At 46.9% G+C, this 72,089-nt stretch overlaps 3 protein-coding genes across 5 annotated transcripts in view; 1 reads left to right on the plus strand and 2 right to left on the minus strand.

The window, feature by feature from the left end:
- Positions 1 to 2,785: 2,785 nt before the first annotated feature.
- LOC146081160 (protein QNR-71-like) lies at positions 2,786 to 16,009 on the minus strand. Of its 2 annotated transcripts, none has more exons than XM_083189169.1 (11): positions 15,852 to 16,009; positions 8,014 to 8,166; positions 6,980 to 7,123; positions 6,742 to 6,906; positions 6,300 to 6,458; positions 5,228 to 5,596; positions 4,992 to 5,153; positions 4,815 to 4,917; positions 4,531 to 4,736; positions 3,655 to 3,745; positions 2,786 to 3,491 (listed from the first exon to the last, which is right to left on the minus strand). In XM_083189169.1, the coding sequence occupies exons 1-11, from the start codon at positions 15,916 to 15,918 to the stop codon at positions 3,341 to 3,343; spliced, it is 1,770 nt and encodes a 589-aa protein (XP_083045295.1). In that variant the 5' UTR covers positions 15,919 to 16,009; the 3' UTR covers positions 2,786 to 3,340. The 2 variants fall into 2 exon arrangements, with proteins under 2 accessions (XP_083045295.1, XP_083045296.1); XM_083189170.1 differs by lacking the exon at positions 15,852 to 16,009 and adding an exon at positions 11,059 to 11,199.
- On the plus strand, positions 11,669 to 38,195 carry LOC146081163 (uncharacterized). The gene is made up of 2 exons (XM_083189175.1): positions 11,669 to 11,786; positions 36,254 to 38,195. Exon 2 carries the CDS (start codon positions 36,611 to 36,613, stop codon positions 37,322 to 37,324), a length of 714 nt encoding a protein of 237 aa, XP_083045301.1. The 5' UTR covers positions 11,669 to 11,786; positions 36,254 to 36,610; the 3' UTR covers positions 37,325 to 38,195.
- A 23,924-nt stretch (positions 38,196 to 62,119) lies between these two features.
- NUP42 (nucleoporin 42) overlaps positions 62,120 to 72,089 on the minus strand; it is a 15,898-nt gene continuing 5,928 nt past the window's right edge. Inside the window, exons 4-7 of one of the 2 annotated variants that reach the window (XM_083189173.1) lie at positions 70,193 to 70,269; positions 69,423 to 69,509; positions 68,279 to 68,357; positions 62,120 to 62,950 (exon numbers count right to left, since the gene is read on the minus strand). In XM_083189173.1, coding sequence (XP_083045299.1) covers positions 62,277 to 62,950; positions 68,279 to 68,357; positions 69,423 to 69,509; positions 70,193 to 70,269 — 917 coding nt within the window. In that variant the 3' untranslated portion in view covers positions 62,120 to 62,276. The remainder of the gene's footprint in view (positions 62,951 to 68,278; positions 68,358 to 69,422; positions 69,510 to 70,192; positions 70,270 to 72,089) is intronic. The other variant, XM_083189174.1, reaches the window with a different exon arrangement.

The raw sequence follows: 72,089 nt of genomic DNA on the forward strand, positions 1-72,089 counted from the left end.
ATCCCATCTTGTGTAAGCTTTGCCCATCGTCTATCCCTTAACCAAGATGGCCGCTGGGGAATCCTGGTAAAGAATATAAAGAATCCAAGGAATCAAATAGAAAAAAAGACCCGTGAAACTACAATAAAGAAATAAGTGTTGGGAGGCAAATGCTTACAGTCTATAGATGAAAAGAATAAAAGGAAATGTATGTCTTTCGCTGAAGTACAGCGCCGAAAACGGAAGTCACTGAGCGGCATTTGGGACGCAAACCCGGAAGTGCGGCCTGGAACGCAGGGAACTTCCGGGGGCGCGGATGCAACTGACACTCGGATTGGTTTCCTTTCAATTAAGAGCATCAGAATAGTGGTATAAATATGACCACGAAGGAACAGGCACGTTATTCAGCCTGAGGAAGGAGAGTGGACGGCACCGTAGGAAGGAATCTCGCATCGCATGGGCCATTTTAAAGTGCCGTGCGATGCTCCTATGTAATTTATTCACTGCTCTCTTAGCCCCGGGGGGATTACATTAGCTAGTATAACACACACACATTTCCCCCACTATCCACATCGGCGTGGAGCTGACTTTATATAGTGTGGCTAGCGCAGCGAGCCCGAAGTGTGGCAAGCCCCACAGAGTACATGTTAAGTAATCCGTGTACCCTCGCCACGCTATATAAAATCTACCCCACGCTGACGTGGATAGTGGGGGTATGAAAAGGCCGGTGGACCCCCGAAGCGTTCACGCTTCGGGGGTGGCGTGGATAGTGGTGGTGGTGGGGGGGGGTTGTAAAACCTCATTGTATATATCATACAAGGATATTATTGTATAGCTAATGTAATGGCATCGCACAGCCTATTAAATCGCATGCGATTTTGCGGGAGGCGCGATTAAGAGAGCAGTGAATAAATTACATAGGAAAAATTGCATCGCAAGGCCCTTAAAATGGCCCATGCAATTTTCCTAGGCAGAATAGCCCACTAAGCAAACTGCTTAGTGGGCGCCGTGATAATACACAAGTACCGAAGGGTTTTATATTGAATACGGTAAAACACAGGTAACCAATGGAAGGACTGGCAGAGCAGATAAGAGTCTTGCAAGGAAGATCAGTCTTGTTGGGAAGAACAGTTAGGAGACTATTGCAATAATCAGTGCGGGCTATAATGAGCGCATGGATAAGAGATTTAGTAGTGTCTTGTGTGAGAGAAGACATGCTCTATTCAGACCACTCAGGTTATTTTGCATGGATGCAAGCGTACATAAATGCACCTCATATCCCAAACATTAGCTACCTGGAAGGGTTGTATACTGCACATTGGCATTTTCTTTGTGTTGGGTATTTCAGCCATGGCTGTGGGTTTTCCCTTCCTACTTCAACTAGTATCCCTGACAAGTTTATAATACATCAGCGACGGCTAACGTTGACACTGCAGCTGTTCAACTACACATCCCAGCATGCCCTGCAAAAGTTTTACCATTTTCAAATAGTAAAACTGTAGCAGTGCATGCTGGGATGTGTAGTTTAACAGCTGTAGTGTCAAGGTTAGCCATCACTGTAATGCATGTTCACGCCAATCAGGGGTATTCAACATGCAGCCCTTCAGATGTTTCTGAACTACAATCCCGCTACCTGTTTGCTATTCAGGAAAGCCAACTTGGCATGGCATGCAGTTCTAAAACTGGAGAGCCACATGTTGATCCCCCTGTTTTAGATGATTGGCACATACCATGCAACATTCTATGGACCCCATAGCAGGACCCGGGATAGTCACAAAAAAAAAAAACACATGTGATAGTTGCGAGCCAAGCTGAGACATGGTGGCCACACATACTGCAACATATAGCTAGGACCTCATGTTTTCCCAACCCCCTCCCCCCAGCTTGGGGAGTGAGATTGTCCTGCCAAGACTGGCAAAGCATGGGTTAAGTCCTCAGCAGCATTTATACTATAGCCAGAGGAATGCAGTCTTCTGTGACCCACCTACTGCCCAGCATTTCAATCCTCTCCCAGGGCGAGATATAATAGGCTTGAAAAATTAAAGTGGAGAGTGATCAACCAATCAGCTCCTGTCATTTTTCAAGACACCGCCAGTAACAGCTTATTTAAACCGGCATGGCCAAACTATGGCCCTCCAGCTGTTGTGAAACTACACCTCCCAGCAGGCCTTGCCATAGTTTTAGCATTCCCCAATCCCCAATAGCAAAACTGTAGCAAGGCATGATGTGGTTTCACAACTGCTGGAGGGCCAAAGTTTGGCCTTGCCTGGCTTAGTATATCCAGCTGAGAGAAGCAGGTTAGCAGTGATGGGGTGGAGCTATACCTTTGCATAATTATGCTCCACCCCTCACAGTAGCACCACAGATTCAAGCAAGGAGGGACATTGGTGTTATGAATATAAGCAGCCCATCTTATTTTTGCTGCCTCTGTGGGCAGAGCTCACTAGCTGCAGGTACTGGGAGGCGGATTACAGAATAGGGTGCCGGATGACTGCCCGAAAAGCTTCTTTGCATTCAGCCTCCCCAGTTGGAGCACCGGGATTCCAATGTCGGTATCCTGACCGTCAGGATCCTGATTGTTGGGCAGTCATACCACACCCACAGTATTAGCACTACCTATGTGTCTGGTCAGAAATTAGTCACCCTCCAGCATTGCATAAATCTAGTGAGGTCACAAGGGGCATCAACATTAAGCTTTTGTTTATGTATATTGTTGACACTGTAGTCAAAATTAAAGCTTAATATCGCACCATGTATACACCTTAGAACTCCCACATCTTATATTTAGCTCAAATCAGAATACAAGTTTAGAGAAACATTACCTTTATTAGATAAGTTACTAAAGCACAGCAGTTCGGTTACAGAGGACAGATATTTGAAGCTGCAAATATACAGCAAGTCAACTAGATTGTGCGTACAAAACATACAGTCAGAGTTAAGAGTTCAGCCAGTGCACATGTATACAATTACAGCAGACAAGATCAGCTTCAGTGGTTTGTACCATTTTGTTTTACCACTAACTGTAACATATATGAAAAGGGAGTATGAATCTGTAATGGTGGGGCAGTTTATGCTGGTACCTTTTAGTTAAAATTGCACAAGCCCCATTTCATCAATTAGTATTCACATATACCCAGTGGCCAGTCAATATAAGAGTGGTCTCAATTTAACCGTATCAAGCCAGAGGCAGCAGGTGAAACCCCTACACCAGTAGCTATTGGCTACAGCCATTCCCAAGCTGCTACTAGCCTCAGATTTGTTTATAGAAAGATTTCTACTTGACCAATGAGGCTTTATATATATTGAAACACTTTGATAGAGATCCCAGGATACTCAGTCTAACATAGGTATGCACTAAATATTAGATTATTCCAGCCTTGCTCTTCAGGAGTGGGTCATGCTCATGGTTTCCTTGAAAGAAAACCTCTTTAATCTGACTGAAGTACACCTTTATCCCTGGTCCACCACTTTTGTCTGCAGAATGCTCAATGGGTCTGTACGGTTTGTATTTCCTGGGGAGACAAATTTAGACATTGAGAAATAAGAATCATTTCACAGATCAGAAGCCACTTGGTTTCTAAAAATTGCATAGAATACGTAAACATTGAAATCCATGCTACAAAATAAAGCAGTCACTCAAGCCCCTGGAAATCCACGGTAACTAAAACCACTCACTTGTAAAGAAGGGCGCCAGTTACTGCAACAATAAGGGCAACCAAAGCTAGAGGAATCAGCACCGCCGACACAGTTCTGGAAGTTCCAGCATCTACAGAAGTTAAAGAATACCAATGTTACATAAACCAATATCTACACTGGGGTTAATACATCTGCCCCAATGCTCTTCGCAAAATGAATTAAATAGAACATCCCTCTATCTGTAAAATGGAATCATTTCAGTTTAGGAAGGAACTTGGAGAGGGGCTCTACTTTCAGAATGGACACAAAGCCAATTACTGTAGAACAGGGGTGGCCAAACCGGTCCTCAAGATCTACCAACGGTCCACGCTTTCCAGGTTACCTAGCTGGTGCACAGCTGTAGTAATTACTAACTGCCACATTTTAACACATGCTGCATTCATTCCTACTATAGATCCACAGGTTGCCTGGAAAACATGCACTGTTGCTAGATCTTGGGACAGGTTTGTCCACACCTGCTGTAGAATATTTCATGACTGTATTTGAAAACACAACAGGACAGGTATTCGGGATTACTGCATGATGGCAAGTGACCCTGCACTAGATATTAAGTCACCTTGCATGATTAGAGATAGAGAACAAAGTGTTGGGTAATTGACTGGTGCTGAACTCTACTGGTTGAAAGTGGGCTGTTACTTTAGGTTGACATTATAGCATCCATACTTATAAGTAAAGCAAGAACAGGTACAGATATTGAAAGACCAATGTCCTTTACTCAAGTCTCCCATTGAAGCGATTGTGGGTTATATACATAGAATATTGAAGCTATTGCTGTGCAGGACTTCTAGTTGATGTCTAAGTTTGGATATACACACACACACACACACACACACACACACAGCAAAAGTCACTTACCTCCCTCTATAGATACCAGCGTGCTAGCAAGAGCTAGACTTGCATCATCGCTCAATGTGATATTCACACAGTAGGATCCCGGTTCTACGAAGGCTCTGCGTAGAGTCACCAAGCATGGGTCAGAAGCCAGAACTTTTTCACAGATCATATCCTGAGGAACCATGCAAGTAGCATCCGACACAATTGTGCAGGCATCTGTAGGAAGGCTGGAAGGAATGCTGGGTATTAAACAAATTGTTTATTGCAGACATCTAGGCCTCACATCACGCAGATACAGTACTTACCTTCCTTGGCAAGACACTACGAAGTCCATCAGTGAATTTGCTATCTGAGAAGCAGATACCTGGACACTTGTCATTTCAATAATGTTCACCTCTAAAATGCCATCTAGGAATGATAAAGAATAATTACGCTATTTGCCTCTTTGAGCCAGAGAGAGTCAGCGACTTGTTACAACCTACCTACAACTGTAATTTTAGTGTTGTAGTATCCATATCTGTAGATAAAGCAGCCAGGCATAGAAGTAGTAGGCATTACAGTTGTCTGAGCAGTGGTTACATCTGGTCTTTCAGTAGTTAGCAAATCAGTTTCAGCCTCAAATGATGGCAGCCCAGTTGAATTGTCTATAAACAAAAGACAGACATTGATTTTCTGGGAGGTAGAAGAGGGTATATGGTTAGGTGACATTACAACTTACCAGTTGAATTTGCAGTGGTGAACGATTCGGTAGTTGGTTGATGTGTTGTAGGGACTGTTGGTTGATGTGTCGTAGGGACTGAGGTAGGAGTAACAGGCTGACAGGGGCCAGGAATGGCTGCTTTGATGGTCAGGTTCAGACTGAAGTTCCCCAGTGTGGAGTAGGTGTGACTAGATAGTGGGCTATTGGAAACAGAGGAGCCATTCCGGTCTCCATAGTTCCATTTAAAGGTCACTATAGCATTCTTGAGGTAGTTGCTTGGATCATGGACTTTGATGTCAAACTTAATAGGAGAATCCTTGATGAAGATGTTGTCTGAGGAATTCTTATCATTAGTTTGGGAGATGTTAACATAGAACGGAATTTGATCTAGAAGATACCGAAGAGACAAACATTGGTTTAGGAATCCACCATCTTGCAGATTTGCCAGAACACATGGTTCAGGATACCAGTTACCAAGATGCTCAAGGACTGGTATGCTGTGTACACACAGAAAGATTGGAGAGTTTATACACCAATTAGGTCTCAGATATCAGAATGACCCTACAGCACAGCCAATGCATCTGCATGGGAGACACTGGTCACCTGTTTATTGGCTGAAATGACCACTAACATCAGATGGGCAGGCACATTTGAATGCGTGCCCATTTGGGAGGTCTGGTCCAACATATTGAATGGAGGATCTTAAAGTCACTTTGTTGGTGAGGTGGTGGCAGGCAAATCTTTGTGTACCTGGCAAGCCCTGCCATAGGACCCTGAAGACATTAACTACAACCGAGAACTCTGTGGACGAACGTCTTTTTTCAGCCTTAATAGGTTACTATATAGCTCAGTATATCGCCCAGTGTGTATGCACCCACTGACAGCTAATGTGCACTCCTGTGGTTAGTAAAAGAGCCATCTGCTTGTACAGATGAGGAAGCGGATTGTTAACTAGGACCATGCTGCAGGAGGCAAATGTGTAGGCACTTGTAGATGCCAGCACCCCACAGCTGCTGGGATCGTACAGTGTATATGCACCATTAGATATTACATCATTGTAAGTTACAGATACCTACACATTCAGACTTACCTGTTACTATGTAGATACCACTTGCTTTGGCAACAGGATAATGTTTTCGGTTGCCTCTTCTGAAGACAGACACTTCAATCATTTGTGTGCCAGCTGTGATGTTTGTAGTGTTCAATGACAGGAGGGCAGAAGATCTCCCAGTTTGGGCGTAGTACTGGCCTAGGTATCAAAATGCCAGGTTAAGTTAGTATATTTATTGTTTCTATTCTTGTTCTAGTCCTCAAGGAGATCATTTTACATTCTACACCCCAAACAAGTGACTCCTGTGCAAACCAAGTCAATAAAGTTTATCCAAATGATTTCCCCTTTGGCCAGTGATACTAGAGTCAAGCTTCACATCTAAAGCGATCTAAGCCATCAGAGACCCTTTAAGAATTATATAGTCCTACATTTAGGAAGTAGTGCTGGCCTAGAATATTGAGGCGACCGACTTTATACCAACCCAGTGTGGAGAAGATGTAAATGAAGTTATGCCGCCATTCGTGGTGGTGGTGTGGGAACGGTTTTCCATCTGGATACTTGTTGACAAAACTGCAGTTTCCTTGATTGCAGAAATCTTCCCACTTGGTCCAGTTGTAAACATACTGGTCTTGGTAACTGGAGGAAGCTAAAGAGTAGACCAGTTAGAGCTGCACGCATTGAAATTCTACACCTGTAGAATATGCCAGAAAGTCATTTACCATTTCTACATCCTCCTTCATAGACAATATCCCCATCTTCATTTTCCTTTTGACACCTGGGAAACTTCAGAGTCACAGCAAATGTAACATTCGACCCTATCAGCGCAGGGCTGTCACTGGTCAGGATTGCCAACACTTTGCCATCTAAATGGAACACCATAGAGAGTTACACAAATCAGGTTCAGTGAATCATTGGTAGTGTTGGGTACAGCAGAACAAGCAGTGTGCCACACTCCGCAGCAGCACACACCTACAGCATGTGCTGCTGTGCCTACCTGGGAGGGGTTCAGACCTGCAGGGCCCCTCCAACAAGCCTGGGCCCAGGTAATTAGTTCCCGCCCCAGCCCCCCCCCCCCCCCACCCCTCAGCTGCCCTGCAGGTGGGGCAGATGTAACTGTGCCGAGAGAGTTCAAGTCTGGTGAGTATTTTGTTTCTGTGCAGGTTAAATACTGTTTCATTATTTTTATACTGCAATTTAGATTTCAGTTTCAACACACCCCACCCAAATTCAACTCTGCACATGCTACATCTGCCGAGGAGTGTGTCACAAGACACCGATTTTTTTTTTTTTTTAAATTCTTTTCATATATTGTGTACATATCAAATCAGTCGACTGCACCCTCAACCAATTGGGGAAGTTTTATATATATATATATATATATATATATATATATATATATATATAACAAATTTCCCATTGGTAGGCATATTCCCATTTCTACAAGAACACAAAATTTAAATAACATATGGTGCGGGTCGCCCACCCTCCTTCTAACAGGTTACATCTGCCCCACCTGTAGTGCACATGGTTTTACCCATTTTGAGAACAAATTTGTACTACAATCAGATCTGGATAAGGGCAATAGTCTTAACTTACACCGCCTGAAAGATCCTGGGTTTTCGCACAGTAGAAGGGAAAAACAAAACCCCCACGGGATTACAAGCAGTGTAAATGCTCCCAGTTAAAGTTACCCATTTTGGCATGTAGCACGTGGCTCACGGTTTAGTGAAAGTAAGCCAAACAATGTTTTTACCTTTCCAGCAGTTCTCCCATCTGGAATCATTAGTCTTCCAGGCAGGATAGAGCTTCTCGTCCCATGTATTGCTGTCAGGAAGCCAGCCATGTATATGGTTATGGTGGCCTTCCTTGCTGTAGCTCCTTCCATATTCCATCACATCCTGAAATCCTGTTAGGGTGCAATATCCTGCATTAGTACATTATCATCCTGGTGATCAAAATTATCCCCACTAAAAAAAAACATGGACACCCCATTAAATATGTGCTCTCCAGATAGCTAGTAAGAGTCCTCATATCCTTCCCAGGCAAGTCGGAGATGACACACACGGCCTTTAAAAAAAAAAGAAAAAAAAAAAAAAGTATATATTCCATAGAGTGAGATTTGATGACCGTTTACAGTTCTTTCCATGAATTACTGGTAGCTATATTTAAGTCACTAGACAGACCCCTTCTCCAAGTGGGGTCTCTTTACCAAGGTCAACTGTACTCCAGTAAGTCAGGTCTGAGCAGCAATAGTCTTAATACACAGAACATGGCAGCATCATCTTAGCACCAAGAACTAGGGAGCACAAACTCATACCATCACTACACAGGAATGCCCTACACCAGGTTTCTGAGTACTGAATACACCAATTCCTTACGGTCTAGAGAACTTCAGGGCAGATGTATTAAGCCTTAACAAGCGATAAATGCAAGGGTGATAAGGAGAGATAAACGTCCAGCCAATCACCTGCCAACTGACTTTTTTCAAACACAGACTGTAACATGGCAGTTAGCAGGTGATTGGCTGGACGTTTATCTCTCCTTATCACACTTGCACTTATCTCTTGTTAAAGCTTAATACATCTGACCCTTTTTTTATCTCTAAGGGAAAGTTACTTTAAGCCAACTCATCCCAACCATACAAGAGCAAGATGTTCAAATGTGGATAGCAAAGATATTGTGGAAGCGTAAACATTGAACATATCCATTCACACAGTGTTGACCTGTATAATGCCAACATTCTGCCTAAACTAGCAGCAGAGGGCAAGGGTCCATACACACTGGGAGTTTTTGCTCAGTGTTTATAGATAATGATTATGAAGGGGGAGGAGTATTTTGCCCATTTTAGCGATTTTCCCCAGGGTGGATGGCTTTCCATAGTGGGAGGCCATGGAAAGCAGTCCATTCCCTCACTCATCTGTTGGTAGTACCTGCAGATTAGCAGCAGGGCCAGCAATGATGAGGGAGCGTGCAGCAACACTCGTCGCTGCCCTGTACACAATCATGCGGGATCCTGCATCAGCACTCACTGCACATCTCTGCCCCATACACAGCTGCTCAAATGAGTAAACTGCCCAGTGTGTATGGGCCTTTAGGCTACAGGAGGGGAGTTTAGCTTTACAGACATGAAGACTCTACTAAAAGTCAGGCAGATGTCACTGTTAGGTTCATTTGCTCCAGCACATAGTTGCCTACCCTCCTGCATTCTGCAGGAGACTCCCTGAAATAGCATCTCCCTCATGTCACCGAGCCCACATTACACTTACATTTTTGGAAAAAAAAAAAAAGAGACAGATACATTTACATTGAATCATCAGTACCATTTCCCAGCACTTTAGCAAGTATAGTAGCTCTTACTAACTGCTTTGGGGCTCATCTACATTTGTATACAAGTCATTATAACTACATTTGTATATAAGTCATTATAAAAGATTCCTCTCAGATTTAGCAGTACACACCCACGCTTCTAGGTGCCACATTCATAATCTCTTTTTACAATCTCTCCATATATGGAACTAGACACGCCCTTTGGGTGGTGCATGACACACACCCTCATTGGGGGCACTGGGCACAATTCTATCATCATCTATAATCTCCCTGAAAGTAGTTTTCAAAAGTAGGCAAGTGTGCTCCAGCAGTGTCTTCTGAGCCCAGCAACCCACAGAAGTGGACATTCTAATCATGTCAACATTTCATGGTCATGTCATTATGTATGTTCACTAAATATCACACTACAAAAGTAGCCAGGAAAAAAAACACCACCATTTGCACTGAGACTACACAGGAAGTTAGCTTTAATTAAGCCATCAGGTTATTACATGTTAAAGCGATCCTTAAATTAGATGCATTGCAGGTCATATGATTCTAATAAAACCAAGTACAAGAGAACCAGTCATTTGACCATTTCTAGTTTCATAGAGTTATCCTTCATAGAAGTGCAGAGTAGTAACTGCAGCATAGCAGCCCTCAACACAAGTTAGTCATTGGAAGACCTATTGTAACATATATAACCATCCATTAGGCAGCTGCCTGGGTGGCAGGATCCCGAGGTGCACTACTAAAGCTGGGTACACCCAAAGATTTAATCATCTGATCTTGTGTGTACTCTGCCCAACACAAAATGTAGGTAATGGAGTTAAGGTGCCCATACCACTAGTAAGATTTATCTTCAGATCTGGCTGATTGGAACAAAAACATGGGTATGGATGAGTGGAACAAAAACATGGTTATGGATGAGTGACAGTTTGCCAACCAGCCAGATCTGAAGATAAATCTGCATGTGTATGGCCACCTTAAGACATTCTTGTGCTTGACACAGGTGGAGGCTGTGTGTGATTGGTTTATTAAATGTAAGATCTTGCATATATGGATAGCCACTTGCCTTAAGGCCCCTATACACTACACAATTTGGGCCCGATTTCACCTGATTCTGGATGATTGGGCTGAGAAAAGCAGATGTAGGAACCTTTGTTTAAGGAACCTTAGTAAATTTCTCAGGTACTTGTGTACTTTCATGGCGCTGTGCGTCTGTGTCCCCTTGCGGGGCTTGCTGCGCTCACCCACGCTACGGGCTCAGTGGCTCGCTACGCTTGCCATGCTATCTAAAATCAACTCAATGCTAGCAGGTAACACCTGGTTGCAGCTCACAGCTAGTGGTGTCACAAGGGGCAGGAGACAAGTCTTGGTGTCATTTCTACAGAAACAAAATGAAGCAGCCATGTTCACAAGTTACACCATGTATTGTGATATGAACTGTATAAGGATATTAGTTGGTGAAATTCCAAGAAGTTATCCTGACCTGCAGCCACAGACTTCCACCCTTTTCATACCACAAAGGCCAGAGGGGTCACACCAGAATTAAGACAGATCCATTCCAGGAGTGAACTAGCATTTGCCATCTGCAAGCTCCTCGTGTGACCCGGGTTATTACCGGGTCAGTGATGTCATACAGGGGCGGAGATAGCGTAAGGCAGCCCCCGCCACTGCTTGGGGGAGCGGGGGCTGCGTGGGCGCCGGGTGCTGGACAAGTGAGTGTGACAGACAGAGAGTCTGTCACACTTCACTCAGTGGGAGCAGGGGCGGGTGCCGGACAAGTGAGTGTCCGGCACAAACACAGTACACAGTATGCGGCTGGGTGTTGTGCCGCTGCCGCCCGCCCACCGCCGCCTGCCGCTGCCCACCGCCGCCTGCCGCTGCCCGTGCGCTCGCTGTTTACAGGCGAGTCGGCACGGGCGCGGCCATGACAGTGGATCTGTCACTGAAAAAAATATATATTTATTTGACGGGCGGGTGGGTTGCCCAATGGGAGGGAGGGAGGTCAGGAGAAACATCCAATGGGATGCGGGTGGGCGGGCTTCTAGTGTCAGTCAGACGAGGCAGGGGAAGCAGCAGTGTCTGCTGGTCCCTGCCTCAGCTTTCACCTGCTATGCAATCACACACGCTGGAGCCTGGAGAGCCTGGCCAGAGGAGCTGGGAAGCCAGCAGGAGAGAGAAAGTGTCCCAGTCACAAACGAGTTAAGAACAGAGGTGTGTTTTTTTTTATTTTACACCAGTACTATTTAAAATAAATATATAAATACTGTATAGGTGGGATCAGGCAGCATGGAGCATGTTCCCTTTCGGGGGCTGGCGGCTGCCGAATCTGCCCCGCCAGCCCCTGCAAGAATGACGGGCACTCCATCTGTATGTGTGTATATATATATACATACTGATGGAGTGCCTGTCATTCTTACAGGGGCTGAGGGTAGATTTGCCAGCCGCCGGAAGGGAACGTGTGCGCACCAGATGCGCATGTGTCCCCATGCCGCCTGATCCCACCTTTCCACTCCCCCCCCCCCCAAACCTGCCCATCTCCGCTTCACGGGCTCAAGTCCCCTGCCTCCAGGAAAAAGGGACGCGCATCCCAGTCAGATGGAGCGCCGGGTCGCTAGCGGGGGTGTTCTGGCGAGTCCCAGCGCTTGCTGAGAGGCACTCCATCTTTGTACATTGTGAACAGGCAGCACTACTAGTGTCGGCAACTGCTGTGGGCATATGTATAATCAGCGCTACTAGTGTCGGCAACTGGTGTGGACATATGTACAGGCAGCACTACTAGTGTCGGCAACTGGTGTGGGCATATGTATAATCAGCGCTACTAGTATCGGCAACTGGTGTGGACAAATGTACAGGCAGCGCTACTAGTGTCGGCAACTGGTGTGGGCATATGTATAATCAGCGCTACTAGTGTCGGCAACTGGTGTGGACATATGTACAGGCAGCGCTACTAGTGTCGGCAACTGGTGTGGGCATATGTATAATCAGTGCTACTAGTATCGGCAACTGGTGTGGTCAAATGTACAGGCAGCGCTACTAGTGTCAGCAACTGGTGTGGGCATATGTATAATCAGCGCTACTAGTGTCGGCAACTGGTGTGGACATATGTACAGGCAGCGCTACTAGTGTCGGCAACTGGTGTGGGCATATGTATAATCAGTGCTACTAGTGTCGGCAACTGGTGTGGACATATGTACAGGCAGCGCTACTAGTGTCGGCAACTGGTGTGGAAATATGTACAGGCAGCGCTACTAGTGTCGGCAACTGGTGTGAGCATTATTTATAAGTTGTGATACTACTACTGTCGGCAACTGGTGTGGTCGTTATGTACAGTATAAGTTGCGCTGCTACTGTCGGTAACTGTGTGCGATATATATATATATATATATATATATATATATATCGTACTGTTGCAGTCCCCGGCACTCCCTTAGCCTCCGTTCTGGAGGTGCCTTGCTCCGTTGCCTTCCTGTGAAGGTAAACCTCCCTGCATACGTCTGGACTGACAGGCGGCACTCGGAGACATCCAATAAAAGTGTAACAAGGTGAAGCTTTATTGTCTACGTTTCGGAGCTCCTGACGAAGGAGCCGTGAGCTCCGAAACGTAGACAATAAAGCTTCACCTTGTTACACTTTTATTGGATGTCTCCGAGTGCCGCCTGTCAGTCCAGACGTATATATATATATATATATATATATATATATATATATATATATATATATATATATATATATATATATATATATATATATATATATATATATATATATATATATATATATATATATATATATATATATATCTATAAACAAGCGAGTATAGGGGCTGTAAAGTCACTTATTTGACCTTGACCAGTGGTCCTGAGCCTCCTGTTCAGACCGACAAGGGTTAATGAACACTAGGACCGTTCAGTAATGGCCACAGCTCCCTTCTCTACAAGCAACAACTCCAGGATCCACGGAGTGAAAAATCTGTACAAACAATAGAATGAGAAGGAGCACCCAATAGTGCATTAAAAGTGTATTTTAATAGACATAAAAACATCTGACACCTGGCTAAAACTTTGGCTTTGGTCTCCCGGATCGCTGCACTGCAAGCCAGCGTGTGGATGTCCGGCGGGACCTTGGATCAGACGGATGCCCAGCTGTATTGCCGTGGTATTTACTCATATGCCGTGTGGTACTGGTAACCAGTCCACAGTGTTTTATATCTTGGTATGAGTCCCCACTATTTGTATCCAGGATGGATGTTTTTATGTCTATTAAAATACAATTTTAATGCACTATTGGGCGCTCCTTCTCATTCTATTGTTTGTACAGATATATATATATTTATATATATATATATAATCTATCGTGGTGGTAGGGCGGCACTTCACGGTTTAGTGTAAAATCAGCAGCACCAGGTGCCTTCCCCTGGAAGACAAGCATGTCCCCAAATATATCGTGGTGGTAGGGCGGCACTCCGGCGACTTTTCAGAATAAAGGAGACAGACGCCTGCTTACATCAACGTTTCAAGAGTTTTTAATCTCTTCATCAGGATCTATATCATATATATACAGCGCTACTACTGTCGGTAACGCTGGGCATTATGTAGTCATGTGTAGGTGTACTCGGGGCATTGCGTGGAGCATAATGTGTGTTGTAATATTATATGGGCATTATGGTGTGCGCTATATTGTGTAAGGAGCATTACGCTGTGTGGCGTACTACATAATGGGCATTACAATGTTATTAGTATTTTTATATGGCCACGCCCCTTCCCCATGAAGCATCGCTCCTACATTTTGCCGCGCGCCTACGGCGCGCACTCTCTTATTTTAGGTGTGGTGGTGGTCCACTCACCAATTTCCTTTCTGGCACAGGGTACCAAATGGTTGTTACGCCACTGGTTCTGTTGTGCCACTGTGTGGTGTAATTTGGAATGGGATTACTATTGTGTATGGTCCTTGTGAGATGGCATGTCTCTCTTTCGGAGTGCACTGTATTTTTTACATAGGGGGGGGGGGGAGGGGGCGCCGCAAAATTTTATGGCAGGGGGGAGCAAAATTTATAGTTACGCCACTGATGTCATACAGGAGGGGGCAGAGCAGAGGCAGCACTTTGAGCTGACAGTAATGTCTCCTTTGTACTTTGCGCAGGACCCAGGTCGTTTAACCTGGGTAATCCGTTCGCAAAGCACCATTCCTGGTAGCAACAAGTGTTGAAATGCCGGGTCATGGCTCCCAGAATTTTGGCCCAGGACCCATTCACACCAGCACTACACTCAGGTTGTTCCCCAGGTCCAAAACTGCAGAAAAGGCTTGTGTCAGAGGGGTATTAGGCTAATGGTTAGATCGGGTCGATATTCAGTAGTTGGCGAATACAAACATTTTAAGGCTAGCTGAAACTACTAAAATGCAGACATAAGTAATCATGGCTCTCAACACAGCATAAAAAAAAAAAAAAAAAAAAAAAAAGTAACGGGAGGTGCGGTTTTCTGATGAGCACTGTGTGTTTTGAATTAGATGCAATGCAATCTAGTCCAAAAAGTACAGGCAGCACATACTTTTCCTGATGTGCACGGGAGCACCCATTACATCAGAAGCCCAAAACCCTCTGTGTATGGGCACCATAATAACCAGATATTACAGTTTTTACTTAAAGGAATAAAGTTACAGAATCAGATTGCTGTGGGCACCAAAACAAATACTCTTCAAAATAAGGTAACCACAATCCATAAGACTGTAAATATGGCTTGGTAATAAGTAGTTAGACTGAAGGGGAGGAACATATCAGTGGTCCTACAGATTGTCCTTACATCTATTGCCATGGTAGGATGTGGAAGCAGCCCACACAATCAGGATATTACACTTGCAGGGTGGCCCAATAAGAGGTGATATTTGTGGTCATTTCTTCTCATACAGCCAACAGCAATACCTTCTCTTTGCAGGATTCAGTCAGTGTGTGCACATGCAAGTTGCGGTGCTGCTCACAAAATGCTCGATCTCTGGCATACTGGTCACTGGTGAGGATTCAGCTGCATTCAGTGAATCAGTCACAAACACTCCAATAGTTCTAGTGCCATAGCAGGCTTACCAATATACCCATCATAATGGAATTTGTAGTTCCACAACAGGAGGCTGCCACCTACCATCAGTTTAGAGTTTAAAAAGCATTAACCCTTTATATACTGCAGTAATGCCCAGTAATAAGCATAGCCCCCCATAAAAACAAACCCAATAATACAGCAACCACAACAGAAGTATAGCCCACATATGCCAAACACCCGCACTCACGTTTTCCTGCCTGGATGCCAGATATCAGGCAGAGAACCACCAACCCTCCCAGCACTGCAACCTGCATCCTCAGCCCTGACAAGTAAGTGAGCTGCAGGAAGATCAGCGCACCAGCATTTATTACACTGGGATCAGTAACTCACAGCTTCAAGTAATGGCAATCACCCATGATCCCTCCTCCTGTTTATGAGATGCCTGCAGGCCCATCATGTGATGGATTTAAGGAAAGTTGCCTGACTTGATGCACAGACCCAGCCTCCTGCTCATGTGCTTATGAGTCACTCAGATGAATCTCAAACTTTGACTGAATTTCCCCAATTTCAGCAGTGCAAAAAAGTGTCATGTATTACACCAAAATAGTTACTCTCCAATGTTCTATAATCTCTGCAGACCAGGCTTTCAGGATTCATATAAGCATACATCAGTTTTTATAGTGGTTATCCTTGTAGAGATGGCCTGCTGGTGTAATTGTGGTATCCCGGCTGAGTGATCACACAGATAGTTTCTTTATATGCAACCTATCAAATGTGGAATACATAGCGAGTCTGATGCCATAGACGTATCTATAATGGGCACAGGGCGTGGGCAAACAGATTAGAGAAACACCATGGACTAGGCACAGCTTGGCATCTGCACTAGCGGGAGAGGGTGGTTTGCCCAAAGGGGGTGATTCTGATTGATGCGCTCCCATGCAAATTTGCACGGGAGCGCAATGTTTTTCATATGCGCATGTGCATGCTCTGTGAGTATTCGCCGGGTGCTCGCACACAACAGTGTGGGCAGGGGGCCGGGGGATGCACCCATGGGAATGCCCATTGTTTCATGGGCATTCCCATGAAAATGCTGGGCGTTCTCATGCTAATGTTCCAATGGCACGGGTACCGGGGGCAGGCAGCTGACATCGCTGGACACACGCAAAAAGACCGGAATTCAACTATTTAGCAGAACACAATGATTATGGCTATGTACAACCCTGCCATAACTTGCAGTCTGTAGCAAGAGGTGTGAGAGTGGTGCTGCCTCGCCGGGGTTCAGGCCCTGGGGTGCTGCATTGTTACTGCCCCACTGCTCCTGTGTTTGGCTTGAAGCCTACCTACATGGGCACTCTGCTGTAATATGTGATACATTGGCCGGTGGTGCTAGGACTGAGCATCGCGTGCCAACGCCAGCAGGAGAAGCACTGTCTAGGTCGCCAGTCAATAGGTTGCGATGCACAAGGTTGACATTAACAAAAGGTAGACATGGAAAATGTCGACATATGAAAAGTTCAGCATGAGCTTTTGGGATTTATTTTTATGTTTTACATTTTTTCATACTTAATCATCTTTGTGGATTACGATTGGGAATGTTAAAGTGTGCCGAGGGCATCAATAGCAGAGCGAGGCACCTGGCACAAAGCATGGCGAGTGAACTGAGTACACTTATTGGGTGTCCATGTGCTCTGGTGTCAACACCAATAAAAATGTGAAAAAATCATGTTGACCTTTTAATGCACCTTTCCATGTCCACCATTTGCGTATGTCGACCTTTTGCCAATATAGACCTTGTGCATGTCAACATTTTGCTGTCGACCCTTTTATTAGGTGTCACCAGCAATACCATGTTAGATTAATAGTGAATGGGGAACATTAAAGGTGCCCATACATGGTACAATTGGCGGGTGCGATGAGATGTACGCTCCCATTCACATCCCAATGCAGTATGTGCTGCACTAGATTTCATCTCATTGCATTGCAAAATGTATGTGATGCAATGCAATGTAGTCCAAATTGCATACAATAATTGTACCTTATACCCCTTTTACACCAAAAATCCCCGATCCGACCCGGCATTTGGAAGAAGGATACAAGCCGGGTCGGATCCGGGATTTACTCCATTTACACTGCGGTGCCCACCCGCAGTGTAGACAGAGGCAGCGCTTGGAGGTGACATCATCTCCAGGCGCCGGGACCGCGGTGATCCCCGCCAGATACACTGATCATCGTGCTGGGACAGCCCAGCACCAAGGTAAGCTGCTGGGCTACCCCCAGCCCCCGTACACCCCCCAGCCATCGTCCGGGAGGTGAATGGATGCCGCACACAGGCATCCATTCACCTCCTCCGCTGCCCCGGCTGCTGTCTGCAGGGTATAGCAGACAGCAGCGCAGGCTGTCTGTGCCCCCCATTCAACCTGAGGACCTGAGGACGGTTGCATGTCCTGCATTGATGTAAATGGGAGCCGGGTCGGATGACCCAGCGTACCCATTTACACCGCCCTCTACCCAGATCCTGGCCTTGTTCTACCCAGGTCAGGACCTGGGTAGAAGTCCCGTGTAAAGGGACACGGCGTGACAGATTTACACAGCCTCTGACCCGGGTCTGATCCGCCGAAGACCCGGGTTTTTGAGGCGGTGTAAAAGGGGTATTATAGATCTCTCGGAAATGGAAATGCTGCAATGAAGAGGCAACCTGGCAAAAGGAAGATCACAGGCGCAGGAAGACAGAATATCGGAAGAGAGGGCTCAATGTTGTGTCAAGCTAGAAGACTCCTGGATGCCTAACTCCAAGCGCAAGGGGGCTTTGTCAAAAAAGCTTATACTGCCCTCTGCTGTGCAGGAGTGAAGTTGTCGGTGGAGTCAAGGCAGCGCTGACAGTCGAGAGGATCTGACTCTTGTTAAGCTGTGGAGCAGCATTGACCCCTGTGGGAAAGTGCCAGTCTGCGTGCCAAGGTTGGCAAGATCAGATAAATCTTTTTGGAGGCACCACTTATATATACCATAGACCACCAGGGTTTTGGGTACTACACCATTGGTCAGGGTCACCATCGGGGGCATCTACCAGGACTATTTTGCTGGACACTCAAACATCTTCCTTTAGCTCTCTCTCCAAGTGCGGGTAGTGGGGGTTTGGCGGGGTGGGGAGCCAGTGCTGCCATGCAATGCACAGGGTCTCTGTCTGCAGATTACCTTATTCAAGTCTGTTCGCACGGCCGTGTGCATTCGCACGGGACCGATGTTTTCTCTTTGTTTGTGCATGCGCTATGTGCATGCAGCCATGGCGAAAAAACTGTTCCTTGTGAGCAGTGTGTTTTTATGTGTGTGTGTGTGTGGGGGGGGGGGGGTTGTGGGGCGGCAGGGAAGCCTATTAGCATATGGGAATGGCCCAGCATTTCATAGCCGTTCCCATGAGAACACTGGGCATTCTCTTGTTAATGGGTCGATGACGTGGGTGCGAGCAACTGACATCACCGGATGTCAGCTGCCCCCCACTTCCCTCCGAATGTGCACGCAGATCTATGGTTGCTCTGAGCAACCTTGGATCTGGGTGCACGTTCCACATCATTCGATGGTCGGTGTTCCCCGCAGTGTAGGTGTTCCCCCGCAGGCTGAGAATGGATGTTAATGTAAAACATCCATTCACAGCCAGTGCGAACGTACGCACCTTGCGAATGGTGCAAATTTGCATCCGAGCAAATCAACCAGAATACCCCCCTACATGTCAGCTGTCCATCTGAAAGAATCTGCAAAAGTCCCACAAAAAGGGACCTCTAGGGTCTGTCAGCAGAGCAATGAGCATGAAACTCCCTGGCAACGAGCAACAAAACCCTGGCAATGAGCATGTAACCACCAAGCAATAAGAATGTAACCACCAGGCAATGAGCATGTAACCCCTTGCAATGAGCAATAAACCATTGGCAGCAAGCATATAAAATGTCTTGTTACACCACTGCTAACAACCTCACTGTTACAACCATACAATCCCAGTACAGCATTATTTACTTGCCTCTAGCATACAGCCGGGCAGTGAGTGGCAGTCACCTTGCTGATTGATGAATCAGAGTGCTGACAGCCATTCACTGTGTGAAAGCATATGGAGAGCCTTCGCGGGACTGCAGGAGGTGTAAGTTATAATGGTTCTTTATTATTTATTCTCATGAATGGGTGATAGGGACCCCAATACATTGCTTTTCCCTGGGCATTCAATGCTGTTTAGATGGCCTTAGGTGATGGTGGTTCCCAGCCAATCATGGCTTTGATAAATGAATGGATTCTAGAGTTAATGTGTGGATGGGCCTTCTTCTATATGAGGGTTTTCAAAGTGTTGTTGTATATAACTTTTCATTTAAAGGATGATTGCAGGTGAATGTTCACCACAGTGGTAAACAGAAACCCTGATGTGCCCTATCAGTCTGCACATCTGCATACAATGCTGTCCCTGTAAGTAAAGAGATGAAAGCCCCTGGAGGAAATTCCCATGAAGTGAATATTTACTAAGGACAGTGAATGTTTCATAAGAAATCAGGTTAAAACTGGCTTTTAGTCTGAGAGAGCAAATGATAACATATGCCACAGGCAATCACTATGGAGTATTAAGGGAGCCACCGTACAGTGATATCTGATAAATATGCTGTATAATATAATGTGCCAACATTGGGATTACAGACAGCAGCAGGAACCCAAAGCAGATGACTCGTAATCACAATGTGTGTCAGCTTGCAGGGCACCTAATTATGGCATCCATCATTAATGGTAAACTATTGAGCAGTCTCATCCCTACATAGTGGAGTGCCTATCTCCTTCAGGGTGGGATGTACTACATATCGCATTGCGGAAGCGATTCACCCCGCCACTTATCGGGTACATACTGGTGTTAATTATCACGGTATGTACCTATAAATTGCAAAGTACAGGTCCCCCAATAAGAGCTGTCCTTTGCAATACGAGGACGTGGTTTATGACACAGCAGTTATACACAGGGTTGTATCAGCCATACCGCCAGAAAAGATTTCTTGTGGGCCGACATATACCCGTTGCCTGTTTTGTTTTGCCCCCCCCTCCCACCTCAGCCCACCATTCTCATTACACTGCAATGTGCCTATTTATTCTGTCATTTCATCTCTGCAGTACAGCAACTCCATCCAGGGATGCTGCCATGGTTACAGGCAGTGCCAGATTAAGCCTTCGGGGGGCCCAGGGCACTTTAGATGGGGGGCCCCCTTGCACTTGTCATGACTGGCCGCAAACTGCATGGGAGAATATTACACTGTCAAAACACAGAATAAAGTCAGTATAAACTTGTTCAGTGGGTAACTACAGGGTGTGTGTGTATATATATATATATATATATATATATATATATATATATATATATACACACATACCACATGAAAAGCCTGTGTTTGTCCCTCTGCACCTTACTCTGTAGGACTGTAGGAGACCTCACAGGCTCAGTGCTGCCTTTGATTAAAAACCCTCCCATGACTAGGCTGCTGCTGCTGTCCTCCATGCGCCTGAGAAGCATGTAATGAGCTCCACCAATCAGAGCTCAACACAAACACCTCTCACCCTCTGCCCTCTTGTGCCAAGTATCATGGGACTTAGTCAACTCCCAGTAATGCACTGCACACTTGTGCAGTTAGTGTGCCTTGGTACCCAATGCTCAGCACCATTAATCATTGTCACATTGGCAGATAGGTGAAGCTGCAGCACTACCCCACTCCCATGCTCAAAACCTTTACCTAAAAAAGAAAAAAATACATGCCAACCACAGGAGGCCCCAAGCTAGAAGGGGCCCAGGGGTACTGACCCCCTTTGCCCCCCCCCCCTTTAATCCTGCCCTGGACACAGGGCATGTTATACCTCTGGTGTTGCCCATGCCTACAAGATTTACCAGGGCCACTTTTTGTTCCCAATTAGCCCCTTGTTGCACCCTGATGTAATGCTGGATACCTAGCAGGAAAATAATCTAATTTAGTCGCATCCCATAGAAGTGCTGAGAATTAATTTAGCTGTGCACTGCAGAGGAATATTCAGATTCTGTTCCTGTAATCTGTAGAGAAGTGGCCCAGTCTGTGCTCTCTCTGGGTGCCAGCAGGACTGCCACTAAAAAGTTTCCGGCCCATGACTGATTTCTAGTACCGCCACCCCCCTCCTTGTGGCAGTCATAGCGATCGCTAAATCAAATGTGCAGAAGATCGAAATCATGTGGAAAAAGGGCCATGTTGTATAAGATAACGGAAAGTGTCTGCGGTGCTAGGGAGTGCTGTGATGTAGAGTGTAGCCTTGTGGCCCCCATGCTAGAGGAATGCCAACCTCCACCAATACAAGCAAGGAAAAACTGGGGAGCTCAAAAGGTACACTTAAATACAAAATATATTTATTTAAAACACACAAACATACAACACAGTAAATTAAATTCAAATGAATCAAATAAATCACAATTATATAATTAAATAATAAACACTTAATTGATGCCTCCCGGGAGACATCAACCAAAAAATGAAAATGTGAATAAATGATAAAAAACAGTTCAGCTTGTGCTAGTTTGCAAGATGGCCATTAAATTGTAATAAGCACTTATTGTATATGGCTGGGGCTTGGCTATACTTCGTAGCTGTTTTCCTTTATGTTAGAAATACAGTATATCAGGCAGGTATATAGATGGTCGGTGTAATTCTCAAGGTATATCTGCTCAATTTAAATGTCACATTGATAAAATATATGTACCTCCAGTGATATGAGTTAATTATTACCAGTTCTTGGCATTGGGAGTAGCCTCAGGTTATGCTTTGGGGGGTATAGTAGCTCCTGTCTGTAGTGGGACTCGCATGGTCCGGCAGCAGCTTGTTGGATTGTACGCGGACGCTGCCTTCCGGCTGCAGCACTACCTCCCGGTTGCTTGAGTGGCACGGAGCCCTTCCTTCTCTGACAGAGTGACTGACCCTGGAATATCTGTGCATTCAGTACACCCTTGATGGCGGCACTAGATGCCAGATTGCATTTATGAGGGTCTGTATTATTGCATGACAAAAATAGGTACTTGTGTATTATCACAGCACCCACGATGTGCATGGTAGGGCATCTCATCGCATGCCATATAGCGGTATACAATGCATGCGATGCAAAGCGATGCATTTTTTTAATTGTACAAGCACCCTGATGGGTGCTTACAATGTGAAATGGCCCCCCATTGTCAACGCCACCCCCAGTATCCACGCCAACCCGAAGCGTGGCGAGCGCAGCGAACGCACGAGGGGCGGCAGTACGCGTCCTCCGACCTTTTCATACCCCCACTATCCACGTCGGCGTGGAGTTGATTTTATATAGTGTGGTGAGCGCAGCGATCCACCGAGCCCGAAGTGTGGTGAGCGTAGCGTGCCCCGCGAGGGGCCGCGTATTACTTTACATGTATTCCTCGTGGGGCACGCTGCGCTCGCCACGCTTCGGGCTCGGTGGCTCACTGCGCTCGCCACACTATCTAAGATCAACTCCACGCCGACGTGGATAGTGGGGGTATGAAAAGGTTGGAGGACGAGTACCGCCGCACCTCGCGGGCTCGCTACCCTCGCCACGTTTCGGGTTGGCGTTGATACTGGGGGTGGCGTTGACAATGGGGGGGCATTTAACATTGGAAGGACCCATCAGGGTGCTTCTACAATTAAAAATTGTATACGATCGCATCGCATGCCATTTAATGGCATACGATGTGATGCGATATTTTATTGTACAATATCGCGTCGCATCGCATACCATCGTATACCTTATTTAGTGTAATGGTATACGATGAGATGGTATACGTTGTGATAATACACAAGTACCCAAAAATATCTAATGTCATAATCCTTAATGCAGAGGTTCTCCAATTCTTCTTATCACAGTTGTCTGAGGAATCCAGGCTGCACTAAGTCATGGGCTACCTCCAAGGCTAAACATTGCCTCGGCCTGGCTTAACCACTCTATCCTTACCTAGCTGGCTCGCTGCAGGGAGCAGTGCAGTGCCATGATTCGTGGGCATTTAGGGGGTGAGCCCTAATGCCATGAAGTGCCCACGCCCACCAGAAAACTGTAGCCAGGTAGCGTCTCCCCTGCTCACTCCCCCTCTATCTCCCTGACATTCTCTTGCTCCCCTCTTTCTTTCCCTGACATTGGCTCTCTCTCCCTAACTCTCTTCTTTACACACTCTCTCTACGTGACCCTCTCTCTCTATGGGCCAGATGTACTAAGCTTGAAAAGTGATAATATAGAGAGTGATAAACCACCAGCCAATCAGCTCCTAACTGTGATGTCACAGGCTGGGTTTGAAAAATGACAGATAGGAGCTGATTGGTTGGTTGTTTATCACTCTCCATTGTATCACTTTTCAAGGCTTAGTACATCTCTATAAGACTTTCGCTTCCTTTCTCTCCCTGATTGGTGAAGAGATGACACCAGGATGCACTATGGGAAGACGGCGGAGCCAGTGTGCTGCTGCGGGCAGTGTGCTGCTGGGAAAGCTTAGGTCCAGGCATTCATATGGATGTTACTCAGGGGCGGATCCAGGATAAAATGACAGGGGGGGCACCATGATAAAAAAGGGTTTGGGTGGGGGAGTGGTGGTGTTAGTGGTGCCAGTGTACATGCTAAGAGAGCGGCAGGAGAGGGTGGGAATGGAATTAAAAATAGGCCCTGGCATTTAAAGTACGCAGGCCCACCATGGCGACAAAAGTGAAGGATGTAGTTGTGCGCGCGCCAAAGGCGCGCTCCGGAAAAGGGTGTGTGGCCACTCAACAGGGCGCGTGTCAACACCATATACAGCTTCTACACATTGTCCCTTATTCAGATCTGATCACAGTACAAATTCGTTCTCAAAATGGGCAAAACCATGTGTACTGCAGGTGGGGCAGATGTAACATGTGCAGGGAGAGTTACATTTGTGTGAGTTATTTTGTTTCTGTGCAGGGTAAATACTGGCTGCATTATTTTTACACTGCAATTTAGATATCAGTTTCAAAACACCCCACCCAAATCTAACTCTCTCTGCACATGTTACATCTGCCCCACCTGCAGTGCACATGGTTTTGCCCATTTTGAGAACAATTTTGTACTGCGATCAGATCTGAATAAGGGCCATTATGCAACAAAATACTAGATCACATTATACTTGCCCCTTACACATGATGCCAAATGGAATGAGCCAAAATTCAAATAATGCCACATGGATTGTGTCAAAATTCACATAATGCCACATGGATTGAGCCAAAATTTACATAATAACACACACAGAATTGAGCCAAAATTCACATAATGCCAAATGGATTGTGTCAAAATTCACATAATGCCACACGGATTGAGCCAAATGCATAAAATGCCATATGGATTGAGCCAAAATTCGCATAATGCCACATGGATTGAGCCAAAATTCACATAATGCCACACGGATTGAGCCAAAATTCACATAATGCCACACGGATTGGGAAAAAATTCACATAATGCCACACGGATTGAGCCAAAATTCCCATAATGTCACATGGATTGAGCCAAAATTCACATAATGCCACACGGATTGAGACAAAATTCACATAATGCCACATGGATTGAGCCAGAATTCACATAATGCCACACAGATTAAGCCAAAATTCACAATACACTTCATAAACAGGGACATTGACCACCAAAGGCTCGCATTAAACATTTACACCATAATGTCCATTACACGTTAAGTTACACGCCATTATGTCCATTATGTGTTATGCCAAACACCATAATGCCTATTAAAAATTATGCTACATAAGTGCTGCTTCTCTACATGCTCATTGCCAAGGGTTCTATGCTCATTGCCAGAGGTTCCATGCTCGTTGCCATGTGGGATTACATGCTCATTGCCAAGGGGGAATACATGCTCGTGGTAAATGGGGGACAGCCGCCACCAGGCAGAAGTGCTAGCCACTGACAGTGGCAGAGCCTGGCTGTATTCAGAGCACTGCAGGTCCCGGCTATTTGAAATAATACCCCTTTCACACCAGAAAATGCATTCCCAGGTTGGCCCCTTTTACACCAGCCTAGTCCCTGCATTTTCTGGTGTGAGGGGGAGAGAAAACCAACCCGCCCCCCTTTAAACAGTTATCTCATTTAACCGGCTATATCTTCGGAACCAACTGACCCATTTACATGAGACAAGTATTATATTGAAGAACTTTTGAGTGGGCTTTGAATGATTTTGATCCAGTGAAACTGGAACGTTTGGTCCCAGAGTAATCTGCCCTCAAAGAACATGAACAGCCATGAAATTACATTTCAAAAATAAAAAAATCGGTTTACACGCAATATCTCTGGAACCGATTGACCGATTTGGACCAGCCTGGTATCATATTGAAGGCCCAGCGATTTGGAATTGAATGAAATCAACCACAAGCTTCTGTGATGCCAGGGCGGGAACTGGCAGCCGTCGGAACCGGGTGGGGGTCGGAATTGACGGGTCCCATATTATCCTATGGGGAAAAAACGTTACAGGTTTGCCAGGCAATATCTCCGGTTCCTGGGGGGCTAGAGACACGGGGCTGGGCTCGTTGGAAAGCCCTGGTCCTCAGCTACAAAATAAATGACAGGGGGGGCACGTGCCCGGGTGCCCCCCCCCTGAATCCGCCACTGATGTTACTCACGATTAGAAGAGGAGAATTGCATAGTATGAATGCTATAGAGCAATCCCTTATAATGCAAAATAATCTCACATAGGTCAGTGATCTGTCATATACATTGCACCTAATTTGTAAGGTTATTTTTTTTCCTCTTTACTTTGGGCCGATTCAGACCTGATTGCACGGCTGCGAATTCACACAGCGGCTTATTATCGATAAACTGCGCATGCGAACGGTTCGCAGTACACATGCGCAAGACCGTGCTGCAATGAAATCCTGATACTTTTTCGGTACTTGTGTACTTTCACGGCTCCCACGATGTGCATCGTACAGGGAAAAATCGCATCGCATGCGATCGCACGCGATCGCACGCGATCTCATGCAATGCGATGTCATTTTTCACAGAAATTATGGACATGAGTTGAAATCATGTAAAATGCACCCCAAATGTCATTTTTCACACTATACCACCCCCACTATCAACGCCAACCCGAAGCGTGGCGAGCGCAGCGAGCCCGCGAGGGGCGGCGGTACGCGTCCTACGACCTTTTCATACCCCCACTATCCACGTCGGCGTGGAGTTGAGAATAGAAAGTGTGGCGAGCGCAGCGAGCCACCGAGCCCGAAGCGTGGCGAGCGCAGCAAGCCCCGCAAGGGGACGCGGATACCTGTGAAGCCCGCGAGGGGACGCGGATACCTGTGAAGGTATCCGCGTCCCCTCGCGGGGCTTGCAGTGCTCGCCACGCTTCTGGCTCGGTGGCTCGCTGCGCTCGCCACACTTTCTATTCTCTACTCCACGCCGACGTGGATAGTGGGGGTATGAAAAGGTCGTAGGACGCGTACCGCCGGCCCTCGCGGGCTCGCTGCGCTCTCCACGCTTCGGGTTGGCATTGATAGTGGGGGTGGTACAGTGTGAAAAATGACATTTGGGGTGCATTTTACATGATGTCAACTCATGTCCATAATTTCTATGAAAAATTACATCGCATCGCATCAGATCACATGCGATGCGATCGCATGCGATTTTAGCAAAAATGCATAAAAACACGGGGAAATCTCATCGCACACTACATATGGCATGCGATGGCATGCGATGGGAGCCGTGAAAGTACACAAGTACCACTTTTTCTATTCTTGATTGACAGGAAGTAGGTGTCTGGGGGTGGAACCCAGCTGTTTAGTGGGAGTGCTATGTCGTTAATTTACTGTTTTATCAAGCAATTCAAAGTATTCATATGGCGTAAAACATAGTCGCATCTAGTAAATAACTTTTTTTGTTGATTAATACATGTTCTTTTTTGTAAATGAGCAGTTCTAAAACTTGAGGGAATCCCTACAACTTATAATACAGACACCAAAGAACATCAAGTTCCAAATGAACGTCCGAAGTGAACTTATGTCTGTCAAAGGGTGGGTCCCTTATCTGGTGGGTCCATCCTTTATGACAGAGGGCCCAATGTTTTTCTCTGACTGTATTCCATATACCCATTGAGGATTACATTAGTTGGAATTCCTGGGTGGATATTTCATAAAGTCGGGCTCATAGAAACGGAGATGTTGCCCATTGGAATCAGATTCTAGATATTATTTTCTAGAAGGTTCTAGATAAATGCTAAGTAGATTCTGATTGGTAGCGATGGACAACACTTTAGTAAGTATGCATCCAGGAATCCATGCTGATGTAGTCCTCAATGGGTGTATGGATTACAATAAGAGATAGAACTTTGGCAGGTATCAGTACGATTTTATCCGAGGCCAATATTGTACATCAACTTGTGAGCATACCACTTGTATGATTGGACGACTGTTTCACTTATATAACACAGTATACACCCTATCATTTTTTTTCTTGGTACCCACAAAACACTCTATGAATTAACGTTTGGAGCTACCAATTGTTCTACATATATTTGCTTGGTACTCTTTACCTAGAACGGCGCCCATCGCGGTGATCGCGACATCGCGGGCAGTACATAAACGGCCGCGACGCGATGCCCGCGATCACCGCGATTTTCCCATAGGGAACAATGTTAAAAAGCCTGATTGACCGCGATTTTGCATTCAATGCCTCAATGGCCGCGATTTTCACATAGGAATCAATGTTAAATGGGCTACAGAGCCCAAATAGGCAGAATTAACCCTTAAATGTCCCCCCAATTTTTGTACGCCACCCCACGATCCACGCCAACCCGAAGCGTGGCGAGCGCAGCGAGCCCGCGAGGGGCGGCGGTACGCGTCCTCCGACCTTTTCATGCCCTACTATCCACGTCGGCGTGGAGTTGAGAATAGAATAGTGTGGCGAGCGTAGCGAGCCACCGAGCCAGAAGCGTGGCGAGCGCAGCGAGCCCCGCGAGGGGACGCGGATACCTTCACAGGTAAACGCGTCCCCTCGCGGGCTTCACAGGTGTCCGCTTTTCGCCACGGATACCTGTGAAGCCCGCGAGGGGACGCGTATAACTGTGAAGGTATCCGCGTCCCCTCGCGGGGCTCGCTGCGCTCGCCACGCTTCGGGCTCGGTGGCTCGCTGCGCTCGCCACACTATTCTATTCTCAACTCCACGCCGACGTGGATAGTAGGGCATGAAAAGGTCGGAGGACGCGTACCGCCGCCCCTCGCGGGCTCGCTGCGCTCGCCACGCTTCGGGTTGGCGTGGATCGTGGGGTGGCGTACAAAAATTGGGGTGACATTTAAGGGTTAATTGTGCCTATTTGGGCTCTGTAGCCCATTTAACATTGATTCCTATGTGAAAATCGCGGGCATTGAGGCATTTTAAAGTAAAATCGCGGTCAATCAGGCTTTTTAACATTGTTCCCTATGGGAAAATCGCGGTGATCGCGGGTACACGATTTTTATGTACCCGCGATTTACCTGCGATGCCCGCGATGACCGCGATTTTTTACCCCCGACGCCCGCGATTCTAATCGCGGGCGCCGTTCTAGGTAAAGAGTACCATTTGCTTAATGGGACTATTGTCAGGATTGTGGCCATTGGGATGCCAGTGTCAGTCTTCTGATTGCCAGCATTCTCAGAGCCGGATCTCATACCCAAACTACTAAAATATTTAACAAGCTCCTGGAGAATGACCAAGACATCCAAACAGCTCCTGAGAGGATGAACTGATTTTCTCTCTTTTCTCTCTCTCTCTCCCTACCTCTATCCCTACCTGTTACTTTGGCTCTCCACTTCACACCCTCCTCTGTTCCTGGGGGATGAGGTCAGCATCCCGGTGGCCAAGATCCTGGTGTTCAGTATACTGATGTTAGCATCCTGATTGCCACCAGAACACCGGTCCTGGAACTTTTAATAGGATCAGGTGCCGATGCCAGAATTCCAACAGCCGGCATCCTGAATGGTAAGTATGTAGGGTAGGCTAGCAAGTGGAAGTGGAAGGAGGGGGGGTGTTTAGATTTAGGCACTAGTGGGGAGACAGTTATAGGCCACAGAGGGAGGGGGGGGGGTTGGGGATAGGCTGCGGGGATAGGGGGTTTCAGTTTAGGCACTTACAAGAAGTGGCATTGAGAGGAGGCGGGACGGGTACGGGTACATTTTACCTGGGCCCGGGTCTGTTGGAAGGGGCCTGAGTTCTGCACCCCCTCCCTTATTGCAGGGAGAGATAACTAACTGCTGCTGAAGCAGCCTCTCTCTCCATCCCAGCACATCCTGCACAATGCTGAGTGGTAGAGAAAGGCCTTTTTACTGGGGCTCAGCTGAACTTTCGGCACCCATGCTTAAGTGGGGTTAAGTTTAGGAACTAGCAGGGAGGGTTAGGATCAATTTGAGGGGGGGGGGGTAGGTTAGGCTGCTACAAGTGAGGGTTAGGGGGTGTGGGGAAAGATATAGACTACTAATTGAACCCTGTCAGGATTCTCTGTATCTGGATGCCTGGGTCAGACTTTTAAACCACCAGCATCCTCCAGGATATTCCATTCCTAGCAACAGGGCTTTTCTCCTGCAGCTGTACCCTCAGTGGTAGACCCTGGCCTGAAAATCTTCTATCTCAACATATAAATGGGTTACATTTATTCTCTATTCTCAATTAAGTGTCATTTTAATTCCTCACCATGATCCAGAGTATAACACACTGTACATATCGACAATGTAGATATTGTTTTCATGTTTATGGCATTAGTCAATGTATAGTCCCGTGGTTTAATAGAATGACTTTCCCCATGATATAAAACATGTATCCTAACGGCCCTCCTCGTTATCTCCCCCAATTGGTCCCTTCCTGTCAATTGCTCTGCGTTTAAATCCACGCGGTGGTGGGCCTGATTCAGAGTTGAACGCTTATCAGTGAATTCGCAGATCAAGTGATTGTTGAATGACTAAACATGCCTATTGATCATAGAGTGACTGGCTGCAGAAATTGCAGAACAATCGTAATATGGCCGGAGGTTAACTCACAGGAAGTCGGCATTTGGGGGTGGTAACTGCCCATTTTCAGAGTGTCCCTAAAAAATGCAGGCAGCGATCAGGTCTGAATAAGGCCCTGTGAGCGGAATCGGAAAGATCCTGGTGCATGCGCAATGCGATCCTACAGGTAATTGCTCGGTTGCGTGAAAAGCCGAATTGTGTATAAATCAGAATCAAGCACCATGAGTGCAATAAGGGAACGGAGCCACAACAATTTCACTAATACTTTCACTAATACTTGTGGTGAGCTAATGCCTCAACACAAGGTACATCTGCAGAGTCAGAGCTTACTTCGGCTACAGTGTAAGCATGACCCGGACTTCCCATTTTGCTGTCATATGAAACAAATGTGAATGATGCGCATCAAGTGATGAGCACAGTAATATACAGTACGCCTTATAACACATGACAATCCTACCTAATGTGATCAGTGACTGTTTATGTATTGTGCAAATTGTCCATGCTGGTGGAATGATGTGGTCTGCTGATGTGTACTCCATACATTGAGTCTGCATTAATCAGTTAGTTAGGTTACAAACTAAGTGAACATAGGGGCTGATTCTGAGGTAAGTGCTATTTAGATGTTTCCACAATGCAATGAGCATGTGCAAGAGCCACGCTCAACATGAGCCACAGTGAGCTTGTGCAAGACCCGCTATAAGCATGTACAAGAGCGGCCCTGAGCATGTGCAAGAGCCGCACTGAGCATGTGCAAGAGCCGCACTGAGCATGTTCAAGAGCTCCACCGCTATCTCCTGCACCCTGCCGCAACTTTTTGTTGCAGCAGTGTTAATATACAAATTATATTTTTAGTCCTTCCCCTTGTGTACTAGCATACGCCAGACTGTACAAGCTCTGAGATGTCCATTACCAAAGCTTGTGGACAGTGCAACTCTGACAGTGGTGTAACTACTACACCATCAATGCACTATCTACACTTGCATCAGCCAATGGCCGGCGCAGTGTCTCCTGCTGAAATTCCTCTAAACATGGTCTCTGTGGCATTTGGGAACACAGTCGCATCCATAGACACACCCATGACACTCCCATAACATGCCCACAAGATGGCCTTTTTTATGTGGTTACTTACGACCACCTCCCAGTCACTGTCCACTAATGCGCACTGCAGTGCACCTTTAGTTCTAATGCCAGTGGTACAGAGCCGGCCCTAGGCATAGGCAAACTAGGCAATTGCCCAGGGAGCTTGGGATGCCAAGGGGCATCCCAAGCATAGGGCCGGCTCAGATTAACAATGTTCAGTGGGTAATTGCTGGGCGTGGCGACCGGGAGACACTTGTGGCCCGGGCCGGCAACTGCAGATGAAACAGTCTGACTTGTCATGCAAGTAAAGTACGCAGCAAAGGATGGCACCACCTCATGCTGCTGCCTACTTCACTGACCTGTCAGACTGAGTCATCAGATGCTGCTTGCCCACTCCTTCCGCCCCCAGCTGCCCTCTCCTTTCACCAGCTCCTCCCACCAGCATCCGCCCGATGCCTTCCTGCCAGCATCCGCCCTGCGCCCTCCTGACAGTGTCCGCCCTGCACCCTCCTGTCTGCGTCCGCCCACTCCTCCTGACAGGGCCTGCGTGTCGCTGACCTGCCAACAACTGCCCGCTCCTCACGCCAGCGCCCGCCCACAGCTTAACCCAATAGTTCATTCATCTATTTTTTTTACACATTTTGGCTATCAGCCCAGTGCCCACCACCCAAGGGCAGCGGAGACAGCCCCAGGCTTCAGCCCAGGCAGGGGGTAGCCTGGACAGGGGCCCCCCTTTATTGGGGGGTCCCCATTCCCCCAAGGTCCCTGCCCAGTTTGACCAGTCAGAGGTTAATGCTTTGGCTGGAAGAACTTGTATAAAAATTGTACCCCGGCTCTGGCATTAGCCTGCTGACTGTTTGGGCCAGGTGCTGGTTGTTAAAATACGGGGGGACTCCTATTCCCATTTTTTGTCCCCCATAATTTCTAAAACCAGGACCGGTTCAATGAGCCCGGGGCTGGTTATAGCTGGACGGAGGGGCCCCATGCCATTTTATTTATTATGTATTCTATTTTTTTTACACTGAGAAACGTGCACAGATCTGACTTATCCATGCAGGCTTCAGTCAAATACGAATGAAAAACATGTTTTATTTGACATTCATACTTACTGGTGGTACTTGTGTATTATCACGGCGCCCACCTTTTCCATCGTAGGGCATTGTACAAAAAAAAATCGCGTTGCATCGCATGCAATGCGATGCGACGCAATTGTACCCGATTTTTAATTGTACAGGCACCCAGATGCCTGATTAGTATGTGAGATGCCCCCCCCAGACCCGATTTTTAATTGTACACCCACCCTGATGGGTAATGACTATGTTAAATGCCCCCCCATTGTTAATGCCACCCCACTATCAACGCCAACCCGAAGCGTGGTGAGCGGCGGCCGTACGCGTCCTCCGACCTTTTCATACTCCCACTATCCACGTCGGTGTGGAGTTGATTTGATATAGTGTGGCGAGCGCTACGAGCCCGAAGCGCGGCGAGTGCAGCGAGCCCCACGAGGGGACGTGGATGACTTCACATATATTCCGCGTCCCCTTGCGAGGCTCGCTGCGCTCGCCACGCTTCGGACTCGGTGGCTCGCTGCGCTCGCTACACTATATAAAATCAACTCCATGCCAACGTGGATAGTGGGGGTATGAAAAGGTGGGAGGACACGTATCACCGCCCCTCGCAGGCTCGCTGCGCTCACCACGCTTCGGGTTGGCGTCGATAGTGGGGTGGCGTTAACAATGGGGGGGGCATTTAACATAGTCATTACCCATCAGGGTGGGTAGGGTGGGTATACAATTAAAAATTGGGTCTGGGGGGGCATTTAACATGGGAATAAGCCCAAATCGGGCATGATCACGTCGCATCGCATGCCATCGCATACCTTAATTAGTGGCATGTGATGCGATGCGATGGGCGCCGTGATAATACACAAGTACCTTACTGGTAAATTGGAAATCAACTAATGCCCGGGACCCGTCTATATTACAGATCGAATGAGTACAAATGACTGCATTCATACCCATTCGATCTCAACAGTCTACACACTTATATATTGGTCAGTGGTAAGGTCTCCTAGTTTTCAAGGCATATAAAAAGACCAGGAATCCAACTGGTGACCAGGATAAGGTGTACTGGTTGGGTACACACTTGTCCAATGTTGGACAAATCACTTGGGCCCTTATTCTGATCGGTGCGGATATATCCGCGTGCGTTCGGCCCGCCGATGTTTTGTGTCTGCGCATGTGCAGAGGCGTCTCTGCGCATGTGCGAGCGGGGCGTACGGCGAAATTCCGCATGATATGTGAACACTCCGAACAGGGGGTGGAGAGGGGCGTGAAGGGCTATTTGGGCTCATTACCATATGCATACGCCCCGCGTTTCATGGGAGTTCCCATGAAAACGCTGGGCGTATGTATGGTAATGCGGCCGTGACGCACGTGTAGGGGGCGGACATATGACATCGCCGGATGTCAGCTGCCCGCCCAGATCCCTGCTTTTGCACGGAAAAATGTCCGTGTGGTCTGAGGTTGCGGGTGCTGGTGGAGCACTCGGTCCTGCATTCGATGGTCTGCGACCATCGAATGATGGGGGAGGTTCCCTTAGATGGAGGAGGCGTATTCCATGCAAAATACACGTGCGGTCCGTTCGGACAGCTTCTTACCGCATACGGACGGAGTTGGCGATCCGTATGGAAGGCGGGGTTTCGCACGCACGGTCCTGGCCGCATAATCGGCTCCGACCGCACCGATCAGAATAAGGGCCTTGATCGGGAGTCAGATTTGCTGTGGATTGGACAAGTGTGTGTGTCTAGCTTTAGTAAAGAGACTCCTCTCTCTCTCTCTCTCTCTCTCTCTCTCTCTCTCTCTCTCTCTCTCTCTCTCTCTCTCTCTCTTTCTCTCTCTCTCTCTCTCTCTCTCTCTCTCTCTCTCTCTTTCTCTCTGAAAGATCTTGTGTTTTTCAAACACAGCCTGTAAAATGGCAGATGCAACCTGATTGGTTAGTACCTTATCTACACTCTCCAACATTTGCTAAATCTCCCCCACAGTGAGACATGTTACATGACAAGGCAAAACGAGGGCTGCATAAGCCAGAGTGTAGTTAAGAGCCCGGGGATTTAGGGGTTAAACGCAAATACACATGCAGCATCAGAGCAGTGTGTAATTCTTAGACAGGTTAGCATGTGGTGCTTATGGGCCAATCAGCACCCAGAGGGGAGGTAGCTTAAGTGGGGTATATAGGGTCCAGCTTAGGGGGAGGAACTTCCTCTTGGAATCCGGATTCACACAGTGCAGCACGCGAAGCTAAGTACCTCTTACCTTGTTTTTAGGCCTGTTTCATTCGCGCAGCTGCAATTATGTCCGGCCGCCCCAAGAGATCTGCTCCACCACCACGGTGGTTGGCAGACGCAGCCCGCCCGCTGGTGACTGTACCAGCGCGCGGGGGAGGCAGGGGAGGCAGCAGGACGGCCGCGACCGCGTCATCGCGGGTGAGCGCGCCGTCTCCTGCACATTCTTCCTCTGGGGGACATGTGTCCCCAGCGCAGGGAAGCGTTTCCCCGGCTCAGCAGGGCTCTGCTGTGAGCGGGGAGCGCGCTGCGCCAGCAGCACATGGGGGGCACCCAGCAGCGAGTAGCGCTGCTGGGGACAGTGCTTTAGCGCCATCTGCTGGCGTTTTAACGCCAGCGCAGGTGATTCATACCCCTGTGGGCACCCCGCGCGCTTCAGGCAGCGGGGTGAGCGGTGGGGGGGTTTCACTTAGCGGGGGAGATGGGGGGGTGCCCCCCAGGACTAGTACCCCATTAGCGCAGGGTCCAGGGAGTCCTCTGCAGGTCATAACAGGGGGCCCCACGTGGAGCCCTCTGCGGATGACTGCAGGCGGGCAGCGCGGTGCGGGTCAGGGCCCTTTGACCTCCCTGACAAACATCTTGGCCCCGGGGAGGGTGTCCCTCATCCCCTTGGGCTGGGACGATGGCCGTGGGGACGCTTTCGTCGGCGGCCAGATGGATGGCGGTGCCCCCCCCTTACAGGGTTGGCAGGCACCGCAGCAGCAATGGCATCAGGGCCAGCAGCCATTCCCTGCGGCCCCTCAGGGCTTCGCCGGGGCCCCGGCGGGGCAGGGGGGGCACCAGGGGCTTGGCCACACGGGTTTCGGTGCGGGTCAGCAGGCATTCATGCAACCCCCCGTGCAACAGCAGCAACAGTGGGCTTTTCCTGGTCAGAATGCAGGGGGGTACCCAGGGTGCCCCACGCCCCACCCACAGTACGGGCCCTACCCAGGGACCCATCAGCCCCCGTTCCCGTATTTCCCCCAAACAGTGGGGGCAGGTGGAGGTTTTCCCGGGGGGTATTTTGGGGGAGCATGGCAGGGTGCTGGTGCACCACAGCAGCAGGGCCCAGTGGGGCCGCAGCAGGCTTATCAGGGGGCGGCTTACACTCACCCCAACATGTATGCCCAGGCTCAACAGGTCAACCAGGTTTATGCGACTGGGGGCCTGGGGAGCTCTGGGACAGCAGCGGGAGGGTCAGTGAGGGTGACGGGCTCAGGATATGGTCCTAACACTGCACCTTTATCTCCCGAGGTATCCTCTGTCGGTGGCAGGAGCGGCATTTTCGGGGGTTCGTCCCAGGAAGAGGACGCAGAAAGGTCCAGGAGGGTTCCGGAATCCAGGCCAGCAACACCGGTGGCGGCTCCAGCCATACCCAGGGTCCCGGCACCAGCTCCCAGGACGACTGAGACCCCGGCGTCCACGTCACGGGCAGAAGCATCCACTTCAGCGGGGACGGGGGCCACAGCACGGGTGGATCCCGCGGTCCAAGGCGAAGCTTCTGGAGATGGTGAGAATGATAATACATCAGAGTGTGCATCCTCTTCCTCCCACTCCTCAGCGAGTAGTGACGAGTCTGGGTCCCCCAAGCGCCCGCGCAAGTTTGCTAAAATGGTTGCGCGAGCAGTGGCGAAAAAAGTGGGTGGCACTAAGCGAGCTAGAAAGGAGGCGGAGCCAGAGGTAGCTACCACGGCAGGCGACATGGTCCATTGCACCAACACAGCAATGGCCAGGGGCCTGCGTAAGGGCATAAAGGATAAAATAAAAAGGGGAAAGTTTGTCGACTTCTTTACACTGACAGTCGACATGAAAAAAGATTTTGAGGCAGCCAAGAAGGCGGGAAGTGGTAGTGAGGCGGCCTTTAAAGGCTTTCACAATTGGCTGAAGGGCTTTTTAATATTCTCCTCTTGTTACCTGAGCACAAGGCCTGGGGAGCACGTGAACGTCTTACGCTACCTGTTCCTTGTGAACGAGACGTACACGGACTATAAGGGGCAGGCGTGGCGGAACTACGATGAGAAGTTCCGCCTCGCCCACGCCGGGTCAAGGGTCATGCACGTGGAGATATGGCTCGAGGTCATAGGCAAGGGGCAACATAGCTCAGACACAGCGGGCAGGAAGCCATTTCCTGCGGCCAAACCCGGTTCCAAAGCCGGCAGCAAAGGGAAGTGCTTTGCATACAACGAAGGCAAATGTGACAGGGGCGCCAAGTGTCGCTTCCGTCACGACTGCAGTAATTGCGGGGGGGCGGGGCACCCCTCCAAATCCTGCAGGTCAGCGGCCAAGGGCGGGGATCACGGGGACGCCGGCACTGGCGGAAAGTAAGGCCCCTTCCCCAATTGTAGTAGACGCCCTGGCACGCAGGTTGATGGCGTACCCTAACAGGGCGGACGCACGGTTTTTGTTAGACGGGTTTAGTGTTGGTTTCCCCCTCCCCATCCCTGACGGAATAAGGGTTTCCTGCATTAGGAACCTCAAGTCAGCCAGGGATTTTCCGGAGGTGGTCCGCCAGAAAGTCCAGGCTGAAGTGGCCCTGGGCAGGATGGCGGGCCCCTTCCAAGGGAACCCCCTCCCTGACATGTGTTTTTCCCCTCTCGGGGTGGTCCCTAAGAAGACCCCGGGTAAATACAGGTTGATACAGCACCTGTCACACCCCCATGGCGCGTCCATAAACGACGCCATCCCGGATGAGTTCTGTAGTGTGCAGTACCAGCTATTTGACGAGGTACTGGGCATAGTCCGGGGTTTCGGCCAGGGAGCACTTATGGCCAAACTGGATATTGAATCCGCGTTTAGGCTCCTCCCATTACACCCTAAGTCCTTCAGGTTCATGGGCTTTAGGCTAGATGGGGGCTGTTACATAGACAAGTGCTTACCGATGGGCTGTTCCGTCTCCTGCTCATACTTTGAGAAATTCAGCACGTTCTTGCACTGGTGCATACAGAGCAGTACAGGCTGTGCGGGCGTAGCCCACTACCGGGATGACTTTCTCTTTGTGGGACCAGGAGACGACGGCACGTGCGCCCATATATTGTCCCGGGCGGTTTCCCTGCTAGAGGAGCTGGGGGTCCCTATAGCTGCGGATAAGACGGAGGGACCCACCAGGGTCCTGTCTTACCTGGGCATAGAAATAGACTCGGCTGCGGGGTGCTGCCGCTTGCCCGAGGATAAGGTGACAAAGCTTCAAGGGCTAATAGTTGAGTGCTTACAGAAGAAGAGGATACAGCTGAGACTATTGCAGTCCCTGCTGGGGTCCTTTAATTTTGCTTGCCGCATCATTCCCATGGGGCGGGTATTCTGCCGCAAGCTCGAGAGGGCCACGGCGGGGGTTCGGGACCCCCACCACACGGTCAGGTTGTCACGGGAAATGCGAGACGACATGGAAGTGTGGTCCACATTCCTGGGGCAATTTAATAGGGAGCTTATATGGCCCACGGAGCCAGAATCCAGCAAGGAACTGCAGCTCTTCACTGATGCTGCTGGCTCCACGGGATTTGGGGCTTATTTCCAAGGGGAATGGTGCGTCTCACGGTGGCCTCAGTCTTGGATTGACAGGGGTTTCACGGTCAATCTTTTGCTGCTGGAACTGTTCCCCATCATAGTATCAGTGCAGCTGTGGGCAACGGAATTGGCAAATCGGAACATAGTGTTCTGGTGTGACAACCTGGGGGTGGTACACGCAATTAACAATCAGAGGGCGGCTTCCCCAGAGGCCCTCAGGTTGCTGCGTTACCTGGTGCTTCATTGTCTGAAGTACAATATACATTTTAGGGCTAGACATGTCCCAGGCATAGAAAACACTATCGCTGACGCCCTGTCTAGGTGTTAGGATCCGCCTCCAGCGGATCTGTGTTATGCGCAGATTCACATATTCTGTGTGTAGTTTCATGTTCTCCCTGGATTCTGCTCCCTGGGTTTATCCCAGCCTGTGTGTATGTGTGTGTTTACTCGCTGGCGGCATCCAGTGGTCAGCCTGGGCCATTGCAGGTTACTTTCAGTGCTGTGTGTTCTGGACTCAGGTGTCTTGATTAGGCTCCTAGCCTGCAGTGCACACCTTTAGGCAATGTGTAATCAGCACCACATTGTGCTCACTATAAAGACTCTCTGCTCACACACTCCGGTGCCAGTTATAGTATTCAGTTGCAGTGTTCAGTTCGTTGTAGTCCACTCTGTCCAGCTTCAGTCAGTGTTTTGTCAGCCTATGTCAGAGTGTGTTCCTGGTCCTGGTTCCTGTCGGGAGCCTTCCTGTTGTTCCACGCCTGTCCTGCCCTGCCTGGTTTGGTCCTGCCGTGCCTGGGATTCAGCTTGTTTGCCCCGCTGTACACTCATCTGCCAAAGAGATCTGCAGTGCTTGTCTGGGACTCCGTCATCTTCCCAGATAAGTCAGGGGTTACCCTGTGTTTCTCCTTACGCAGTTTTGGCACACTGTGTCACTGGGCATTATTGCCATTTCATTATATAACATCTCATTAGCATTGTTGCCATTTCATTATATAACATCTCATTAGCATTGTTGCCATTTCATTATATAACATCTCATTAGCATTGTTGCCATTTCATTGTGTATCATCTCACTTGCATTGTTACCAGTCAGTGTCACCTGCTCAGCCTTATTACTTCTTTGGGCTTCTGGGAGTTCCCCGGTATAGGGATTTAGTTAGCTTTTTCCCCTTGCTCTCTCCTGGTCTCGGCGGACGTGTTGTCATTTCCTAAGACCTGCCTGTAGCGGAGTGGGGCGGACTTAATTCGCCCTTCAGCCGAGACGGGCCCAGGTGAAGCCTAGCACCGCACACGTCCGTCGATTCCAGTCAGAGGCAACGGAGTTAGGGTACCGGGGATACTCCCAGAATCCTTACACTAGGTTTCAGTTTACTAAGTTTCGGGAGCTTGCTCCTGAAGCGTCACCCCTGGGGCTTAGGTGTCCAAATCTTGTATGGCAGATCATAGAATCGGCATGAAGGGTTTGGCACTGCTGTCACTGGCGCCCTCAACCCGCAGGGCTTACGAGGCGGCCTGGAGGGATTGGGAAGAGTTTCAGTCTGCGCCTGACACTAGCGGTAAGTCGGTCGAGGACCGGTTACTCGCATTCGTATGGGGCCATTATGTAAGAGGCAGATCAAAGTCGGCTATGACGGCGGCTTTGGCTGGTATAGCTTTCCACAGCAGGCTGAGAGGGGAGCAAGATCCCACAGCCTCTTTTGTATTCAGTAAGGCTTTGAGGGGCTGGGCTAAGCAGCGGCCAGTGCCTCCTGACACGCGGCGGCCTATAGATGAGCGCATGCTAGGGGAGCTAGTGGCAAATCTGGATAAGGTGGCTGATAACCCCTTTGAGGCTGCGCTCCTGAAGGTGGCCTTTGCATTCGCCTTTTTCGGGGCATTCAGGATTGGGGAACTGGTAGCTGCGAGCAAGAAGGCCCAGTCTGGTCTTAGGTCGGAGGACGTGGTTCTCCATGAGGACCACGTCCTGTGCAGGATACAGAGATCCAAAACAGACCAGTTGGGAAAGGGTAGTTGGGCCACCCTGCGATCCAGTGTGAACCAAGCCATTTGTCCTGTAGCATTGTGCAGGGACTACATGTCTCTTAGGCCGGTTGGAGCCATGCAGTTTTTGGTGCACACAGATGGTGTGCCCCTCACCCAGTTTCAGTTCGGGGCTGTGTTTAGACGGTGCTTGACCGGCATAGGCCTGAGGGCTCAGGATTATGGGACACACTCCTTTCGCATAGGGGCCGCAACATGCGCAGCGGCGGCGGGGCTTCCACCCTCTGCCATACAGAAGGTAGGGAGGTGGAAGTCATCGGCTTATAAGAAATATATAAGATTAGATAAGTTAGATAAGGTAGATAAGTTGTAGAATGCGCCTGTTGCGCCAGCCCAAAAACGTAAGTTTACAATCTGTTCTGGAACGGCTAGCGTTCGGGAATCGACGGTGTGGAGTGAATTTTTTACTTTTTCCTCCGAGATAGAACTAATTCAATTCGGCTGTCACCAAAGTTCACCGGAGGTTTTTTAAGTTTTTCACCTTCACTTGGGCTGTTTACTGTATTCTGGTTGTGTTACAGTGTATAATATATTGATGTTAACGTTAGGTTTTTTTCTCTTTCAGCCTTTTCCCTTTCCTCATCACATCAGGGGAGAGTTTGGGTAGTGGGCCACTCATATATTTTTTGGGCGGCCAGGCATCCCATGGCCTCCAGAGCTTTAGGCTTGCTACGAGCTGACTCAGTGCAGTGGTTTGGGGTTAGGGGATTTCAGTGGGGTGGGCTTTATAGCCTACTGGTTTCCAAGGCCCGCAGTTCAGGTCCCCCCAACACATTGATAATACATCTAGGGGGCAATGACCTGGTTAAAAATACGGGGCTCTCACTCATGTGTAGCATAACGGCTGACCTGGAGCGCATTGCGGCCCTTTGGCCAGGAGTGAGGTTAGTGTGGTCGGATATCGTTCCCCGGCTTCAGTGGCGGGGCTGCAGGAATGCAGTTGCCATAGATAGGGCAGGGCGAAAGGTGAACCACGCTGTTTCCAGGAGGGTGAGCGCCATGGGGGGTAGGGCAGTGCGGCACCCCACGATAGTTAGGGAGTCGGCCCACCTTTATAGGTCAGACGGGGTCCACCTGTCTGACGCGGGCATGGAAATTTTCCTGGGCGACATCTTTTCTGGCGTGACTCGGCAATAGGAAGGCATTAGGTCTAGTTGAGGGGTGGCGGGCCTGGTCCCGGGCGACCTTGTTGGGTCTGGGGAGCCTTGGCAGTGGCGAGAAGGCGCTCTCGACCAGCAGTCGGGTGAGGTGTCAGGTGGTCACCGTGCGGTATTACCCCCCCCTTGCCAGGACGGTGGGCGAGTCCCGAAATGAGCGGGGACGGTGGGCACTTCCTTGAGGTGTCCGCGCCTTACCTTAGAGGGGGCGGGGAGCCGTCACGGTGCAGGCTGTACCTTACGTAAGGGGTGTGTTTGTTAGATTGGAGCGAGGCAGTCGCTGCCATTGACATACACCTCTGACTGGTACTGGTCTCAAGTGCTGTCTTGGCCATCCCTTTGATAGACTAACAAGGGTCATACCACCTAAATAAATAACTTGACCATTTTAAACTTATGCCATGGTTGTCTGAGTCTTATTTTTAGATAAGGTGTCCGCGTGAATTATTTCTAGGAAGTTATTGTAAAGGTAACAACAAAGGGTAACCAATATAATCCCTTGTGCGCCTTAGGCAAAACGAGGGCTGCATAAGCCAGAGTGTAGTTAAGAGCCCGGGGATTTAGGGGTTAAACGCAAATACACATGCAGCATCAGAGCAGTGTGTAATTCTTAGACAGGTTAGCATGTGGTGCTTATGGGCCAATCAGCACCCAGAGGGGAGGTAGCTTAAGTGGGGTATATAGGGTCCAGCTTAGGGGGAGGAACTTCCTCTTGGAATCCGGATTCCCACCCTCCCTCCCTTCTTTTCTTTCCTCTCTCTGGTGCTCATTGCCTTCGGGCTGTCCAAACAATTCGGTTAAATTTAATTTAGTTTAAAAATCGGCGAGAAGGCGCTCTCGACCAGCAGTCGGGTGAGGTGTCAGGTGGTCACCGTGCGGTATTACCCCCCCCCTTGCCAGGACGGTGGGCGAGTCCCGAAATGAGCGGGGACGGTGGGCACTTCCTTGAGGTGTCCGCGCCTTACCTTAGAGGGGGCGGGGAGCCGTCACGGTGCAGGCTGTACCTTACGTAAGGGGTGTGTTTGTTAGATTGGAGCGAGGCAGTCGCTGCCATTGACATACACCTCTGACTGGTGCTGGTCTCAAGTGCTGTCTTGGCCATCCCTTTGATAGACTAACAAGGGTCATACCACCTAAATAAATAACTTGACCATTTTAAACTTATGCCATGGTTGTCTGAGTCTTATTTTTAGATAAGGTGTCCGCGTGAATTATTTCTAGGAAGTTATTGTAAAGGTAACAACAAAGGGTAACCAATATAATCCCTTGGGCGCCTTAGGTCATGTAGAAAATTTGCAGAAAATGCAATCTCATAGTATCAGGGGGAGGAGAGGACAGCCTTATTAATTTTACAACAAATGGAAAATCTTTGCTGCTCTTTCTTTACTGTAGAAAACATGAATTCATAATAAAATCACACGTTAAGATGTGATAGCAAAATTGTTGTTACAAATCGGGTCATTCTGATTGACTCGGTACGTTGCAAAGCTTGCAGCTTACCAAGTCCCTGTGATGCCGTGTGACCACTTTAAAGCATCACTAAAAATTCCCAAATAAAACTTTCCCATGAGATGCTCCTAAATGGTGTCTAAAACTCCCCGTGGCATAATACACGTGGTCTGGAGTCTGTGGCCACTTTCTCTGGTGAAAAGTTATCATAAAGATTTGCATTCAGTAATTGAACTATGCTGCACGTCAATGAGATTTCAGCAAAACCGCAATCTGGCGCTCCTCAAGTGTTATCATGTGATTTATATTGTTTTAGATTGTCCTAAAACTCAAATTGGATTAGTAATTCAAAATGGATAGTATTCATTTCAGTATTAACATGTGCCAAAGCTGGATTTTGGAAACAAAGGCAATGGTGAAACTGTAGCTTTATACCTAGGCTATCACGATACCTATATTATGTCCTCTAATGCTGGGCAGTAGCCTTTTGAATCATAAAATAATTATCAGGGCAACGGGCAATGTCCTAGATTATTTGCAACAATACACTGCTACAGTTACATCAACCCTGAGTTCTGTTGACCAGTCAGTCATTGTCAGCAGGGTTTAAGGTGGTCTAGGAGAGGTGGTGGAACTCATGTAAGTACCAAGACGAGTGAACAGCAGGTGGAAGAGAACCATGGAGCCACCAGGGACTTAGGAAGGGGGATATCGGATGTGGCTGCATTATCTATTGACGTGGGTGGTGTTTTTCTGTTGGAATTACTGTGTAGGCCCATGGTGGAGGTAAAATGAGTTCCACCTACCATTACAGTTGGTGGAACTCAGTCCCACGCCGTTCCCCCATACTTTACCCACTGATTGTCAGTTTAGCATGTTGTGTTATAGGCTTCTGCCTTATGATAATAGACAGGCAGATTAGAGAGTTGAATGGGGTCAGTAACAGGAAAGTGCCTCACTCTGATGTCCTTATTGAAAGAGAAGGGTTCTACACAGGCTCTGTTTCAAAGCCTCACTACAGCAGGCAGAGGTGGATTAGACCTCATGGGGCCCTTGACAAAATATCAGTTTGGGGCCCTCTTCCCAACAATCCATAGCACTATATTTTTGCTGTTGAGTGCAGCTGGAATCAGTCATGGCGCGTGCACAGTCTAATGATAAAAGCTCAGCTGCGTGAACATCAGCATTCCGTACAGATCTGACTCAGGATCTAGGGTAGATATGCACCAGAGCCGGCCCTAGCCTAAATTATGCCCTAGGCAAGATTTTGACTGTTGCCCCCTAGCACCGTCACTAGTTCCGCCTCGGACCCTGCTCCCCTTTCCCAGCATCATCAACCCTCATCATAGCAGTCATCATTTTGGCGCTCCTACCCGCAATATTTTAAATAGAAACAGCGCACCCATTCGGTGCGGAGCCCAAACAGGGGTGTGTTCTTGCTGGGAAGGGGCATGGCCACACAATAGTACCCCCAATTCAAATTATGCCACACAGTAGTGCAACTTTATTCACATTATATCATGCGATGGTGTCCCTTATTCACGTTACATCACACAGTAGTACCACTTTACCTCATGTACATTACTCCTCATATTATTCACATTATACCCTTCGAAAAAAATCCTGAGAAAATATTGTATTTTAAGCACCTCCATGGCCACACTGAAACCCAGCACAAAGCAGTGTGTGCTGGATAGAGGAGAAGAGCTGCAGCTGCTGCTGTCACTTAAGGGGACGGGGCCCGGGGCCCCCACTGTGTAATTTGTACCCCCTACCCCATTCTCTAGGCACCCCTGATAATACCACACAGTAATGCCCCTTACACATGACACACATTATTAATGTCCTTATAACCATAATGCCCCTTACACATTATGCCAACCTTTATTAATGCCCTTCATACACATAATGCCACAAATAATGGCCCTTACACATATGTCACACATTATTAATGCCCTTAAACACATGACACACATTATGCCCTTACACATGTCACACATTATTAATGCATTTATACATGACACACATAATGCCCCTTACACATATGCCGAACACTATTGCACTACCCACCCACCCGCAGACAGGACTCACACAGCCGCTAACAGCCTCACACACACAAAATAGGCATGCTGCATATCATTTTAATCAGCAGAAGCTGCTGATGCCCCTAGGCATTCCAAATGCCCTAGGCAATTGCCTAGTTGGCCTATGCCTAAGGCCGGCTCTGATATGCACCAAAGGAAAAAATGCGTCCCAACCTCTGAAAATGCAGTTTTCGGAGGTTTGGTTGCAGCTCCCGTATGCATTAGTATACACCGGAATATTAATGCATGCGGAGGCTGGCGCCAAGCATCGCAAGATTCTTGTAGTGCTTGCTGCATCTCGCCTTGGTCTTTTGGAAGTAGGTTTAATACATATGTTACAATTAAAGTATGCCCACATACAGTGGATACAATGATTCTGTGTTTCCAAATATTTTTTATCCTAATAAAGAACATCAAAGGGAATTTGGCAGTGAGGGCAGGTCCAAGTGATGTCATAATGTCACGCTATAGTCGCCCAATGCTATCTGTGAACTCTACATTGTCATACACCCTTGTGGATGAGCAATTGTTGGGAGACAGCAGGAGCACAGAACTTTGTTAACCAGCAGCCTTCTCATCGGAGTTACATGCAGCCAAGCACGGAGGGACCCCAGCGGCAGGGCCAGCATGCAGCATCAGCACTCATACACTGGGAGAGGTAAAACTCTGGAGTTGGTCTGTGCACCTGTGAAGCAGGCTGAAATGTATTGCCCTGTGACCCTTTGGGGGGATTTCAAATGTTTTATCATGCCTGATCTCCCATTTAAAGTGAGAGGAGATCATGGGGCGATATTCAAATGGTGAATTTCATCATGCATATAATGCCCATTGAGGTCAAGTTTAGGCCCCAAATTGTCATACAGCAATACATCTGAGCCTCTCTGTTTCAACTAATGGGCGCAACGAGAAAAGTCCAGTTTGGCGCCCAAACGGGGGATTTTTCTGGTCTTTTAGCTCGCTTCACCTGGGGGTAGAGAGCTGAAAACATGTGTGCGGGACATTCACTGGAAACATTTGAATACCGGCGGCCAGCGTGCACAGGTGCTGGGATGGGCACCCAACAATTGAATTCCCCCCTTTTGACTGTCCATTAAATACATTCTATACAGGGACTACTGAAATGCATTTTAAAAAAGATACAAGTTGACTAAACTGATCTAGATACTGAATTGAGATTATTATTTAATAAATTGCCTCTCTTTGTTGTACTTTTCTGTGTGTGTGTGTTTTTCCTTTTAACATTCTTTTTACAGGTGGACTACAAGTCCCAGCGGGCCCATTATTGCCCCGCATGCTGGGAATTGTGGTTTTCCAAGTCCCAGCACGCAGCATACTGGCACTTGTAGTTCACCTGTATAAAGCAATGCTATGTATGAATGATTTATCACTATCAGGCCGGCGTCCTATGGCCAGGAACGCCGGTGACAGCCCCGGGCTTCAGCCCTGGATGGGTGAAGCCTGGGGGGGGCCTTTATTGGGGGGTCCCCACACCCCCAGGTACCCCGTGCAAGGCTGACCAGCCATGGTACACATGGTACGGCCGGGGGGACCTTATGTAAAAAGTGTCCCGCGGCTGTGGCATGACACCGCGGGCTGTTGGAGCCCGATGCAGGTTTCAAAATACGGGGGACCCCCGGATTTTTTGTCCCCCGTATTTTTGGAACTAGGACGGTTTCAGAAATACGGGGGACCCCTACGCTTTTTATCCCCCTGTATTTTTGGAACCAGGTCCGGCTCAATGAGTCCGGGGCTGGGTATGCTCAGGAGGGGGGACCTTACGCTATTTTGAATTCTTTTTAACTTTTTTACATTTTTTAAGACAGGACCATGCACAGATCTCAATGATCTGTGCATTGTTCTGGCAAATTCTCCTGTCAGAACCTGGTCTGCATGTGTGGCGATTTTTAGTAACATTTTCCCGTTTTCACATCTCATTAAATATGCGATTTGTATACTTTATAATGGGAGAAAATCTGGATGCGAGTTCCGGCGTTACTAAAAATCGCACCTTCAGAATGTGCAAATTCATTTCATTAAATATCCGATTTCATTTGCCCCACCTGCAGTGCACATGGTTTTGCCCAGTTTGAGAACAAATTTGTACTACGAGAAGATCTGAATAAGGGCTTATGTCTTCATGCTTGTATAGGGAGATGTTTTATAATATATAACACAATGTTTACCTTTCTCCACACTTTATGATGGGGATACCCCAATCTGGGTCATGCCCAAAATACAACAGTCCAGGTGCTACATGCATTGCATGTGGGGCTGCCCATTTGTAGTTTATTTTTGGAAGCAAGTTAGACTGTTTGCAATGACTTACATTCTTAATTAGTTACCCTTAACAGTAGAGTGGGTGGTTTTGGGGTTTACACTCTCCACCATATCTACAAGGATATTTTCTGTGTCTCCATCCCTATACTCATTATTAATATTCTTATTATTATTATTATTATTATTATTACAACAATAATAATGCAGAGATAACCTAAAAATAAAAACTATTCTATTAAATTTCCTTGGAGTGGAAAATAGTATACAGTGTGTCATGGTAGTCTGCTATGTTTTGTGTACAGCTCTTATATTATTAGCTAGATCTTACCACAAACTGCAAACGTTTGCAGAGAACTCAGACACTGGGTGATGTGTCATGTGATGTTCTGTTATTACACAAGGCGTAACAAGCTTGCATCCCAAAATGCAGTATCACGGCTCCTTTGCACGAACAATGTTTATGGGAGTCTTGTTTTTTGTTTCTGAAATTCCATGTTCACATTTGAACTCTCCTCTCATTAATTAGCAATCTTCTTAAATTTTAAAAGGAACCTATTGCTCAATTTATCCTTATTTTTGCCCTGGCTGCTGCAGTGGCTTAGCTCACATTGAAGTAGCCACTGGCCGCTTCTTCCACACCACTCACCCCAAGGCCAAGCGTCTATGTGTGTTTTGTTTACCATTTCTCTCCTTGAGTGTTGGTGTAATGATATATACTATAGGCTATCCTATAGTGAAGATTTTATCAATATCAGTTTGGTAGTTAACCCAAATCAAACAAACATTCTAAACACATCTAATTCGGTCTAAGTAGACTACACACAAATCCCATCTGATTCTGTTCTCACCGGTTCTGCAAAAATATGCAAATTAAACTGCCCCTGAGATTTGTACTGTAAAGTCCACCAGCAGGATTTATCCTAAGGGTGCCATGAAAAATATGCTGATACTGTAGGGCTAAGATCATTTTCAGAGGTAGATTTCAGACCTTATTGGGCCCTAGAGAAGATACCGGTTTTGGGCCCTAAACGATCCATACCATTATATTTTTGCTGCTGTTTGCAGCCGTTATCGAAAGAGTACCTTGGTTCATGCATAGTGTACCTACAAATGCTCAGCTACGTGAACATCGGCATTGTGTACAAATCAGGATCTAGGTCTTTAGGAAGTAGGCTTAATATATGTGTCACATTTCAAGTAAACTGTCTGCCCACATCCAGTATATGAAACCATTTTGTGTGTCCAAATATTTTTTATTCTATCAAAGAACATCGAAAGGGACGTTAGGAGTGTGGGCAGGTCCATGTGATGTCATAACATCACGTAATTCTCATGCAATGCTCCTCTGGATGGACAATATATCTTTATGTGGCCCCTTGTGACCTGCTGAGCTCTAGGAGGCGCCTAGGTTTCCTTGTGGAAAATTTGCCCCTTAACGAATGTGATCGAATAAGGAATTCTCATTCTGGAATCCCATATCCAGTATTTACAAAACGAAACTCGCCAGAGTTTTCTCAGATACAAATAAAAATCAGGACAGAACACACATGTACGAATCAATAGATTATCGGCCAAACTTGGAAGGAATTTCAATAAACACCCACTACAACACCGGAATTTACTATCATTCATATCAGCTTTTCAAATAGAACTGCTTTTGGCTGCAGAGTTTGCAGAAGCATGCACAGACCAATCAGATCAGTCAGATCCGTGCATTGCTTCTGCGTGTAAAAGTTAAAGAAAGTGTTAAATAAATAAATAAATAAATAAATAAATGGCATGGGGTCCCCCCTCCTAAGCATAGCTGAGCCAGTGCAGGTTTTAAAAATACAGGGGGAGGAGGGGGGGGGGGGAGACATTTGGTCCCAGCACTGGGCTCTTGGGCCCCTCCTGGTTAAAAAAAATACAGGGGGAAAAAAGATATAAGGATGAACCGTATTTTCGCAACAAGCACCGAGCTCTAGATTCTACAGGAGAAGAGGACTAAAGAGCAATGTGGGAATGTAGTTTACTATATCTACAGTATGTATGTTGGTGTGTATCGTGGCTGCCATTAGAAATTGACAGGGCCCCCCTTCCTGTTGTGCCCATTGCACGAACGGCTCGCGCATGCGCACTGTGCACCATACTCATGCACAGTCATTTGATAATCCCCCAAAAGCCTTTAATAGTGGACTCCAAATAATTGAAAATAAACCAACAACAGAGACAGATCGCGTCCGTAGGGGGTCTAGGTACCCGGAACATGCATGCAGCTTCAAGCGGCAAGGCTGTAACAAATATTAAGTGGCTACCTGAAAAACAAATATTTTGTCTGGGTGAAACACTAAACAATATTTTTTTGCTTTTGTTTTAAGGGCTCACTTAATATGTGTAACAGAATTGCTGCTTGAGCCTGCACTTACACACAATCTCAGCAGCAGCCTTTGTCTTCAGACAATGTTTTATAGGCTAATGCCTGCTCAGAGAGACCCCCCCCCCGGTGTAGTGTATTACATTATTTCTTTATTTATCCCCAATCAGAATGGTGGTGTGGCAGTGCCGGCTCCTCGTCATCTTCTGGTGCACCAGGTGTGACATCAGTACGTCACGTTGTGTGGTAGGGGATTCTTGTGGGGGCTCCTGGCTTTCCTAAATCACAACGAACATGGGACATGGGAGGCACTGGCCAGGGGGCTATGTATGTGTGCAGCGGGCTTTGGACGACCCACAGCCCGCCATTGTTGAGGGGATTAGTGACCAGAGACGACTCGCGGGCATGGCTGTGCAGTGAAGGGGGATGTTGGCGGCCATGTGGGCTGTAGGGACAGAGCGGCCTGCACCCTACCCTCTGTTAGAGTGGCCAGGCCCAGGACAGTTGTCCCCATAGCACCCCCTGATGGTGGCCCCGGTGTGTATGTATGTATGTTACATAAACTTTTACTTTCATGGTGTGTGTATGTGTTTAATATTCAGTAATACTTGTTTTACAGGTATAGTTACAAGTACCAACGGGCCCTTTAATGCTTGCTGGGACCAGAGCCAGATTAAGGTCTAAATGAGTCTGGAGCTCAAATTGATCAAGGGCCTATTATGCGCAATAATAGGGGTTGTGGCCAGTACCTAATAATGTGGGTGGCGTGACCAGTGTACTGTTTGGGTGGTCTGCTCATGGATATTTGTCTATTTGTGTAAATATTTTTAACTAATTATATAAGCCCGGAAAAGGCAGGGGGCTGGCATAGGAAAAATGCAGGGAGATATATTGGCGGGTGCCCTCCAAAGGTGCACCCGCAGGACGCCGATGTTCTTAGATACGTGAGGGGTGAGGTGGCACTCCAGTCATAAAAAAAAATCTGAAAGCCAAAACTTGGTAGACAACATTTCAGCACCTTTTATGTGGTCACCTAAATTTACCACACCATATACCCCTTATACAAATCAGGCAACACAATAGTAACTCCCTTATACTGTACTTGCCTCTTACACATTATGCCACATAGAATGAGGGAAAATTCACACTGACTGAGCTAAAATTCACACTATGGCACACAGATTTAGTCAAAATTCACATTATGCAACACACAGATTAAGGCAAAATTCACATTTTGTCACATGGATTGACCCAAAATACACACTATACCAAATAAATTGAGCAAAAATTCACAATATGCTTCACAAACAGGGACATTGCGCGCCAAAGGCACGCATTAAAAATTTACACCACAATGCCCATTACATGTTAAGCCACACACCATAATGTCCATTACTTATTATGCCAAACACCATAATGCCTATTAAAAATGATGCTACATAAGTGCTGCTTACCTACATGCTCATTACCAGGGGTTCCATGCTCGTTGCCATGTGGGATTACATGCTCATTGCCAAGGGGGAATGCATGCTCTCGGTAACTGGGGGACAGCCGTGACCAGGCAAAAATGACAGCCATTGACAGCGGGGCAGAGAGCAGGGGGCTGCTCAGCTGTCTTCAGAGCACTGCAGGCCCCGGCTATTTGAAATAATAGCCCTTTCACACCAGAAAATGCAGGAATTTACCCAGGAATATGGTCCCAGGATTATGCAGGGACATTCCCGGGCTGGCCCCTTTTACACCAACCTAGTCCCTGATTTTTCTGGTGTGAGGGGGAGAGAAAACCACCCCCCTTTAACCAATCAGCTATGTCTTCAGAACCAACTGACTCATTTACATGAGACCAGTAACATATTGAAGAACTTTTGAGTGGGCTTTGAATGATTTTGGTCCCGTGAACTGGGCTGTTTGGTTCCAGAGAAATCTGCCCTCAAACAACATGAACAGCCATGAAATTACATTTCAGAAAGAAAAAAATCCTGGTTCTTTAAATTGAAGGGGGCCCTAATAAGTTTTTTCCCCTGTATTTTTTGAACCAGCACTGGCTCAAAGTGTCCAGTGGCCAGTGTCAGAAGTTCCTAGGCTCCAGGCTACCCAGTGATTCCAGTGTTACCACCTCCAGTGTCCTGATGCTGCTAATCTGGCTAACCCTTAATCTGCTAGTCACTCCTGCTTAATCCATTCCTGTGGTAGAGTGTGTCCAGGCATCCCCAGCAGAGGTCGCCACTGGCCCTGGATAGCTATCCCTGCTAGTTCCCAGGCTAGTCACCTAAATTGGCTCCCAGGTCAACCTTTATTATTGCTCCACGTCACTGACTATTTCCATCCTTTTCCTGACCGTCGGCAGTCATTGTCGACATCCAGGTCGACCACCAGCCACTGTGCTTATCAGAGACTTATACCATCCGTGTCCTGACTGTAGACACTTCCTAATGGCTCACAGGCCATCAACAGTCATCTCCTGCTCCCAGGCCATTGCCAACTCCTAACGGCTCCCAGGCCATCAACAAGTCATCTCCGGTTTCCAGGCCGTGGACAACTCCTAATGGCTCCCAGGCCGTCGACAACTCCTACAGCTTCAAGGCCATTGCTACTCACCTCTGGCTCCTAGGCCAACAGTTATCCATCATCTCAAGACTTGTTTCCTAGGCCTGTCTTCAAGTCCTGTCCCCTCAGTACCATCCAGCTCAGTACCAGAGGACCAGGGTAGGGGGCCGCGACCTGCTCGCCGGGCACAGCTAAGTCCAAAGCTCCTTGTGGGGCTCCCTGGTGAAAACCACCGGCGAGTTAGACACCGCGCCCCTGTTCCTGGTCTTCACCAACACTCTGGTCCGGCTGTTTCCTGGTATCCTAGTACATGACTACACCATACATCAAGCCACCCTCCTTCCGGTTCCCATCTCCCTCCACTGGTCCACCACGGTCACAGCTGGGAACACAACAGGCCCCGGTCCTGACACACTGCTCATCACCAGGCCAATCTCATCCCTACAGTGAAGCATGGTGGTGGCATCATGCTGTGGGAAGTAGATCCGAGGTGTCCACTAATCTGCTACTGAGACAGGCTGGAAGTGGTTAGTGCTGACGTCACAGGCTCTGCTTAAAAATACCTGGGCACGCCTTTGTTTATTTTGAATCACCCCCAGAAAATGGCAGGTTTCTGTCCCCCATATGCCAGCTTTCTGTCAGTCAAACTCCGGCTTCAAATCTGGAGAAGAGCACAGAACAATGGGCCTTATTTTCTTTCTTTCTATCATTCTTTCTGACAAAATCCTTCTTAGATGGACAAAACCATGTGCACTGCAGGGGGGCAGATGTAACATGTGCAGAGAGAATTAGATTTGGGTGAGTAATTTTGTTTCTGTGCAGGGAAAATACTGACTGCTTTATTTTTACACTGCAATATAGATCTCACTTTGAAGTAAAACCCCACCCAAATCTTATTCTCTCTGCACATGTTACATCTGCCCCACCTGCAGTGCACATGGTTTTGCCCATCTAAGAAGGATTTTGTCAGAAAGAATGAACCAAAATAAGGCCCAATATCTGCTGCTTGAAGGTCTTAATGAGCACAATGGCCTCCATCATCCGTAAATGGAAGAAGTTCTCTAAGCATTGTGTTTACAACCCATACTCATTTTCAGTTGCTAATTCCCCATGCGGATGTGCAATAAGTACTGTATGGTACACATGTGCAATCGTTCGATAATTGCTCGTTTTGTGAATTCTCTAATTAGCTATCCATGTTGAATTAGGCCCTGAATTCATTGTCGTGTGACCCGAGAGTAAGCCTGACCTTCTGGTGAGTGAACGCCTTTTCTCTGCACAGAAAGGTTCTTATCTGCATGACTCAGAGTACACTCATTCTGCCAATCCTGGTGTTATATGCCATATGACCCTACACAAATTGTGCATATGTAGAAAAGCACAAAAGAGAATTGTAGGCTTCCAGACAGCAAGCTAAATGACAAACTGCAATGAAATGTGATCATACACTGAATCCTTTATATGTGTAAGTATGTTATTCTGGTCCCTGGTGATCCAAATAGGCGCATAGGAACATAGAGAATGGAAACACAAACACGGCAGTAGTAAGGCCAATTCTGGACCATTTTTATTTTTCCATCTTCGGTATTGGCCTCCGGACGCCACGCCATGCTGGAACTGCTGTGTAGCAGTCCTTAATCAGGTGTGCCCAGTTGCGCAGCATGACCTCTAACATCATGCCACACAGCTGTACCACCTGGTTTACGTGAAGCACCTGAGCCGAGCGCTGCTGGTGCTCAGAGCTGCCAAGCATAAAATCTTGGGATAGGAGTCTCCAATCCCGGGATTTCAGAATCAAAATGTTTGATGCCATTTTGGATTTGTTATTTGTCTGGCAGAGCAGTGACGTTTTTAAAGGGGGACAAGCCGTGTAACTGCACAGGGTGCCGCAAGGCTTGTCCCGCTGTTGCATGGCAGCTGAAACAACTCTTTAGCCCTGTACACATGCATCGATTTTTCTCGATTTTCAATTCGACTTTGCTTATAGAAGCAAAATCGAATCCTAAACGAAATCGAATGGTTTTTGTGCCACTTTCGATCTACATTCGATTCGATGCGCGCTCCCGTTTTCACAAAATCGAACAGAAAAAACTACTGTGCAGCCAAGGAAATATCAAATTCGATCTAGTATATCGAATGTGTACAATGTACCATGAATGTATATCCAATTTGATATCGAATTCGATATCTAATGCAAAAGTACAGAACTAATGCGAAATAGAATGGAAAGATCTAATGGAAAGATCTAATAGAAAATTGAATCTAACATCGAATCAAAAGCAAATCGCTGTGTGTGCGCAGGGCTTTAAGCTTTTTGCTTTAGATTTGATGTTAGATTCGATTTTCTATTAGATCTGGCATTAGATCTTCCCATTCAATTTGGCATTAGATCTGTATTTTTGCATTAGATATCGATTTCGATATCGAATTCGATTTACATTCATGGTACATTGTACACAATCATATTACTGGATCGAATTCGATATTTCCTTGGCTGCGCAGTAGTTTTTTCTTTGTTCGATTTTGAGAAAACGGGAGCGTGCATCGAATCAAATGCAGATCGAAAGTGTCCTAAAAACCATTCGATGTGGATTCGATTTTGCTTCTATAAGCAAAATCGAATCGAAAACCGGGGAAAATCGAAGCGTGTGTACACAGCTTTACAGTGTCTGGGCGAGAAGTGCTAAGTTTTGAAAAGTGATAAGATGGAGAGTGATAAACCTCCAACCAGTCAGCTTCTACCTGTCTTTTTTTAAACACAGCCTGTAACATGGCAGATAGGAGCTGATTGGCTGGTGGTGTATCACTCTCCATTTTATCACTTTTCAAGCATAGTACATCTGGCCCTTTGTTCCCAAAGTCCACTCCAAACAGTGACAGTGGCGTAACAATGCTCCCGCAGACCCCGCAATGGTTTGGGGGAGTCTGCGAGAGCACTTAGATAATGCTGTGCAGGAAGGGCAGACAAGGCAGTGTGGCGTGTATGATAATGATTACACACTCACAGGAGAACTCGGAAGGAGGCGGGGCTGCACAGGACTTAGGGAGTGGGGGGAGCTACCCTTGGTCAGGCTACTGCTTACATTGCTGCTGTTACGGAAGCAAAGGAGAGTAGAGGTGGGTAACTCGGCTCTTTTCCATGAGAGGCTCTGAACAGTTCAGCTCACAAAATCTTTTAACCGGCTCACTGTAATAATAGTGGCACATAAGTGCCTATGTGCCACTATTATTACAGTGAGCTGTTGGAGAAGGCATGCAGGGACGGGGAGTCCAGGGCAGGGTGCAGTACACCACACAGAGCGAGACAGTTCTTCACAGTCAGTGATTGGAAGAACCATCTCACTCCAGGAGCCACCACTCACTATATAGTTCTTCACACTGAGTCAGTGAACTGTAAACAGTGAGCAGCTCGGCAGCGGTTCTCCTGAAGCGAGACGGCTTTCCTGTCTCTGACAGTGAAGAACCGTCTCGCTAAAATAACTCACCCAAATGTAACCCTCTCTCTGTAACATCTGCCCCATCCGCATTGCGTGATTTTGTCCATTAAAGAAGTTTGGGTACTCTTTACCTAGAAGGGCGCCCACGATTTTGATCGTGGGCATTGTTAGGAAAAAAAAATTGCGTTGGTCGCATCGCATGCGACCAAAAAATCGCATGCGATGCGACCGACGCGATGACCGCGATTTCCCATAGGGAACAATGTTAAATGTCCCAATTTTCCTGTTCAATGTCCCAATTGACCCGATTTTCCATAGGGAACAATGTTAAATGGCCCACAGAGGCCAAATAGGCACCCTGAAGTGTGAAATTGCCCCCCCAATTGTTAACGCCACCCCACGATCAAATTCAACCCGAAGCGTTGCAAGCGCAGCGAGCCCGCGAGGGGCGGCGGTACGCGTCCTACGACCTTTTCATACCCCTACTATCCACGTCGGCGTGGAGTCGAGAATAGAAAGTGTGGCGAGCGCAAGCGGACAGCTGTGAAGCCCGCGAGGGGACGCGTATACCTGTGAAGGTGTCCGCGTGCGCTCGCCACGTTTCGGGCTCGGTGGCTCGCCACACTTTCTATTCTCAACTCCATGCCGACGTGGATAGTGGGGGTATGAAAAGGTCGTAGGACGCGTACCGCTGCGCTCGCCACGCTTCGGGTTGACGTTGATCGTGGGGTGGCGTTAACAATTGTGGGGGCCATTTCACACTTCAGGGTGCCTATTTGGCCTCTGTGGGCCATCTAACATTGTTCCCTATGCAAAATCGGGTCAATTGGGACATTGAACAGGAAAATCGGGTCAATTGGGACATTTAACATTGTTCCCTATGGGAAATCGCGGTCATCGCGTCGGTCGCATCGCATGCGATTTTTTTGTGCATGCGATGCCCGCGATGGGCGCCCTTCTTGGTAAAGAGTACCGAAGTTTGTTTTGCAAACCAACCAGAATCACCCACCAATAACAGATTGCCATCTGTGTGTGTTGCTTGTACGCTGTATGTTCAGTTTTTTTTAACTTCTCCCATAGACTTGGTTTATGGAATATATTTTATTATGGGGAATAAGGTGTGCTAGCTGTATGCCTAATAATTCTATTAGCGCTGCAAACGACACTAGCTTGTTCTTGTAGTCATTTCTGGTGATTGACAGTTCTCATGGTTATGTCAGCGGTTTGTAAATCTGCTGAGTGAATCTACATTCCCAATTGTGAAACCCTTTTCCGTCAATATTGCAAGAGCCTCTGGTGTTTTTTTTTTGGTAGGGGGCAAAATATACCCCTCATAACTCCACCTTACCACAAGACACTACTGGACAACTCTGGACTGAAGTAATTATATAGAAAAAAGAAAAAGTATAATTTTGTCAAAATCACATGGTCAGTCCACAGAAGACATTAGTTTACCACATTGCTGGCATACATTTTATAATTAGGCATGTTGTATGTAATTACCAATAACTCAATAATATTAAGAAAAAAAAAAGCACATGATAGGAAGCGCAGCCTGAACATCATATGACAGAACCCAGAAGACATTAGATAAGCTCTGGAATCCCTACAAATATATTTCCAAACTGCTGTATGGCTCAAACACAGTTATTGGTATTTTGTTTTTATATACTGCACAAGTAGTTACAGGTGGAGTGTCTCATACACAAAATGCATGGTTCCAGAAGTATTTTTCCATATCTTGGAATATACATAATCCCATACCTCCCAACATGACCCTTTCCAGGAGGGACACATTTCTCTGTTTCTGGACTTCCCTCGTAATGTATGATTGCCAGGGCAAAATCATCCTGGTTTTTCAGTGTAAATGATTGCGGCTTCAGAAAAATGGGAAAACACTGATTCTCACACCCTGTTACATTTGGCCTCATGTGTTTAAGGCTCCTGAACTCTCCAGTTTTTTGTTATCTCTGCTTGTGCACAGATGGTATAATCAATGCAGACATAAGGGTGGCTAAACTGGTTCTTGAGGGGCAGGTGTATTAAGCCTGGTGAAGAGATAAAGTGGAAGGTGATAACGCACCAGCCAATCAGCTCTTAAGTCATTTTTCAAACATAGCTGATTGGCTGGTGCATTATAACATTCTACGTTATCTCGTCACCAGGCTTAATACATCTGCCCCAGAGATCTACCAACAGTTTATATTATCCGGGCCACCTGTGGACCTGTAGAATGTGTCAGTTATGAATTAATGCTTCAGTTTGAAACGGTTAGAGTTAGTAATGACTGCACCTGTCTAGGTGGTCTTGAAAACATCAGTAGAGTCCAAGAACTGGTTTGGCCACCTCAGGACTAATATATTAAGTAAAGGGCCCCATACATCAGCAATCACAATTAATGGATTTCAAAATACAGGGATTTTTTGGCCAGATAAATGGATTTTACAATCTATCTGACTTTGCCCACACATTACAGATTTATTTCAGTGATCGGCAGATTTTTCCATCTAAAGATTCCATCTTCATATCTGGAAATTGCCCCAATTGATTGTCATTTCAGCTGTTCATAATGTAAATAGATGAAGAAGACGAATTGGGATTGCCCACACATATAAAAAAGATCTGCAGATAATACCAGATTATTAAACATGTTTAAAAACCTGATTAAGCAATTGATTGGCGATTTTGATTGGGATTGCCAAAAGGAGGAGCCCACACATCTAAAATTAATTGTGGCAATCATCTCAATATCTGAAAATTGTCACAATTAATTGCTGATGTATGGGGCCCTTAACCTGTGCGTAATCATGGATAGCCTTAAAAACTGGACTGTTGGGGGTGGCTTGAGGACCACATTTGGGAACCAGTGCCTTACACATACAGACATATTTTAGTATGATGTGTTGTACTCAGTTGCTGGCTCTAACAGGATTTTTGGTAGTGTACAAAGGATGCAGACACTAAAAAGTGTGGATAAGCAATTTACTGAGCATTTCTGTCACAGTGCTGGTCAGTACAATGAATAGTACAGTCTGTGTGACTATACAAAAACCATAATGTACAAACAGGCAGTGTATAATGTGGTAAAGAACATACATGGAGGGGTAGGAGAATATGGTTACCCATTAGTAGCAAAATATCAAAGCACATCAGGTGCAGATTGGCCAACAAAAAAAAGATAGTAGCATTTCAGTGTAAATATATTGTACCAGGGGTGGCGTTCCACTTGGTTTGTCAGCACTCATCACCGGGCCATACACACTCGGCTGCTCAAACAGTAAAAAAAGTGGAGCAGCTTTCAGCTCAAAATCACCCAGTGTGTATGGGCTTTTTCTGTCTGCATCCTTTGTACATTACAGCAAATTATGTTTGAGCCAGCAACACAATGGGCAGTATTCAATGCTCCCATTTTGCGGGGGGTTTTCGTGCGAGGTTTGCTTTTTTTTTTGGGGGGGGGCGAGAAGGCCAGTCCTCTCTCCAGAAATGGTCCTAGCCCTATTCAGCGCTCCCGGTTTGCCCCCCAAAAAAGAGAGCTGTGCTCTGTTCGCTGCTTGGCCATCGCCTTTATTTTCTTATGGGAAATTTGTGTACCTCACTATTTGTGTATTCAATGCAAAAATGGAGAACGCTGCTCACAGTTTTTTTTTGTCTTGCCTCCGATTTGCTCCCAGCATTTTTTTTTAAGGTGAACTGAATTTACGTATTTAAAGGTCTGCATGCACATTTTTCTTGCTGTATATTATACCCATAATCCACCTCTCCTTCCTCACTCGCTCGTTTGGAGATGCACAGATTTAGCTGCTTTAGAATAGTTTAAGGCTAACTTGCATTTTTCAGCATATATCTGCGATAATTGAACACGGCCTACAAATGGATCCATTAACTCTTCGTACGCCACATTGGTCAGCCTGCACATTTATTAGGATGAACAGGAGGCAGTAGAAAAAAAAATTGAGAACTATGTGCTGTACTCACCGGAGCATTGAATACTGCTAAATGTACTACATTCTGGTGTGGTATGATGCTCTGATGGTCAGTATACCAATATCGGATTCCCGACTGCTGGTACTCCGACCGGGGGGGGGGGGGGAGTGCCAAGATGCCCCTTGTGAGCTTGGAGGCTCCCCAAGAGTTCTATGCTTCCTCTATGGGGGTCATGGACCCTCACGATAGAGAAAAGCCTGTCCCGACCTCGGTATACCGATTGCCGGAATAGTCATTCGGCACCCACTACATTCATACTAGCAAGGCCTGGTATCCGCACACGTACCAGCTACATAGTTGCTGCTATACACATACAGACCTGTGCGAAGGCCGACAAACCTTCATGTGAGGTCATTTTATATCTAACAAGCACTTGTATATGGACAAACAGATGTGAATCCCTCACCATATAACTGAACCTACGGATAAAATAAACATTATTTGGATAATTTCATATTTTTATCTAAATTTATTAATAGAAAACTTTTTGTCTAGAGTTGCCATGAAATAAATTGATACTATGAGGTGCAGTCCATTGTCCTAGCTGTTCAAGATTTAGGAAGATATTCAATCCAGGGTCTCAATTGTCTGGCTGGCTTGACAGCCGTGACCCTGTCCTGTTCTCGGCCATCTCGACGTGAAATAGTCAGGTGGGATTCAATGCGCCACCTGCCAAACACCAAAAAGGGGCGTGGATACGAGATACAGTCATGTATCGTCGAGCTGCGTCCGCGGCTATTCTCTGAAGAATATTCCCAACTGCTTCTAAAGTTAGACCCGTTCTGCGAAATCCCTGTTCAATGCTGTTAGGGTAAGACAGCATTGAAAAGGCACCCGCTGCTATTTCCCCCATCGGGAATAGCGGCGGGAGATTGAATACACCCCTTAGCATTACCTAAGGGAGGTGAGCTCACATCCAGAATAAGAGGAGTAAGCAGGAAAGAACTAGGTATAATGGGTAGTAGGAGAGAGGATTGACAACAGAAAAGAGCTCATTCCAAAATGGGCCAATTTGAGGACATGTCCACCAAACGTGGTGCATTGTACCTTTATGGCCACAGTTCTGCCAACAGCTTGAAGAGGAAGTAGGAAACATTGATATGGTGAATAATACCATTGATAATAAAATCTTATAGTCTCCTTATTTTTTGTAGCGACAGAGCCTGTAGCCACCCTGCACTTCCTCTCAGCAGGGCTCATCTGGAGGGGCCCTAATTAAGAAAAGAAGTAACATTGAGCAGTAATATGTAATAGAGGAAGTCATGCCCTTACAAAATTGGGAGCGAAGGCAGAGTTTTTCAAAAGTGGATATTTATGATCAATTCTATAGATTGTAAGCTTGCCTGTAAATACCCTGTTTGTTGTATCACCATCTCCTATTTTAAAGCGCAACGGAAAAAAATATATAAGAAATAAAATAAAAAAAAGTGGTGGGGGCAGGCGGAACTTCTATTTGGGTGATGTTGTACAATGTTTTTAATAATATGCTGCAGAAAACACAGAATGCATCATCTCCGTCACACTCAAAATACTTAGAATTTCAAATATCAGTTTTGGATATGGTAGATTCACCTGTACTTACACAGTATGCTCTCTCTATGGGCCTTATTCTGGTTCACTTCTTCTGGCAAATTCCTTCTTACATGGACAAAATCATGTGCAATGCAGGTGGGGCAGATATAACATGTGCCGAGAGAATTAGATTTGGGTGCGTTATTTTATTTCTGTGCAGGGAAAATACTGACTGCTTTATTTTTACATTGCAATATAGATCTCACTTTGAAGTAAAACCCCACCCAAGTCTAACTCTCTCTGCACAAGTAACATCTACCCCACCTGCAGTGCACATGGTTTTGTCCATATAAAAAAGGAATTTGCCAGAAGGAGTTAACCAAAATAAGGCCCCATACTTCACATCACCTATACTACACCTTATCCAAGTAACACTGTATCCAGTTGTGTCCAGGAAATGCACTTGGCAATATATTATGAAATGTAGATATATATCACTGGTGAAAATGCAGGTGTATTTTCGAATAGCTAACACCAAAGGAAGAAGGGTAAAATGTTAAACGAAACTAAATATGACACTTACATACAATTATGTGCACTGGTGCCAGATGACGGCCCAATAGTCAGGATTCAGGGGTCAGTACTCAGACATTGGAATCCCAACTGTTTTAAATGCCCGACAGTAGCTATTCTCCCTTGTGGGGGTCCACAACCCCCATAGAGGTAGAATAGAACCTGTGGCAAGCAAAATAAATAAATAAATCAGTAAAACTGCGGAGTAAAAATAATAATATTTATTGCGAGAAGGGCCTAAATTAAAACTATAAAATTGGCAGCAACACAGACATGAGTGGGAATATTATAATACATCAATATGCAAAAAAAAAAAATGCAAGAAACTCCAGCAATATAAACAAAGTTTTGTATTATTGGTGATTAAACACTTAAAAGATCTGCCGGTGGCGGTAGCAAAGGGATCTTTCCCAGTGTAAATCTTTTCGCTGTAAACTGCAAGAGGTCTTCAGCAGAGAGGTCAGCCTTGGGTGTAAATGAAGCGTTGATGGAGCTGGGGTGTGGCGTAGAGGTGCTGACAGCAGTGCCGATGACGGAGACTGCCGACGCTTGTCCAAACATTGACACAGCGGGAGCTGAACTCACAGCTGCGGCCTTAAATAGATCAGACACTGCTGTAGTCTGTGCCCCAAAAGTAGAAGTCCCTGAAGTACCAGCGCTCCCAAAGCCAAAACTTGAGGCAACTCCAGATGTTGATGTAGCACTTGCGCTACTCCCAAATCCAGTAGGTACTGTTGTGCCAGCAGGCCCCTGCCTCCCCCCAAAGCCAATTAAATTAGATAATGTTGATGAAGCCATGTTGGCTGCACCAAACCCTGGGAAAGTCGCTGCACCACCTGACTGTGTTGTTGGGGCAAAAGAAAATGAAGCAGCGCTCATTTTGTTGCCAAAACCAACTGCAGGCTTTGTACCGAAGGCTCCGGCACTGGGAATGGTGGAGCTGGAGCCTGCATTTCCTGCAGTGCTCAGGGCATCTGGTTTGAAGCTGAAGGTGGAAGCAGATGGTACTGCGCTGCTTGATGGAAGGGCTGCTGCTGCTGGAAGAAAAAAAAAAAAGTGCCTTTAAAATATAGAATTGGTTTATTTGTAATGTGAAAGTATAAGCCCCTAACCTTGTATGCCTGCCCCATAAGACTCTTTCCTTCTGTATTATACGCACTGCTATGCACAAAGGCCATTATTCTGGTTGACTCGTTGCTGGCGTACATGAACATCCAGACGCATGACCATTGAATGATGGTGAAGGCGCACGCATATGTAAGGGTGGTCCAGAATTGCAGGGTTTGGGCGAGCAACTGACAACCGGTTATAGAAACATAGAATTTGACGGCAGATAAGAACCACTTGGCCCATCTAGTCTGCCCCTTTTTTTAAACATGTTACCTCAAACCATATTTAATCCTTATTTTTATGTAAGGATATCAATATGCTTATCCCAAGCATGTTAAAATTGTACTACTGTATTTGCATCTACCACCTCTGATGGTAGGCTATTCCACTTATCTACTACTCTTTCTGTGAAAAAATTCTTCCTCACATTTCCCCTGAATCTTCCTCCCTCTAGTTTCAGTGCATGTCCTCGTGTTCTGTTGCTCCTCTTCCTGTGAAGAATGTCTCCCACCTGTACCTTGTTAAAGTTCTTGATATATTTGAAAGTTTCTATCATGTCCCCACTTTCCCTTCTCTGCTCTAAAGTATACATATTAAGATCTTTTAGTCTTTCCTGGTACGTTTTGTGATGTAGGCCATGCACCATTTTAGTTGCTCTTCTTTGTACAGTCTCTAATGTATTTATATCCTTCTGCAGATATGGCCTCCAGAACTGAACACAATACTCTAGGTGAGGTCGTACCAATGACCTATGCCATTATTACTTCTTTCTTTCTACTGCTGATACCTCTCCCTATGCAACCAAGCATCTGACTTGCCTTCTTCATTGCTTTGTTACATTGCCTACCTGCTTTTAAGTCCCCTGAAATAGTGACACCTAGATCCCTCTCTTCCTCTGTAGTTTCCATTATAGTGCCATTTATACTATATTGAGTCTTTGGATTTCTGTCAGCTATCCGCCCCCGGCACATGCATCATGGACAGATTAGAATGGGAACACCAATGAAACACTGGGTGTTCACTTATAGTATTGGTCCAGCATCCCAAGCCCTCGCCACACCCCGCAAACAGATTTTTCGCCAAGTTCGCACGCACCCACCCAGCGTATACACATGCGCAAAACATCGGTCCCGTGCAAACAAGCGCCAGCTGCGAATTAACCAGAATAAGGGCCATAGTGTAACTATGCTTTTAACTTACCTCCTATTCTAGGACTCCCTTACCCAATATATCCAACTGACTAGCACAACTAACCCTAACTTGTGTTTAAGCAATACAGATTCACCAGGGCAAAGACTAATCATACGAACATAATGAAAGTTCTGGAGCGCGAGTCTTGTGCAAATTATAGCAAAATACATCTTTGTACAAGAAAAAAGCAACCAAACACAGCAATAACCTGGAGCACTCACAGACTTGAGTAAAAGTGTTTTCATCATACTGGATACCACAAATATGGCGCCGCAGAAGGCTGCCTCGGAGCTGTGCAGCTCAACCAAACTACATGTCTCCCCTTGTCTCCCCCTGTCCTTGTCCTCGAGTGTGATGACCCTGCCAAGTGTGGTAACCAAGCACAGCAGAGAAGCCCTTCTGAAATGGAGCTCACCCCTGGTGCAGACCACCCATATGAGCCTGACGGAGCGGGACGTGGGCAGATCGGCAGCCTTCAGAGTCCATGCTGCCCTTGCTGCCCTGTGCAGAAAGGATGCAGCAAAGTTGAATGGCAGTTGCTGGAGAGTGGACCGGCGACCATGGAGAACCATTCACAGAGGTAGCAGAAAAGTAAACCCCCAGGGCCTACTTATGGGGGCCCAAAAAGGAAGTGGTGTGACTCAGTGCCCACCTGAGAAGATAGCCAGAACTGAGCCCCTGACAACAATGAGGGCAAACCCAGCCAGGGCGCTGGCTCCCTCCAGTAGGAACAGACATGCCCCTACCACCGCCAAGTGGCCTGGAGGGGCCCCCCACCTAACAGCTAGGCTGACAGGAAGATATGTGAGGCTCAGGACTCGCAAGAGGGGCCGCCGTGCTGGGGCCCTAGTTAAGTGGAGACGCAGAGGTCACAGATCTGCACTCCCAGCTATCCTACTCTCGAACACCCGATCCCTTGTAAACAAGATGGATGAGCTGTCCCTGCTCATAAATGATGCAAGATCAGGCACTGCTGGCTCATCTATCCTATGCTTTACTGAGACATGGCTAGATGAACTCATTGCCGACTCCTCGGTGATGCTGCCGGGCTACAGTCTCCTCAGGGCTGACCGCGACAAGGAGCTCACCGGAAAAACCAAGGGAGGAGGTATCTGCTTCTTCATAAATGAAGGGTGGTGCACCGACGTAAAAACTCTGAGTAAATCAAGCAGCCCTCAACTAGAGACACTCATCATTAAATGCAACCCATTCTACTCCCCCCGGGAATTTGCCTCAATAGTTCTGGTGGGGGTGTATATACCTCCCCAAGGAAATGCGAAAGAAGCCCAACTCCAACTGGCCACCAGGATAACAGTCACAGAACTCAAACATCCCGAAGCACTGCTTATAGTGATGGGCGACTTCAACAGTGCCAACCTGTCCCAAGAGCTACCGAAGTACAGACAGCAAGTCAGATGCCACACCAGGGAAGGACGTACCTTAGACCACTGCTACACCACTATCAAGTCTACTTACCGGGCTATCCCCCGGGCAGCTCTGGGCCTCTCTGACCATTGCATAGTCCACCTTCTACCAACTTACACCCAGAAGCTAAGGTCAGCTAAACCAGTGGTCAGATCAGTCAAAAGCTGGACAAACGAGGCAAAAATGAAGCTTCAGGCTTGTCTCGAATGCACAGACTGGGGAGTCTTTGAATCCTCCGCTACAAACCTAGACGATCTGACCGACACAGTGACAGCCTACATCAGTTTCTGCGAGGACCTGTGCGTGCCAATCAAAACAGCACGCACCTTCAACAACAACAAGCCATGGTTCAGCGGTCAACTCAGGAAGCTCCGTCGGGCAAAGGAAGAAGCCTATCGCAGTGGTGATATTGTCCTGTACAAACAGGCCAGGAACTCCCTAACACGGGAAATCAAGCTGGCAAAAAAAAGATTCTCAGACAAGCTGGCGAACAACCTGTCTACCAACGACCCCGCGTCAGCTTGGAGAGGCATGCAAGCTATAACCAACTACAAGATCTCTCGAACCCCCTCCGCCATGCACCAGAAACTAGTGAACGAGCTGAACGATTTCTACTGCAGGTTCGAGAAGGAAGCTACCTGCATCAGTCCTACCCCTGACCGGGGCAAAATGGCTTGCCCACCCTCCTTCCAAAACTGCCACCCCCAGACTCTCCAGGTGGACCAAACAGAGGTAGAAGGAATGTTCAAGAGGGTCAACCCTAGGAAAGCTGGAGGCCCAGACGGAGTGTCTCCATCTGCCCTCAAGACCTGTGCAACACAGCTCGCCCCTATCTTTACCAGGATTTTCAACACTTCACTAGAAATGTGCAAGGTCCCCACCTGCTTCAAAGCCTCAATTATCGTCCCGGTTCCCAAGAGCTCAACTGCGAAAGACCTCAATGACTACAGGCCGATTGCACTAACATCAGTGGTCATGAAAGTGCTTGAACGTATGGTGCTGAACCACCTGAGAGTTGTTACAAATGCTCACCTCGACCCCCTGCAGTTTGCCTACCGAGCAAACAGAAGTGTCGAGGATGCAGTCAACCTAGGGCTGCACCACATTCTACAGCACCTGGACAGTCCAGGCACCTATGCAAGGATACTATTTGTTGATTTCAGCTCGGCATTCAACACTATCATCCCTCACATCCTGGAGCCAAAACTCCGTTCACTAGGAGTCCCAGAACCTACATGCTCCTGGATCACTGACTTCCTGACTGAAAGGAAACAGGCGGTGAAAGCAGGCGCATTCATTTCAAACACATGCACAATTAGCACCGGTGCCCCTCAAGGATGTGTCCTCTCCCCCCTGCTCTTCTCCCTCTACACAAACGACTGCACCTCAGCAGAACAGTCAGTAAAAATTATAAAATTTGCAGACGACACAACGGTTATCGGCCTAATCATGGATGGAAACGAGTCGGCATACAGACGGGAGGTGGATCGGCTAACTAAATGGTGTAGCAGAAACAACCTTGACCTCAACCCCCTCAAAACGGTGGAGATGGTGGTGGACTTCAGAAGGAAACCAAATGCCATGCACCCACTCATAATATCTGACAGAGTAGTGTCGAGGGTCGACTCCTTCAAATTCCTAGGAACAAAGATTTCCTGCGACCTCAAATGGGGTCCCAACATCATTACAACTGTCAAGAAGGCTCAGCAGCGGTTGTTCTTCCTGAGGCAACTCAAGAAATTCAACATCCCGCAGGAGCTGCTGCTCATCTTCTACACTGCCATAGTAGAGTCTGTCCTTTGCTCCTCGATCACAATCTGGTTCGGAGGAGCAAACGAGAATGACAGACGAAAGTTGCAAAGAGTGGTGAGGATGGCAGAAAAGATCATTGGGGCGGAGCTCCCCACTGTCCAAGAACTATACCTAGCCAGGGTCAATAAGCGTGCAGGAAAGATCTTGGCGGACAAGCTACACCCTGGCCACAACCTGTTTGAACCCCTTCCGTCAGGCAGACGTTTTAGGTCCATCCCAGCAAAGACGACAAGAACTACAAAAGGCTTCTTCCCAATAGCTGTCCACCAACTAAACCGTATTGAACATACCAAATACTAACTGGAACTTTTCTAGAAACATGTGAAATGTATGTGATGTATGTTTATGCCTCTCTTCCCACCCCCTTTGTGTTCCCTGATTGATGCTGCACTGTTACCACAAAAAATTCCAAGCATACGCAAGTATACCTGGCCAATAAAGATGATTCTGATTCTGATTCTATTGTCCTACCTCCCTTTTTCATTTTGCTCATCATTGTTTGTATTATTTTATTGTTCTTTGTTTTGCTCGACTATTTTTGCCCATTGCTAACCCTGCTAAAGTACTTTGTTTCTTATGCCGCCCAAAGTGTTTTCCCGGTGCGATTTTAATGCTCGCTACTGTGCACAGCACAAATAGTATGTGAAGTACGCACTCTTTGTATTAGATCGCATCTAGTACAAAAAGCATGCTGCTTTAACACATCGCTCCGTGTATGGGCACAACTAGGTTTAGTCTGTCTCTTAATATAGTCTTGTAAGATGTACAATCATCTATTTTTTAATGAAAGTTATAATATGGGTTGTACGATAGCTGTGAGAACTTACTGGAAGACCCAAAGACAGATTTCTGCAGTCCTCCAAATGTCGGTGCTGGGTTAGCAATTGGTTTATTAAGTTCATTAAGCTGAGGAAGACAAGAACAGACTAGGTTATACTTTAAACAATAGAAAAGGGTACAATAAACTAGCAGATTTGTAATAAATCAGAAAGTACAACACAAGCTAAAATTATATTTGAGGATAAAACCTAAATAAAAAAACCACACAACTTAAGGGCCATTTCACTCGCTCCGGCTACTGCCAGGCGGCAAAATCCCGCACGGCCAAGAAGCTGTGCCGCACACCGTAGTTTACAATGGAGGGGATAGCCACAGCCCAGCAGCCATCCCTTCCAGTGGTGGGATCCAGCTGCAACCCGGCGGCTGGGCCGTGGCCTTCCCATGTGAATGGCACGGCTTCCTGGCCGTGCAGGAGCCGGAGCGTGTGAAATAGCCCTAAAGCATTAGTACTGAAAAACATTTTTGGTCTGGTGAAGGTCACATAAGATTAATGCCAATTGAAGGGGCTGTACTAAAAACATTACTTGCGTAGAAATTAAAAAACCCTCATTGAATACCCCCCTTATTGTGCAACATTCTATGTGAGGGTCACGGCAGTCGAGCTTGCTCGACCGCCGTGACCCAGTCCCGTTCAGCTCGACCGAGAACATGCAGGCGGGATTCAATGTCCCGTCTGCAGCGGGACGAGAAGGGGCGAGCTGCAGCCGGCAGCTAGTCACTGCCCGGCTGTTCTTGGCAGAACGAGCCCGACAGCTTGTGATGTCGGGCTCATTCTGCCGAGATACCCTGCTCAATGCAGTCGGGGAAGACAGCATTGAATAGGGCATCTCCCTGATGGGAGATGCTCGCCGGCGATTGAATACCACCCCTAAGAGAGGAACACTATGAACCATGCTTATTAGGCTACATGGCCCTTCAGGGATATATACAGCTATGCTGATATACAGCTATGCTGATAGTCTGAGGCCTGGTGTAATGTGGGGACCAAAGAATGCAGTACTAATTCTGTCCCACTTCCCTTCCTGCAAGTCACAGGAAACAGGCCATGCATGTTGCGGTCACATCAGTAACACAAAGCAGTCAGTACAGACAGGAATACCATCTGAAACCATTTAAGATGTATTTTCATACCAGTGCTGATTTACTTGCATGATTCAGGTTCTTAAGTTCATGTATCCGCCCTTTCCATTGGCTTGTCAGAGTATGAACTGAATTTACCTAGCAAAAGGAAAACATAGCACACAGTTAATTACAGCCAAAGCGCAAGTAACTATTTCAAATCTAACTGGCAAGAATGAAATTCACACACTAAGATCATGTGCTATGACCTGAATGACATTTTGGACCCTACATACATGTCCTCAAACATCTTTGCTGCAGTCACACAAAAAAGCCGATCTTGGTACGTCAGGTCGCGTTAGAATCTTGTAGTGTCGGGCAACTTGCTTTTAAGAAAATGCATCTTATTGGGCAAATTCAGGTAATTCAGGTATTTTACAGTGCAAGTAAATGTGAAGTTGGTGTTGCAAAATTGAATTACCAAGTTTTATTGTGCGGTAAGAAATTTACAGTCACCCTACAGATGTTATGGTGTGTACACACTTGTACAATCTGCATGAGATCCAGATGAGTTTTTGACTATATAGTCAAAATCTCATCTGGATCTCATGCAGAAAGTCTTGGCTGCATAGAATATATAGTGCAGATCTGCACTATAATGTATGCAGATAGTCTAAATTGTATACATAGTCTAAATTGTATACATAGTCAAAATCTCATCTGGATCTCATGCAGATTGTACAAGTCTGTACACAGCATTACCATTCTGTTTGTCAACAATTACTGCTTATAAAATAACTACTCATTTAGAAAAGCAAATACACTTTATTTTGCCAATTTACATAGTTCTGAAGTAGTCCTTGTTCCCGAGAGGCAGAATATTCCAGGCGCAGCTCTTCAGGCGATACGTCCGTGAAACCTATAACAAAAGGATACAACATGTTCGTTTGTCAAATGAAAATTTCTGCCCACATACATAGAACCTTCTGGAAACATCAAAACCTAACAGCCAAAAGTTTTAAGTATAGGGGTTTAACCGGAGGAACCCCTAGAAGCATTGGGTCCACTCTACCTCATGTCTGCAACTCCAAAAACCTTGCAGTTCTTAAATAATTTATGCCCAGTTTTATATTTTTGAATGGTTAGTTATGCAGACTCTCCAGTACTGTAAATGTTGTGTTGCCTCAAATAATGCTTAACAAATATTCTAATGATTGAGCAACTAGAAGATCTACAGCCATTGTCATTTTTTGGTGTATAGATCATATTTAATGGGTATGTATAGCACATATAACACCACCTTTTTCTACCATCTAAAACTGGGGAAAGGGCGTCATAACTAGGTAGCGCACCACTGTGAAGAGGCTCGTCTATGCTGGATCAGAGAGGGCTAGTAAAAGTGTGGAATCTAAGGAGTGCAGCCAAAACAGTTGTCAAAGCTCCAGTGCCGAGTAGCAATAATACCATTAGGAGTTCCTCAATAAGAGGTTTATATACATACAGAGCTTATTTGTTTATACAGTCCACAAGCTTATGGGGTTCTTCCTCAGATAGTCAGTTCTCCTGCAGGTCATACTCCAGGCCCACGCTAGCATCTGTCATGCATACTGATCCCTACAAGCTGCTTGTCTCTCCTGGGACTCACCATACCTTATCAAGCCTGTGGGATAGCAGGCCTTATTCCCAGGCCTGTACAGGTGGCCAACTAGCACCACCTAGCTGGTTATTACAGAAATACACCAAATATTTATTTTAAGAGAGTCAAAGGCATATATTCAATGACGGCAGTTTCCAACTAGAATAGGTCAGAAGAGAGTTCCGACCTATTCAATGCTTGCTGTTTTTTCCTCGATAGGTTGGAATGTTCCGACCTGCAGAAAACCAATTGGATTGGTGGAATAGTCTCCAATCCACCTGCTTTTGCCAGAAAAACAGCCAAAACCGAAAGGTTTTGGCCATGTTTCCGGGAATCTCAATCCTATATGAAAAGAGGTCTGATTGAGGTAGGGAAGACGGCGCCGGGTGAGCAGCAGCAGCTTACACAGTGCCATCCTCGCATATACTGCCTCCTGCCACCTCCCGCCGATGCGCTCACCCGGTCCCAGCGCTGGCCGTGTGAGCATCAATCAGTGGCCAAATCCGACATCTGGATTTGGCGGCTGCATTGAATAGAAAATGTTAGATCCAAGAATTTCAGAATGGAACCGACATCAATTGAATATACCCCAAAATCACGGTAAAAAAAAAAAAAAAAGAAGATCCAGAGAAAACAGATATTTATATATAAAAGTCAGGCACCAGCTTTAAATTTTAATTTTGGCTCGCTCCAGGGATTTTTCCAGGCATGTTGACATTTTATGTGTACATGACTAAAGAAGCATTTGCGTATAGGCTGTGTTCATGGTGTAGCATTGCGCATATTTTTTTTTTTTTCAATGTGCAACATAATTTAAACATAACCAAAACAGAAGGACAGAAAAAACAAACAAAAAAATAAAAAACACAACAACTACGCAGAAAACCAAAGACCGCTTTGAGTGAGCTCACTTCATTCTCACAGCCATACTACTCCTGGCTGCATAATCTGGCTATTCAGCCGTAATATCACCATTTTTACATCTGCAAACAACTTTTACAATCATGGTAAATGCTGGCATTTAGTGTTCATTCTAGCACTTGCCATCTTTGAAAACCCATGCAGTTCCTCTTCCCTGCCTGGGGTGTCGCTGTCTGCTGTAG

The sequence above is a fragment of the Crinia signifera genome, chromosome 5 (genome assembly GCF_055691185.1).
Source record: "Crinia signifera chromosome 5, ASM5569118v1, whole genome shotgun sequence".
NCBI classification, from domain to species: Eukaryota; Metazoa; Chordata; class Amphibia; order Anura; family Myobatrachidae; genus Crinia; species Crinia signifera.

Coding starts and splice junctions, on each gene's coding strand:
- LOC146081160 (XM_083189169.1), bottom strand. CDS start 15,918: ATGCAGGTTGCAGTGCTGGGAGGGTTGGTGGTTCTCTGCCTGATATCT. Junction 6,907..6,979: donor TGAAGGAGGATGTAGAAATG/GTAAATGACTTT, acceptor TCTACTCTTTAG/CTTCCTCCAGTTACCAAGAC. Junction 6,459..6,741: donor TTACATCTTCTCCACACTGG/GTTGGTATAAAG, acceptor TTTGATACCTAG/GCCAGTACTACGCCCAAACT.
- LOC146081163 (XM_083189175.1), top strand. CDS start 36,611: ATGGTTGCGCGAGCAGTGGCGAAAAAAGTGGGTGGCACTAAGCGAGCT.